The sequence below is a fragment of the Arachis ipaensis genome, chromosome B4 (assembly GCF_059453495.1).
Source record: "Arachis ipaensis isolate K30076 ecotype BB chromosome B4, ASM5945349v1, whole genome shotgun sequence".
NCBI classification, from domain to species: Eukaryota; Viridiplantae; Streptophyta; class Magnoliopsida; order Fabales; family Fabaceae; genus Arachis; species Arachis ipaensis.
In genome coordinates, this window is record NC_142439.1 from 27,667,210 (window position 1) to 27,739,298 (window position 72,089).

Consider the following 72,089-nt stretch of genomic DNA (forward strand, 5'->3'; position numbering starts at 1 on the left):
TATGTGTATTGACTACAGAAAGCTCAATACATCCACCAGAAAGGATTATTTTCCTTTACCATTCATAGACCAGATGCTAGAAAGACTAGCAGGTCATGACTATTACTGCTTTTTGGATGGCTATTCAGGTTATAACCAAATTGCAGTAGATCCTCAGGATCAAGAGAAAACAGCATTCACATGTCCATCTGGAGTATTTGCCTACAGAAGGATGCCTTTTGGTCTGTGCAATGCACCTGCAACCTTTCAGAGATGCATGCTCTCTATTTTCTCTGATATGATGGAAAAATTTCTGGAAGTCTTCATGGATGACTTCTCAGTATTTGGAGACTCATTCAGCTCCTGTCTTGATCATCTAGCACTTTTTCTGAAAAGGTGCCAAGAGACTAACCTGGTTTTAAACTGGGAAAAATGTCACTTTATCGTGACTGAAGGAATTGTCCTTGGGCATAAAATTTCGAACAAAGGAATAGAGGTGGATCAAGCTAAGGTAGAGGTAATTGAAAAATTACCACCACCCACCAATGTTAAGGCAATCAGAAGCTTTCTGGGATATGCAGGATTCTACATGAGGTTTATAAAGGATTTTTCAAGAATCGCAAAACCTCTGAGTAATCTGTTAGCTGCTGATACACCATTTGTCTTTGACACAGAGTATTTGTAGGCCTTTGAGACTCTGAAGGCTAAGTTGGTCACATCACCTGTCATTTCTGCACCAGACTGGACATTACCATTCGAATTAATGTGTGATGCCAGTGACCATGCTATTGGTGCAGTATTGGGACAAAGACATAACAAGCTTCTGCACGTCATTTACTATGCCAGCCGTGTTCTAAATGACGCACAGAAAAATTACACAACCACAGAAAAAGAGCTGCTTGCAGTGGTTTATACCATTGACAAGTTTATATCCTATTTAGTAGGATCAAAAGTGATTGTGTACACTGACCATGCTTCTCTCAAATATCTACTCACAAAGCAGGATTCAAAACCTAGGCTCATAAGATGAGTGTTGCTTCTGCAAGAGTTTGATATAGAAATAATAGACAGAAAAGGGACAGAGAACCAAGTAGCTGATCACCTATCCCGGATAGAAGCAGTAGCAGGGGCGTCTCTTCCCCTAACTGAGATCTCTGAAACTTTTTCGGATGAGCAACTCTTTGCCATTTAGGAAATACCATGGTTTGCAGACATTGCAAACTATAAGGCTGTGAGATTCATACCCAAAGAGTACAGTAGACAGCAAACGAAAAAATTAATTTCTGATGCAAAGTACTACTTGTGGGATGAACCATATCTCTTTAAGAGATGTGCAGACGGAATGATCCGCAGATGCGTGCCTAGAGAAGAGGCACAGAAGATCCTATGGTATTGCCATGGATCACAATATGGAGGACATTTCGGAGGTGAACGAATAGCCACAAAAGTTCTCCAATGTGGCTTCTACTGGCCTACCCTCTATAGAGACTCCCGAGAGTTTGTACGTAACTGTGACAGTTGCCAGAGAGCTGGTAATCTACCTCATGGTTATGCCATGCCTCAGCAAGGGATCTTAGAGATTGAGTTGTTTGATGTATGGGGTATTGACTTCATGGGGCCTTTCCCACCATCATACCCAAACACTTACATTCTGGTGGCAGTAGACTACGTATATAAATGGGTAGAGGCAATTGCCACACCCACTAATGATACTAAGACAGTGCTGAAGTTCCTCCAGAAGCATATCTTCAGTAGATTTGGTGTCCCTAGAATACTAATCAGTGATGGAGGGACTCATTTCTGCAATAAATAGCTTGACTCTGCTCTGATCCGATATGGAATTAACCACAAAGTGGCAACTCCATATCATCCATAGACAAATGGGCAGGCTGAAGTCTCAAATAGAGAACTAAAACGAATCCTGGAACGGACTGTAAGTACCCGTAGAAAGGATTGGGCCAGGAATCTGGATGATGCTCTATGGGCATACAGAACTGCATTCAAAACTCCTATAGGGACCTCTCCAAACCAGCTTGTGTATGGAAAAGCTTGTGACCTGCCGGTGGAACTGGAACACAAGGCCTACTGGGAAACCAGATTCCTAAACCTTGATGCCAAGTTAGCTGGAGAGAAAAGATTGCTCCAGTTGAATGAGCTAGAGGAATTCAGACTCAATGCTTTCAAAAATACAAAAATTTACAAGGAGAAAGCAAAAAGGTGGCATGACAAGAAACTGTCATCCAGAGTTTTTAAGCCAGGACAAAAGGTTTTGCTATTTAACTCTAAGCTCGGATTATTTCCTGGGAAATTAAAATCCCGGTGGAGGGGACCATATGTGATTACAAGTGTGTCACCATATGGATATGTAGAGCTTCAGGATATTGTCTCTGACAAAAAGTTCATTGTTAATGGACAGAGAGTGAAGCATTATCTTGAAAGCAATGTTGAGCAAGAATACTCAAACTGAGACTAGATTAAAGCTCAGTAAAGTCTAGCTAAAGACAATAAAAAAGCGCTTGCTGGGAGGGAACCCAGCCATTAGCAAAGTTTATTTGTTATTTAAATAATAATTATAGGAGTTTGTTATAAATTCTCTTCAAGGTTAATTATCAATTGCAGGAGTTCACAGAGTTATAGAAGGATTCATAGCATAAAGCAGAGAAAAGGAGCTCACAGGCACGAAAACGCCAGTAAGGGGTATTTTGGGCGTTAAACGCCAGAATGGGTACCACCCTGGGCGTTTAACGCCAGTAAAGATATCTTCCTGGGCGTTAAACGCCAGAGTTGCAGCATCCTGGGCGTTTAGAAAAACGCCCAGTGATAAAAGATTTCTGGCGTTTAACACCAGCCAGGGTACCTGGCTGGGCGTTAAACGCCAGAATAGATACCATTCTGGGCGTTTAATGCCAGAAAAGGCAGGGGGAGGAGATTTTGCTTCCACTTCAAATTTTTTCAAACTTTCATGTTTTGATTCATAATTTTCTGCATAAACATGTTACAAATTTTCATCACTTACACTCAATTTTCAAAAATTTAATAATCTTCTAAATCCCTTTTTCAATTTTCTTTCAAATCCCTTCCAAATCTTTTTCAAAAACTCATTTATCTTTTCAATTCCTTTCCAAATCTTTTCCAACTCATCATATCTTCTTTTAATTCTTAGATGCATCAACAAATTTTCAGACTTAACTTCTTTATATCTTTTTCATATCTTTTAAATTTTAAAATCTCATCTTTTTCATATCATGATTCATTTTTTACCAATCATATCTTTCTATCATATCTTTTTTTTCAAAATTTTTGAAACCCCAGCCCTCCCTTTTAAATTCACTTTCTCCTCCACAACTCGAATTTGACTCTCCTCCTATTCCTCTTCTTTCCTTTCTTTTGCTTGAGGACAAGCAAACCTCTAAGTTTGGTGTATTTTTCCGTTATCACCGAGCTAAGACTCATTAAGATCATGGCTCCTAAGGAAAAACAAACCATTTCAAGAGGAAAGAAAGAGAATACTCCAAAGCCACTTTGGAATCAAGAGAGGTTCTTAACCAAAGAACATGCCGACCATTACCACAAAATAATGGGTTTGAGGTCAGTGATTTCGGAAGTTAAATTCGATCTGAAATAAGACGAATATCCAGAGATCCCAGAGTAGATTCGAAACAGAGGCTGAGAAATTCTAGCTAATCCTAAAACAAAGGTGGGAAGAAACATGGTTTAGGAATTCTACTCAAATCTGTGGCTGACAGATAAATAGAGAATGACGGGAACTACCTTCTATACCTTTCGAACTATGGTCAGAGGGAAGATTATTTACTTCCACCTTGACAAAATAAGAGAGGTATTCAAGCTGCCTCAACTGCAAGATGATTCAGAATCCTTTAATAGGAGAATGGTGAGAGTAGATAAACGTTTGGACCAAGTTCTAGAGGACATATGCCTCCCTGGAACTAAGTAGATAACCAACAAAAAAGGTGTCCCAAACCAACTCAAGAGAGGAGATCTCAAACCAGTCGCTAGGGGCTGGTTGGACTTCATTCGGCATTCTATACTGCCCACTAGCAACCGCTCTGAGGTCACTGTCAAAAGAACAGTAATGATTCATTACATTATGCTGGGAAATGAAGTGGAGATTCATCATCTGATTTCTTGTGAGATCTACACAATTGCAAATAAGAACTCCACTGAAGCCAAATTGGCTTACCCAAGCTTAATCTCTCTGCTATGTAAAGATGTTGGGGTGAAGATGGGAGTAGATGAGTTCATCCCAATCGAGCACCCAATCACCAAGAAGTCAATGAAAGGACAACAAGTGCAAGATAACTCCATCAAAAGGAGGGCGCATGAGTTCCTCTGAGAAATCCCTCAGATTGACTACTAGACCCGCCTAGAAGCATCTGTCACCAAGCTGCAAGAAGCTATGGATCAACTTAAGGAAGAATAGCAAAATCAAAATAGCATGCTCTACAAACTGCTTAAGGAGCAAGAAAAGCAAGGGCGTGAGCTACAGGAGCTAACACGCCAGAGGCTCTCCCTTGAGGGACCAGACACTCCTACAAATTGAAGGAGCACTTGACTCTCCCAATGCAGGTTGTTGAGTCCCAACTCTGTAATAACTTTTGTTATTAGAGATCCATTTTAAGAGTCACATGAGCATTAGTATTAGAATCATTTATTTTTATGTCTTTAATTTCCTTTCTTTTATTATTATTTGTCTGCTTTTATGCTTATTTCATATCTTATTTATATTCCATAATCAATAAAATTTAGAATATATGTCTTAAAGCTATGAATAATCCCATAAATCCCTCACCTTTCTTAAAAAATTATTTTTACTTGCAAAAGAATAAGAAGTACATGAATTTCGAATTATATCTTGAAAATAATCTAATTATTTTGATGTGGTGGCAATACTTTTTGTTTTCTGGATGAATGCTTGAACAGTGCATATTTTTGATATTGTTGTTTATGAATGTTAAAACTGTTGGCTCTTGAAAGAATAATGAAAAAGGAGAAATGTTATTGATAATCTGAAAAATTATAAAATTAATTCTTGAAGCAAGAAAAAGCAGTGAATATAAAGCTTGCGAAAAAAAATATACTTGAAAATAAAAGAAAAAAAGAAAGAAAAAGAAAAAGCAAGTAGAAAAAGCCAATAACCCTTTAAACCAAAAGGCATGGGTAAAAAGGATCCAAGGCTTTGAGCATTAATGGATAGGAGGGCCCACAGGAATAAAATCCTGGCCTAAGCGGCTAAACCAAGCTGTCCCTAACCATGTGCTTGTGGCATGAAGGTCCAAGTGAAGAGCTTGAGACTGAGTGGTTAAAGTCGTGGTCCAAAGCAAAAAGAGTGTGCTTAAGAGCTCTGGGCACCTCTAATTGGGGACTCTAGCAAAGCTGAGTCATAATCTGAAAAGGTTCACCCAGTTATGTGTCTGTGGCATTTATGTATCCGGTGGTAATACTGGAAAACAAAGTGCTTAGGGTCACGGCCGAGACTCATAAAGTAACTGTGTTCAAGAATCAACACACTGAACTAGGAGAATTAATAACACTATCTGAATTCTGAGTTCCTATAGATGCCAATCATTTTGAACTTCAAAGGATAAAGTGAGATGCCAAAACTGTTCAGAAGCAAAAAGGCTACAAGTCCCGCTCATCTAATTGGAACTGAGCTTCATTGATATTTGAAATTCATTGTATATTCTCTTCTTTTTATCCTATTTTATTTTTAGTTGCTTGGGGACAAACAACAATTTAAGTTTGGTGTTGTGATGAGCGAATAATTTATACCCTTTTTGACATTGTTTTTACATAGTTTTTAGTATGTTTTAGTCACTTTTTATTATATTTTTATTAGTTTTTATTCAAAAATAACATTTCTGGATTTTACTATGAGTTTGTGTGTTTTTCTATAATTTCAGGTAAATTCTGGCTGAAATTGAGGGACCTGAGCAAAAATCTGATTCAGAGGCTAAAAAAGGACTGCAGATGTTGTTGCATTCTGACCCTCCTGCACTCGAAATAGATTTTCTGGAGTTATAGAAGCCCAATCGGCGCGTTCTCAATTGTGTTAAAAATTAGACATCCTGGGCTTTCCAAAAATATATAATAGTCCATACTTGGCCCGAGATTTGATAGCTCAAAACTGGCGTTTAAACGCCAGCTCCTTACCCTTTTCTGGCGTTAAACGCCAGAACTGGCATAAAAGTTGGAGTTAAACGCCCAAACTGGCACAAAAGCTGGAGTTCAATGCCAGGAATAGCCTATGCACGTGAAAGCTTCAGTGCTCAGCCCAAACAAACACCAAGTGGGCCCCAGAAGTGGATTTCTGCACTATCTATCTTAGCTTACTCATTTTCTGTAAACCTAGGTTACTAGTTGAGTATAAAAACTACTTTTAGAGATTTATTTTGTACCTCATGACATTTTTTACATCTGAATTTTGTATCTTCTATGGCATGAGTCTCTAAACTCCATGGTTGGGGGTGAGGAGCTCTGCTTTGTCTCGATGGATTAATGCAATTACTACTGTTTTCCATTCAATCACGCTTGTTTCTATTCTAAGATATTCACTCGCACTTCAACATGATGAATGTGATGATCGGTGACACTCATCACCATTCTCAACCTATGAATGCATGCCTGACAACCACTTCCGTTCTATCTTAGATTGAGTGTGTATCTCTTTGGTTCCTAGTTTACGAGTTTGATTGCCTCTCCTGACAACAGAGCATTCAAATCTGTGAGATCAGAGTCTTCGTGGTATAAGCTAGAATCAATTGGCAGCATTCTTGAGATCCGAAAAGTCTAAACCTTATCTGTGGTATTCTGAGTAGGATTCGGGAAGGGATGACTGTGACGAGCTTCAAACTCACAATTGATGGACGCAGTGACAGTGTGCAAAAGGATCAATGAATCTTATTCCAACACTAGTGAGAATCGACAGATGATTAGCCCTACAAAACCCGTAGCTGGACCATTTTCACTGAGAGAACGGATGGTAGCTATTGACAACGGTGATCCACCAACATACAACTTGCCATGGAAGGAGCCTTGCGTGCATGAAGAAGAAGACAGTAGGAAAGCAGAGATTCAAAAGACAGAGCATCTCCAAAACCTCAACCTGTTCTCCATTACTGCATAATAAGTATTATTTAATCCATGTTCTTTTACTCATTCCAATTAAAACTGAGAATTATTATTGATATTCCGAATAAGAGTTACAAGATAACCATAGCTTGCTTCAAGCCGACAATCTCCGTGGGATCGACCCTTACTCACGTAAGGTATTACTTGGACGACCCAGTACACTTGCTGGTTAGTTGTGCGGAATTGCAAAAGTGTGATTGTGATTTCGTGCACCACCTATGCACGTGTAAAGCTCAATGCTCAGCCCAAGTACACACCAAGTAGGCCCCGGAAGTGGATTTCTGCACTATCTGTATTTAGTTACTCATTTTTCTGTAAACCTAGGTTACTAGTTTAGTATAAAAACTACCTTTAGAGATTTATTTTATATCTTTGAAAAATCTTTGATAGACAATCTTAGGCTATCATAGACCATTGTTCATGTTTTGGGGGCTAGCCTCACGGCTATGCCTAACCCTTTTTCACTTATGTATTTTCTACGGTGGAGTTTCTACACCCCATAGATTAAGGTGTGGAGCTCTGCTGTTCTTCATGAATTAATGCAAGTACTATTGTTTTTCTTTCAATTCATGCATACTTCTTCTCTAAGATATACTCTCGTTCTTAATTCAGTTAAGTCAGAATGAAGGGGTGACCCGTGACAATCACCCAATCTTCATTACTCACTTAGCCAAGATCCGCGTGCCTGACAACCACAAAGCGGTCTACATGATGTTCAACATAGTCATTGGATGACAGCTGGAGTATATTCTCTTGGATATCTAATTCATGGACCGAGTCCGTGAGATTAGTATCTTCGTGGTATAGGCTAGAACCAATTGGGAGCCATTCCTGGGATCTGCAAAGTCTAAACCTTGTCTGTGGTATTCCGAGTAGGATCCGGGAAGGAATGACTATGACAATCTTCAAACCTACGAATGTTGGGCGCAGTGACAGTGTGTGATGAGCAGATAATTTATACACTTTTTGGCATTGTTTTTACATAATTTTCAGTATGATTTAGTTAGTTTTTAGTATATTTTTATTAGTTTTTAAATAAAAATCAAATTTCTGGACTTTACTATGAGTTTGTATATTTTTCTGTGATTTCAGGTATTTTCTGGCTGAAATTGAGGGACTTGAGCAAAAATCAGATTCAGAGGTTGAAGAAAGACTGCAGATGCTGTTGGATTTTGACCTCCCTGCACTCAAAGTGGATTTTCTGGAGCTACAGAACTCCAAATGGCACGCTCTCAATTGCGTTGGAAAGTAGACATCCAGGGCTTTCCATCAATATATAATAGTCCATACTTTGCCCGAGTTTAGACGATGCAAACTGGCGTTCAACGCCAGTTCCATGCTGCATTCTGGAGTCAAACGCCAGAAACAGGTTGCAAAGTGGAGTTAAACGCCAGAAACAGGTTACAAACAGGCGTTCAACTCCAAGAAAGACCTCTACACGTGTAAAGCTCAATGCTCAGCCCAAGCACACACCAAGTGGGCCCCGGAAGTGGATTTCTGCATCATTTACTCATTTCTATAAACCCTAGTAACTAGTTTAGTATAAATAGGACTTTTTACTATCTTTGTAGGGGATCTTTGATCAGTTTTATGCTATCTTAGACTTTCATGGGGGCTGGCCATTCGGCCATGCTTGGACCATTATCACTTATGTATTTTCAAACGGTAGAGTTTCTACACACCATAGATTAAGGTGTAGAGCTCTGCTGTTCCTCATGAATTAATACAAAGTACTACTATTTTTCTATTCAATTCAAGCTTATTCCTTTTCTATGATATCCATTCGCACCCAAGAACATGATGAATGTGATGATTATGTGACGCTCATAATCATTCTCACTTATGAACGCGTGCCTGACAAATACTTCCATTCTACATGCAAACAAGCTAGAATGAGTATCTCTTAGATATCTAATACAGTGGACCGAGTCCGAGATATTAGAATCTTCGTGGTATAAGTTAGAACCCATAGATGGCCATTCCTAAGATCCGAAAAGTCTAAACCTTGTCTGTGGTATTCCGAGTCGGATCTGGGAAGGGATGGCTGTGACGAGCTTCAAACTCGCGAGTGCTGGACGTAGTGACAGACGCAAAAGGATAGTAAATTCTATTCCAGTATGATCGAGAACTAACAGATGATTAGCCATGCAGTGACAGCGCATTGGACCATTTTCACAGAGAGGATGGGATGTAGCCATTGACAACGGTGATGCCCTACATAAAGCTTGCCATGGAAAGGAGTAGGAATGGTTGGATGAAGACAGCAGGAAAGCAGAGGTTCAAAGGAACGAAAGCATCTCTACACGCTTATCTGAAACTCTCACCAATGAATTACATAAGTATCTCTATCCTATTTTAATTATCTTTTAGTATACTATAATCTCTTAATACATTTGAATCCGCCTGACTGAGATTTACAAGGTGACCATACCTTGCTTCAAGCCGACAATCTCTGTGGGATCGACCCTTACTCACGTAAGGTTTATTTCTTAGACGACCCAGTCCACTTGCTGGTCAGTTGTGCGAAGTTGTGACAAATAATTAAGATTATGAACGTGCGTACCAAGTTTTCAGCACCGTTACCAAGGAATGGAACCGTCACGATTTCTGCGCACCAAGTTTTTGGTGCCGTTGCCGGGGATTGTTCGAGTTTGAACAACTGACGGTTCATCTTGTTGCTCAGATTAGGTAATTTTATTTTAATTTTAAGCTTTTTATTTCTTATTTTCGAAAAATACAAAATTTTTTTCTTCTTTTTCGTTTTTCCCAATTAAATTTCGAAAAAAATAAAAAAAGTTTAATAAAATAATAAAACCAAAAATATTTTGTGTTTCTTGTTTGAGTCTAGAGTCAAGTTTTAAGTTTGGTGTCAATTGCATCTTTTTAATTTTCTAAAAATTATTTTCGAAAATTTCATGCATTGCATTCTTCATGATCTTCAAGTTGTTCTTGGCCAGTCTTCTTGTTTGATCTTCATATTTTCTTGTTTGTGTCTTTTCTTGTTTTTCATATGCATTTTCAATTTGTTAATATCTAAAGAATAAAAATTTTTAAGTTTGGTGTCTTGCATGTTTTTTTTTCTTTAAAATTTTTCAAAAATAAGTTCTTGGTGTTCATCTTGACATTCAAAGTGTTTTTGGTGTTCATCTTAACATTCATAGTGTTCTTGCATGCATCATTTGTTTTGATCCAAAAATTTTCATGCATTATGTCTTTTTTGTGTTTTTCTCTTTCATCTTTAAAATTTCAAAAATCAAAAAAGTATCTTTCCCTTTTTCTCTCATAAATTTTCGAAAATTTGGGTTGACTTTTTCAAAATTTTTAAAATCTAGTTGTTTCTTATAAGTCAAATCAAATTTTCAATTTAAAAATTCTATCTTTTTTAAATCTTTTTCAAAAATCAAATCTTATTCAATTCTTCTTTCATATTTTCGAAAATTTCAAATTAATTTTCAAAATTTTTTCTTATTTTTATTCCATATTTTCGAATTCAATGCTAACAATTAATGTGATTGATTCAAAAATATTAAGTTGTTACTTACCTATTAAGAAAGGTTCAATATTTAAATTTTAAAATCATATCTTTTAGTTTCTTGTTAGTCAAGTAATAAACTTTAATTTTCAAAATCAAATCTTTTTAATTTCCTTTTCAAATCCTTTTCAAAATGATTTTCAATCATATCTCTCAATCATATCTTTTTCAAAATCAATTTCAAAATCTTTTCTAACTTCTTATCTTTTTCAAAACAATTTTCAAATATTTTTCAATCAATCTTATCTTTTTGTTTCAATCATATCTTTTTCAAAACTACCTAACTAATTTTCTCTCTAATTTTCGAAAATCACCTTCATCTTTTTCAAAATTCCTTTTTAATTAACTAATTATTTTAATTTGTAATTTTAATTTTATTTCTTTTCTAATTTTCAAATTTTATTTTAATTTCAAATTAAAAACAAAAATATTTTTATTTTAATTTGTTTAATTTTCGAAAATTCCCTCTCTCTCATCTCCTTCTAATTATTTATTTATTTATTTATTTACTAACACTTCTCTTCATCTCAAAATTCGAACCCTCTCTTCCTCTTGGTGTTCGAATTTCTCTTCTTTTATTCTTATCTTCTTCTACTCACATAAAGGAATCTCTATACTGTGACATAAAGGATTCCATTTTTTGTGTTCTCTTCTTTTTCATATGAGCAAGAACAAGGATAAGAACATTCTTGTTGAAGCTAATCCTGAACCTGAAAGGACTCTGAAGAGGAAGCTAAGGGAAGCCAAAGCACAACTCTCTGGAGAAAATCTGACAGAAATTTTCGAAAAAGAAGGAGACATGGCCGAAAATAATAACAATGCAAGGAAGTTGCTTGGTGACTTTACTGCACCAAATTCCAATTTACATGGAAGAAGCATCTCAATCCCTGCCATTGGAGCAAACAATTTTGAGCTTAAACCTCAATTAGTTTCTCTGATGCAACAGAACCGCAAGTTTCATGGACTTCTATCTGAATATCCTTTTTCAGTTCTTAACTGAATTTTTGCAGATCTGTGATGCTGTTAAGACCAATGGGGTTGATCCTGAGGTCTACAGGCTTATGCTTTTCCCGTTTGCTGTAAGAGACAGAGCTAGAGTATGGTTGGACTCTCAACCTAAAGATAGCCTGAACTCTTGGGATAAGCTGGTCACGGCTTTTTTAGCCAAGTTCTTTCCTCCTCAAAAGCTTAGCAAGCTTAGAGTGGATGTTCAAACCTTCAGACGAAAGGAAGGTGAATCCATCTATGAAGCTTGGGAGAGATACAAGGAACTGACCAAAAAGTATCCTTCTGACATGCTTTCAGAATGGACCATCCTGGATATATTCTATGATGGTCTGTCTGAGTTATCAAAGATGTCACTAGACCATTCTGCAGGTGGATCCATTCACCTAAAGAAAACACCTGTAGAAGCTCAAGAATTCATTGACATGGTTGCAAATAACCAGTTCATGTACACTTCTGAAAGGAATCCTGTGAATAATGGGACGCCCATGAGGAAGGGAGTTCTTGAAATTGATACTCTGAATGCCATATTGGCTCAGAATAAAATATTGACTCAGAAAGTCAATATGATCTCTCAGAGTCTGAATGGATTGAAGGAATCATCCAACAGTACTAAAGAGGCATCTTCTGAAGAAGAAGCTTATGATCCTGAGAACCCTGCAATAGCAGAGGTGAATTACATGGGTGAACCCTATGGAAACACCTATAATCCCTCATGGAGAAATCATCCAAATTTCTCATGGAAGGATCAACAAAAGCCTCAACAAGGCTTTAACAATGGTGGAAGAAACAGGTTTAGCAATAGCAAGCCTTTTTCATCATCTACTCAGCAAAAGACAGAGAGCTCTGAGCAGAATCCATCTAGCTTAGCAAATATAGTCTCTGATCTATCTAAGGCCACTTTAAGTTTCATGAATGAAACAAGGTCCTCCATTAGAAATTTGGAGGCACAAGTGGGCCAGCTGAGTAAAAGAGTCACTGAAACTCCTCCTAGTACTCTCCCAAGCAATACAGAAGAGAATCCAAAAAGAGAGTGCAAGGCCATTGATTTAACCATCATGGCCGAACCTACAAGGGAGGGAGAAGACGTGAATCCCAGTGAGGAAGACCTCCTGGGACGTCCAGTCATCAACAAGGAGTTTCCTTCTGAGGAACCAAAGGAATCTGAGGCTCATCTAGAGACCATAGAGATTCCATTGAACCTTCTTATGCCATTCATGAGCTCTGATGAGTATTCTTCTTCTAAAGAGAATGAAGATGTCACAGAAGAGCAAGTTGCCAAGTACCTTGGTGCAATCATGAAACTGAATGCCAAATTATTTGGTAATGAGACTTGGGAAGCTGAACCTCCCTTGCTCATCAATGAACTAGGTGATCTGGATCAACTGACATTGCCTCAGAAGAAATAGGATCCTGGAAAGTTCTTAATACCTTGTACCATAGGCACCATGACCTTTGAGAAGGCTCTATGTGACCTTGGATCAGGGATAAACCTCATGCCACTCTCTGTAATGGAGAAACTGGAAATCTTTGAGGTGCAAGCTGCCAGAATCTCATTAGAGATGGCAGACAACTCTAGAAAACAGGCTTATGGACAAGTAGAGGACGTGCTAGTAAAGGTTGAAGGCCTTTACATCCCTGCTGATTTCATAATCCTGGATACTGGGAAGGATGAGGATGAATCCATCATCTTTGGAAGACCTTTCCTAGCCACAGCAAGGGCTGTGATTGATGTGGACAGAGGAGAATTGATCCTTCAACTGAATGAGGGTAACCTTGTGTTTAAAACTCAAGGATCTCCTTCTGCGACCATGGAGAGGAAGCACGAAAAGCTTCTCTCACTGCAGAGTCAACCAAAGCCCCCACAGTCAAACTCTAAGTTTGGTGTTGGGAGGGCACAACCAAACTCTAAGTTTGGTGTTGAACCCCCACATTCAAACTCTAAGTTTGGTGATGGGAGGTTCCAACCTTGCTCTGAACATATGTGAGGCTCCATGAGAGCTCACTGTCAAGCTATTGACATTAAAGAAGCGCTTGTTGGGAGGTAACCCAATGTTATCTAATTATATTTTTTTATTTTCCATTGTTATTTTATGTTTTCTTTAGGTTGATGATCATGTGAAGTCACAAAAACTACTGAAAAATAAAAAAATAGAGTGAAAAATAGAATGAAAAGCAGCACACCCTGGAGGAGAACAGTCTGGCGTTTAACGCCAGAAACAGGCACCAAGCTGGCGTTTAATGCCAGAAACAAGCATCTACCTGGCGTTAAACGCCAGAACAGAGCATGGAAGTGGCGTTTAACGCCAGAAACAGGCAGCAGTCTGGCGTTAAATGCTAGGATTGCATGTATAGGGCGTTTTACACGTCTAAAGGGTACAAGGATAAAAAATCCTTGACACTTCAGGATCTGTGGACCTCACAGGATCCCCACCTAACCCTATTCTCTCCCCTTCACACCTTTTCATAACTCTCTTCCCCAAATGCCCTTCACCAATCACTTCAATCACTCTTTTCCATCACCCCCTCACCACTCACATCCATCTTCTCTTCCCCAGAAACCCCACCTACCTTCAAATTCAAAATATTTTCCCTCCCAAACCCAACCCTAAATGGCCGAACCCTAAATCCCTCCACACCTCTATATAAACCCCTCATTCCTTCTTCTATTTCATACAACACGACCCTCTCTTCTTCCACTTGGCCGAAACCTACTCTCTCTCTCTCCTCCATTTCTCTTCTTCTTCTACTTCTTTCTTTCTTTTTTTGCTTGGGGACGAGCAAACATTTTAAGTTTGGTGTGGTAAAAGCATAGCTTTTTGTTTTTTCATAACCATTTATGGCACCTAAGGCCAGAGAAACCTCTAGAAAGAGGAAAGGGAAGGCAATTGCTTCCACCTCTAAGTCATGGGAGATGGAGAGATTCATCTCAAAGGTCCATCAAGACCACTTCTATGAAGTTGTGGCCAAGAAGAAAGTGATCCCTGAGGTTCCTTTCAAGCTCAAAAGGAATGAGTATCCGGAGATCCGACTTGAGATTCAAAGAAGAGGTTGGGAAGTTCTCACCAACCCCATTCAACAAGTTGGGATCCTAATGGTTCAAGAGTTCTATGTAAACGCATGGATCACAAGGAACCATGATCAAAATGTGAACCCAAATCCAAAGCATTGGCTTACTATGGTTCGGGGAAAATACTTAGATTTCAGTCCAGAAAATGTAAGGCTGGCGTTCAACTTGCCAATGATGGAAGAGAACGCACGCCCCTACACAAGAAGGGTCAACTTTGATCAAAGGTTGGACCAAGTCCTCATAGACATATGTGAGGAAGGAACTCAATGGAAAATTGACTTAAGAGGCAAGCCAGTTCAATTAAGAAGGCATGACCTCAAACCAGTGGCTAGGGGATGGCTAGAGTTTATTCTACGCTCAATCATTCCTACTAGTAACCGGTCTGAAGTTACTATAGACCGGGCCATCATGATCTATAGTATCATGATTGGAGGAGAGGTGGAAGTTCATGAGATTATACCTCAAGAACTCTAAAAGGTGGCTGACAAGTCCTCCACTTGGGCAAGGTTAGCCTTTCCTCACCACATATGCCACATCTGCAATTCGGCTGAAATTGACATAGAGGGAGATATCCTCATTGAAGAGGATAAGCCCATCACTAAGAAAAGGATGGAGCAAATAAGAGATCATGGACCTCAACATGAGCATGAGGAGATTCCTCACCATGAAATCCCTGAGATGCCTCAGGGGATGCACTTTCCTCCACAGAATTATTGGGAACAAATCAACACTTCCCTAGGAGAATTAAGTTCCAACATGGGACAACTAAGGGTGGAGCATCAAGAGCACTCCATCATCCTCCATGAAATTAGAGAAGATCAAAGAGCTATGAGGGAGGAGCAAGAAAGACAAGGAAGAGACATAGAGGAGCTCAAGAGCACCATTGGTTCTTCAAGAAGAGGAAGACGCCACCCTCACTAAGGTGGACTCATTCCTTAATCTCCTTGTTTATTTATTTTCCTATTTTTTGATTTTTGAGCTTTATGTTTTATTTATGTTTGTGTCTTTACTATATGATCACTAGTGTCTAAGTGTCTATGCCTTAAAATTATGAATATGAATCCATCACCTCTCTTAAATGAAAACTGTTTTAATTACAAAAGAACAAGAAGTACATGGTTTCGAATTCATCCTTGAAACTAGTTTAATTATTTTTATGTGGTGGCAACACTTTTTATTTTCTGAATGAATGCTTGAACAGTGCATATGTCTTTTGAAGTTGTTGTTTATGAATGTTAAATATGTTGGCTCTTGAAAGAATGATAAAAAGGAGAAATGTTATTTGATAATCTGAAAAATCATAAAAATGATTCTTGAAGCAAGAAAAAACAGTGAATACAAAAGCTTGTAGAAAAAAAAAATATGCGAAAAAAAAGAGAAAAAGAAAAAGAAAAAGTAAGTAGAAAAAGCCAAAAGCTCTTTAAACCAAGAGGCAAGAGCAAAAAGCCAATAGCCCTTAAAACCAAAAGGCAAGGGTAATAAAAAGGATCCAAGGCTTTGAGCATCAGCGGATAGGAGGGCCTAAAGGAATAAAATCCTGGCCTAAGCGGCTAAACCAAGCTGTCCCTAACCATGTGCTTGTGGCGTGAAGGTGTCAAGTGAAAACTTGAGACTGAGCGGTTAAAGTCAAGGTCCAAAGCAAAAATAAGAGTGTGCTTAAGAACCCTGGACACCTCTAATTGGGGACTTTAGCAAAGCTGAGTCACAATCTGAAAAGGTTCACCCAGTTATGTGTCTGTGGCATTTATGTATCCGGTGGTAATACTGGAAAACAAAGTGCTTAGAGCCACGGCCAAGACTCATAAAGTAGCTGTGTTCAAGAATCAACATACTGAACTAGGAGAATCAGTAACACTATTTGAATTCTAAGTTCCTATAGATGCCAATCATTCTGAACTTCAATGGATAAAGTGAGATGCCAAAACTATTCAAGAGGCAAAAAGCTACAAGTCCCGCTCATCTTATTGGAGCTAAGTTTCATTAATATTTTGGAATTTATAGTATATTCTCTTCTTTTTATCCTATTTGATTTTCAGTTGCTTGGGGACAAACAACAATTTAAGTTTGGTGTTGTGACGAGCGGATAATTTATACGCTTTTTGGCATTGTTTTTACATAGTTTTTAGTATGATTTAGTTAGTTTTTAGTATATTTTTATTAGTTTTTAAATAAAAATCACATTTCTGGACTTTACTATGAGTTTTTGTATTTTTCTGTGATTTCAGATATTTTCTGGCTGAAATTGAGGGACTTGAGCAAAAATCAGATTCAGAGGTTGAAGAAGGACTGCAGATGCTGTTGGATTCTTACCTCCCTGCACTCAAAATGGATTTTCTGGAGCTACAGAACTCCAAATGGCACACTCTCAATTGCGTTGGAAAGTAGACATCCAGGGCTTCCCAGCAATATATAATAGTCCATACTTTGCCCGAGTTTAGATGACGCAAACTGGCGTTTAACGCCAGTTCCATGCTGCATTCTGGAGTCAAACGCCAGAAACAGGTTGCAAAGTGGAGTTAAACGCCAGAAACAGGTTACAAACTGGCGTTCAACTCCAAGAAAGACCTCTACATGTGTAAATCTCAATGCTCTGCCCAAGCACACACCAAGTGGGCCCCGGGAGTGGATTTCTGCATTATTTACTCATTTCTGTAAACCCTAGTAACTAGTTTAGTATAAATAGGACTTTTTACTATCTTTGTAGGGGATCTTTGATCAGTTTTATGCTATCTTAGACTTTCATGGAGGCTGGCCATTCGGCCATGCCTGGACCATTATCACTTATGTATTTTCAAACGGTAGAGTTTCTACACACCATAGATTAAGGTGTGGAGCTCTGCTGTTCTTCATGAATTAATACAAAGTACTACTATTTTTCTATTCAATTCAAGCTTATTCCTGTTCTAAGATATCCATTCGCACCCAAGAACATGATGAATGTGATGATTATGTGACGCTCATCATCATTCTCACTTATAAATGCGTGCCTGACAAATACTTCCGTTCTACATGCAAACAAGCTAGAATGAGTATCTCTTAGATATCTAATACAGAGGACCGAGTCCGAGATATTAGAATCTTTGTGGTATAAGCTAGAACCTATGGATGGCCATTCCTGAGATCCAAAAAGTTTAAACCTTGTCTGTGGTATTCCGAGTAGGATCTGGGAAGGGATGGCTGTGACGAGCTTCAAACTCGCGAGTGCTGGGCGTAGTGACAGACGCAAAAGAATAGTAAATCCTATTCTAGTATGATCGAGAACCGACAGATGATTAGCCATGCAGTGACAGCGCATTGGACCAATTTCACAGAGAGGATGGGATGTAGCCATTGACAACGGTGATGCCCTACATAAAGCTTGCCATGGAAAGGAGTAGGAATGGTTGGATGAAGACAACAGGAAAGCAGAGATTCAGAGGAACGAAAGCATCTCTACACGCTTATCTGAAACTCTCACCAATGAATTACATAAGTATCTCTATCTTATTTTAATTATCTTTTAGTATACTATAATCTCTTAATACATTTGAATCCGCCTGACTGAGATTTACAAGGTGACCATAGCTTGCTTCAAGCCGACAATCTCCGTGGGATCGACCCTTACTCATGTAAGGTTTATTACTTGGACGACCCAGTGCACTTGCTGGTCAGCTGTGCGAAGTTGTGACAAAGAATTAAGATTATGAACGTGCGTATAAAGTTTTCAGCGCCGTTACCAAGGAATGGAACCGTCACGATTTCTGGATTTATATTCATAACTTTAAGGCATAGACACTTATACACTAGTGATCATATAGTAAAGACACAAACATAAATAAAACATAAAGCTCAAAAATCGAAAAACAGAAAAATAAATAAACAAGGAGATTAACGAATGAGTACACCTTAGTGAGGGTGGCGTCTTCCTCTTCTTGAAGAACCAATGGTGCTCTTGAGCTCCTCTATGTCTCTTCCTTGTCTTTCTTGCTCCTCCCTCATAGCTCTTTGATCTTCTCTAATTTCATGGAGGATGATGGAGTACTCTTGATGCTCCACCCTTAGTTGTCCCATGTTGGAACTTAATTCTCCTAGGAAAGTGTTGATTTGTTCCCAATAATTTTGTGGAGGAAAGTGCATCCCCTGAGGCATCTCAAGGATTTCATGGTGAGGAATCTCCTCATGCTCATGTTGAGGTCCATGATCTCTTGTTTGCTCCATCCTTTTCTTAGTGATGGGCTTGTCCTCTTCAATGAGAATGTCTTTGGCCTTAGGTGCCCTAGATTGTTATGGAAAAATAAAAAGCAATGCTTTTACCACAACAAACTTAAAATGTTTGCTCGTCCCCGAACAAAAGAAGAAAGAAAAAAGGAGTAGAAAAAGAAAAATGGAGGAGAGAAAGATGTGTGAATGGTTCGGCCAAGGGGGTTTTAGATGGTTATGATGTGTGAAAAGGAAGGAGTGATGGTTTGAATGTGAGTGGGTGGGTGTAGGTGGGTTGTATGATGGTTTTGGAGGAGTAATGGAGGTGATTGATGGAGGTTATTTTGGGGAAGAGGGTTATGGAAAGGTGTGAATGAGGAGAGAAGAAGTGGTGGGGATCCTATGGGGTCCACAGATCCTGTGGGGTCCACAGATCCTGTGGGGTCCACAGATCCAGTTGGGCCAAGGACTTATTGACGATTGGATTTTTGACGGTTTAGGATTTCACAAATGAATTCTCGTTGTAAAGTATAGTTTCTAAACCAAGCAATAATCCTTTCATACAAAAAGTTGTTTGTCACTAGTACAAACCCCTAAAATTTATAAACCGAAGTATTGGACCTCGGGTCGTTCTCCCTAGGAATTACAATGAAGTGTCTCGTTATTGGTTATGAGTTATTTTGGGGTTTTGGATAAGAGACATGAAAGTAAATGGCAATGAAAATAAACTAACAACTATAAAACACTCTTGGCAAGGTATGAAAATTAGAAGTCCTATCCTAGTTATCCTTCTCAATTGTGATGAGAATTGTTCATTGCTACCACTTAGTTAACCCTTACTAAATAAAGGAAGGTCAAGTGGATGAATTGACTTGAGCCACAAGTCCTAGCCAACTCCCAAGGAAAGACTAGCTTTAGTGCACTCCAAACCAATTAGCAATCTCTCCAATTATCAATCAACAAAGGAATTAGATAACTCAAGTGTCACTAATTACTCTACCTAGGCCAAGAGGAACAAAATCTATACTAAAATCCAACCAAGCATTTCATCGAACACTTGGAAGGCATAAAAGAAAAGCAAAGTAAATTGATAACAAAAATAGAATCTAACAACAATTATGGTAATGAACTAATAACCACAATCAAAAGGAACACAATTATTATGAATTACATCTAATTGAATTGAAAGAAAATAGAAGGAGCAAAAGTAGATCTACAACAAAACCTAAGAACAACATAAAGGAAATTACAACAAAAGAATAGAAGAAGAATGAATGTAACAACAAGGAATTGAGAGGTAGAAGGAGATGAAAGCATGAATTAAAATCTAGATCTAAGATTATTGAACTAAACCTAATCCTAATTCTAGAGAGAAGTGAGAGCTTCTCTCTCTAGAAACTAACTCTCAAAACTAATCTAAACTAAAAGTGATTAGTGGTTGGGAATGATGATGATCATTCCTTGTGATCTCATGCCTTCCCCTTAATCCTTCATCCTTTTATTCCTTTCCCTTAGCAATTTGGCGCCAAAAATGGGTTCAGAAACCCTCTCAAATCGCCAGGCACGTGTTGCATTAATGAGGTCATGTGCCAGCATCGGCGCGTGCGCGCATGGTACGCGTGCGCGTCCCTGGTCGATTCTGCAATGTGCGCGCGAGCGCCTTGTGCGCGTGCGCGTGCATGGCTGACTTTGCTTCTTTGACTTTTTATGCTTCTCTCCACTTGTATGCTTCCTTCCTTGCTTCCTTTGATCCATGCCTAGCCTATTTCAATCCTGGAATTACTAGCAAACACCTCAAGGCATCTTATGGAATCAAAGAAGAACTAGAATTCATCAAAATAAGGTTTAGAAAGCATGTTTTTACACTTAAGCACAAATATGGGAGAGATAACAAAATCATGCTAATTCCTAGGCTAAATGTGACAAAAGGTTATCAAAATACTCTAAATTCAATGCAAAACAAACCGTCAAATTGGGGTTTGTCAACCTCCCCACACTTAAGCCTTAGCATGTCCTCATGCTAAAATAAGAAGGAACTAAGGGTTATGACATTTATTGAATGCAACTAAACTATATGAGTCCTATCTGAATGCAATTATCTAAAGCAATTGGAAATGCTCAGTTCAAACAAATCAATCCCCAAGAGAGCATGTGTAAGCACAAGAGCTAGGTAATAAGGACTAAGTCCAAACCACAATTGTATTGAATTGTCAAAAGAGTTCAAACTTGCAAGATTATAGATAATATGGGTGAACACATGTGATTGAACTTTTGAACCCTCACCGGATGTGTATCCGCTCTATTCACTCAAGTGTTTAAGGGTTAATTCACTCAATTCTCTTCTAATCGTGTTTTCCAAAATTTGGTTTTCTTCTAACAATCAACATTTATTCAATGCATGCATACATTCATCATGAGGTCTTTCATTTAGGTTGTAATGGGGTTAGGGTCAAGGTAGGATCATTTATGGTCAAGTGGACTAGGATTTGAATCTTTGATTAGCATAGACTTTCCCACCTAACCTATTTAATGACCTATACAAATGCGAGCTATTCTAACTACCCATTCTTCACTTTTTCTTACATACTCATGCATTTTCTTTTCATTTCTCAACACTTATGCATTGATTCTTAGTGAGCTTCACTTTGGGGCATTTTGTCCCCTTTATTGCTTCTCTCTCTTTTTTTTTCTTTTTCTATATACATCTTTTTCTTTTCTTTTCATCATATATAATTTTTTTTCTTTATATATATATATTTCTTTTCTTTTTTTCTCTTTCAAACTAAATACGAGAACATCAATGCATAAGGTCTCTACATTTAACCAATACATGAATATGTGCCCAATTCCTAAACATAAAAGTGTACTGCCTCTTTTTATCCCATCCACTGTTCCCAAGCCTCACCAACTTTGAATAATAAAACACTCTCACTAGCCTAGGTCAATCAAGGATCCAAACAAGGACTTTTCATTGGTTTTCTGCCTTAGGCTTGTAATGTGCTAAAATAAGAATAAGTTGGTTAAGCATAGGCTCAAAGTTGGCTAACAATGGAGAGTAAAAAGGTTGGCTATTTGGGTAAGTGGCTAATGAAAGAATGGCCTCAATCATATAAATGCACAAACACAAGAGATAAACGGATATATAGAATCAAGCAAATCAAGGATCACAATCATGGAAAGAGAGCAATTTCACACAAGAATGGAAAATAAGTGGTTATAAAATGTAACCACATTAATAGGCTCAAGTCTCACAAGCTTGTGTTCTCAATTCAATACATGCTTCACAAGGTATGAAATTCAAGCAAGTTTCAAAAATTCTCTTCCAATCAATTGGGTTAAAGCCCTGTATTTAAACTTCTTGAAAAATATCAATGTTTGACTAAGTATTGTTGTGATTGAAAAGTTCAAAAATATTCTCAGTTCACCCTTTCCTTTTTCACTTAGAACCTAATATTTTATGCAAAAGGGTGACTAAATATTTGCAATCCAAAGCATGATTTCTAATCACAACTACAAACTAAAAACAAAGATAAACAAAATGTATAAAGAAGAATCCAACTAAAAGTACGGAATCTATCATCCAAAACATCTAAAAATCCAAAAGCATCAAAATATCTAAAATCCAAGATAAGCAATAAAAGTATCCAAAGCAACTAGAAATGCATCAAAATATATACAAAGATGTGCAAAATGAGATAACTAGGCCGAAAAGTTCACCGGTTCCCAAATAATGCTACCGGTGCACTCCCCACACTTAAAACCAAGCATCGTCCTCGATGCTAAACCGGAGGGTCAGTGGGAGGTACAACGATAGGCTCTGGCTCTGACTGTGGCTGTGGGACCAGCTGAGTCTCCTGTGCCTGAGGTGGCTCTGTAGTGTCAGGGGCATCCTGTTGAACCGGCACCTCCGCGTCCTCCTCCTGATGATCCAGCTCATCGGAGGCCGGAGAATCGGGAAGCGGAGGTAGCACAGCGCCCAGAGAGATAAGTGCCTGGTCTATCCGATCCAAACGGCGTCTGACATGGTGTCGCTCTCGCTCTAAGAACCGGAAGAGACGCTGGACCAGGAGATAGGTAGGCTCAGGTGCTGCTGGAGGGCCTGTAGATGGTGAAGGAGCTGCGGGTGTAGAAGATGATGGGCCAGCTGCAGGGGAAGGTGGTGAAGGTGTCCCTACGACAGCTCTAGCCCGAGAGCGGCGTCTAGCAGGTGGCTTCTCGTGCACCCAAACACCCCAGGGGATAGTAACCTCCCTGTCATCTGCATCAGCTGGTGGTGGTCGCACATCATCATCTGACCACGGGACATCAGCTAAGGCTGCCATACTCGTGACCAATGTAGGAAATGGAAGTAGGCCACGAATATGCACCCGCCACATGCACTGTCGGATAAGTCTAGGGAAAGAGACATCCTTCCCCTCCATAACACACCCGATCAGCAGAAGCATCTCCATGGGGACCTCAGAAAAGTTGGTGGTAGGCAGGACGTAGTGGGCGAAGATCATCTGCCAAGTCCTGGCCTCCCTAGTCAAATGAGTGAATAACATCCCCTTTGGCTTGGTGTTGCCCGCATCCATAACCCATGAAGCATCCGGTATCCCAATCACGCGCCGAAGCGCCTCATAATCAAAAGTCATGGTATGGATGGCTATCTCAGCCTGATGATGGGCACACAGGTCATGCGGAATGTGTCGGCAATGTAATGCCTCCCCAATGGCGGTCTCGGTGACCATAATCTCTCTGCCCCGCACCTGAACTGAGTCCAAAGTCGGACGGAAGAAGTTGCAGTAGAATTCCTTCACCCAAGATATATTTATGTCACCCAAATCCTGGTCAACAAAGTCAATACCTAACTCAAGGATCCGACCGGTAATGCGTCGTCTCACATCATTAGGTAGGAGCAACTTCTTCTCAATATTTAGCTTCGTTGTTCGATATCTAGAGAACCGAAGCTCACAGTAGAGATTGGGGAATTTGTCTGGATTGTTAGAAGGCAACTGCTGATTCTCTTTATCCTCGTCATGCAATGGATTCTTAGCATAGTTCTTGTAGATGGAAGGAATGGAGGGGGTAGAGTGTTTTCTCTTCTTAGAGGCGGTGGCTATGGCTTTGCCTTTATTCGACATCCTGAAAAATGTGATAGAATATATAAAACATTTAGCATGTAGCAAAAAATGGTCAGGTCATAACTGACAAAGAACAATCATGATGTCCCAATGAATATGCAAAAGTGAACAAGTAAACCAAAAAAATGCAAGCTTCATTAAAGTCAACAACTCATATTCACAAGGCAATAATATCATCATATAGTTGGAGGAATTTGTTAAAGATGGTTAAAGGTGAGTGGAAGTGGAATGGTTAAAGAAGTTAGTAAGTTAGAAAAGTAGGTTAGTGATATGATGATATTTATGCATAATGAAACGAAAAGTTGTGGTTTATGTTCACGATGATTGATGCAAGTCCGGAAAGTCAAACGGAAACGGAAATTTGCCCAAAACTGAAATAAAGATCAGGATGAAACTAATTTTCTTGAAAATCGGGCAGCATTCCGGCTTAAAATTGGACGTTCCCGGATAGCAAAATAGCACAATTAGCACAAAAATAGCATCAATCACGCACAGCAGCAAACAGATATTATTTGCTACACATATTGCATGGAATATCAACCCAAAACCAACATACCGTACCCAAGGAAACAAACAGCAGATATGCACATACGGAGTAATTATCAGGCCTAGAATCCTCTATCCAGCCCTAGCTACCTAACAGCAATTATATCTATCTAACCTAACATACAAAATTTGAATTTAGCTAACTAACATGCAATTCTAGGAACTAACACAAATGAACAAATAAAAAGGAAAAATAGAAAAAAGAGATAGCAGAAATGGAGCAGGAACCTGGGAGCCGGGAAGAACTGAAAATGGAAAGTGGGGACTACGATAGGGCAGGGGCAGCAGAGACAGACTGGCACCGCCGTGAACGGTGGCGCGGTGGCTCGAGAAACTGAGGGAAGGAGGGACGGCGATGGTGAGAGGGCGAGGAGGTCAGAGGAGTAAGAGAGAAGGGGAGAGAGAAGAGGGGAAGGCAGTGATGGTGGCGCGGCGGCGGAGATGGTGGCGCGGTGGGAGTTTGGCCGGGAGGAGGAAGAGAGGAGAGAGAGAGAGAGAGAGAGAGGGTGGGTGGTGGTGAGAGGGGAAGAGAATTGATGGCCAAGGACGGTGACGGAGGGGTAGGTCGTGCGGCGGCGACCGGCGCCGCTGCTGCGACGGCAGTTGGGGGAGAGAGATTGGAGAAATGGGGTGCACGACTGCGCAGTGTGCTACGCATGCTAGGGTTATCCCTATTTTTGAATCGGCGCGCGCGCGCACCTTGCGCGTCCGCGTCCATTGAGAGAACGTGAGTCCTACGTGTGTGCGTACAACGCGCTTAAGCAGGGATGAGCAAAATAGGAACGGACGCGTGCGCGTACCTTGCGCGCACGCGTGCGTGGAGTTGGGCTAGGGGCTTAGAGTTAGCCCAACTCAGGCCTAACTCTCTGGAGAATGGCCTGGGAGTCGCGCCACTAGATTTGCGCGCACGCGGCAAGTACGCATCCGCGTGCATTGAGGGGAATGGAGATCCACGCGTGAGCGTACAGTGCACGCTAACGTGGGGTGGCATATTAGGCAGGGGTGCGTGCGCGTACCTTGTGCGCACGCGTACATGAGATTGGGCCTGAGGCTTAGAATGGGCTTGAGGCACGCCCAACTCTCTGGTCCATGGCCTAGTTTGGTGGCACCACGCAAGGACGCGCGCGCGGCAAGTGCGCGTCCACGTACATGGACGAGTTGTGAAATGGCGCGCTGGCGCGATGGATGTGCTCGCGCAGATCGGGTTGGGCCTGGGGCCTAGAGCTAGCCCAGAAATGGCTTAACTCTCTGGGGTTTGGCTCAATCAATTGCAGCAAAATAATCGGCGCGGACGCGGCAGGTGCGCGTCCGCGTGGGTCAATGTTGGGCTTCAAGGCACAATGTTTGCCCAAGGGAAGCCCAACTCTCTGGAGTGTGGCTCGTGGTGCATGCGCGTCGGGACGCGTACGCGTACGTTGTGCGCGCGCGTCCACGCCCCCCCTCCCCCTTTTTTTTTTTTCGGAAGAAAAAACTTGCTGGGTGCTCCCCTTAGTGTTCACAACTCTTATTCACTCAACCATCATACAATTCACAAAAATGCAATTTTTGATATTATTCATCTACTACTAAACACAACATGCATGTGACTAAGCTAACAATTAAGTTGTACAAACAAATTATGTGAAATATCTACCTACAATGGTAACTCGAATCACTTATTAGGCAAATTCAAAAGAGAATGGAAAGAGTTTACCATGGTGGGGTGTCTCCCACCTAGCACTTTTAGTTTAAGTCCTTAAGTTGGACATTTTGAGATGCTTATTGTCATGGTGGCTTATGTTTGTACTCATCCTTGAATCTCCAAGGATCTTTGCTCCTCAATTGGTTGACAGAATTTCCAACCCTTTTCATCAAGTTTGGGCAAAGTTCTACCCAAGATATGAGTCCCCATAGTTGGTCTTCACATAGCGAACCGGGATCCCATATCTTGTTTTCGCACCCATCTTCGATGTGGTCTTCATACTTTGTCTTTCCGGGTGGTTGACATATAGAATTCTCTTTAACATACCAAACCTTCTGTTGAGACCCATGCAATGTGATATTCTTCCAATCATCGTTCCTATGCCTTGAAACTTTGACCTTAATGAGCCTAATTCCTAACTTGCAACCACTACACAATTCTCTTTTTCCCTTAAGTCCACAAAGAGCTCTAAGTTGTCCATTATTTTCAATCAAACCATATTCAAGTGGGAAATTAAAGTCTAGAGATAGAGATTTTACCCACTTAAATATTGTATTGGATGGTAACTTGGGAAGGGAGACCTCCCCACACTTAGACAATGCAAGGTCTACTTCCTTGTGCTCTTCTTTGTGTATTTCCACCTCTTTGCGGGCTTCCTTGATTTCAACCTTTCTCCTTTTATCACATAGCTTGGTGTTGTCTTCAAGAACTTTGATTTCTTGCTTAATGGGAGGTGGTTCAATTTTGGATAGAAATTCATTGATGAATAAATCCATTTCTTGGTCAACCTCTTCATATTCTTCAATTTCGATATACACCATGTCAACATTTTTCTCTTGGTAGCTCTCTTTCTCATTGCTCACCAAGGGTATGGGAGGTTGTGCACACTCTTTAATACTTTCAACTCCATGTCCAATGGGAGAGGATTCCATTGTAGAGAGAAATTCATCCATGATTGAATCCATCTCTTGATAAACCTCTTCCAAGTCTCCAACGATGATATGTCTTGGAGATTGCGCACCCTCCTCAACATCAATATCAAGCTTCGTGGAAGAGTCCTTCATGATGCTACATTCCCATGGACTTTCAACATCTCCGAGATCTTCAACCACTTCTTCCTTTTCTTCAATGATTATAGGTTCCTCTAGTTGCTCCAATACAAAATTTGACTCCTCCTTCTCCACCGAATTTTCCAATTTCTCCTTCATGCTTTGCTCTTCTTTTGACTTTTCACATGTGGTCACGGAAGTACCTTGAGTATTCAAGCATTGGTGGGCTAAAGTGTGCACCACCTTGGTCAAATTGGTCACAAACTCAAGTGTATCCCGCTTCATGGCTTCTTGTCCTTGGAGTAACAAAGTGAGGGGATCGTCTATTGGGGCTTGGGGTGAATAGGAAGGTTTATTATTTTGGAGAGAGGGTTCATGGTAGGAAGGTGGTTCTTCTTGGTAAGGGTATGGAGATGGTGAGGGTTGAGGTGGTTCATGGTAGTAATCTTGATAAGGTTGTGGTGGTTCTAAAGGTTCTTGCTCATAATGATCACAAGGATGTGGTATGGGTGATTGGTTATATGATGGATAAGGGTCACCTAAAGGTACTTGGTAGAAAGGGGCTTGTGAGTATGGTTGAGCATCATGTTGAGGATAAGATTCATAGGCATATGGTGGTGGTTGATTGTCATAAAAGGAGTCACCATAACCATTGAATTGACATGAATTAAGATGAGAATTATACCTATAAGTGTCCGAAGGTTGATGCCAATAGGAGTGATCAATTCCTTGAGGCTCCTCCCATCTTGGAGTGTTCCATCCTTGGTACATGTTAGCTTTGAAGTTCACATTCCCTACAATACAATTAGAGCCAAACTCATAGCCAAAGTGAGAATTCATTATGGAAAAACAAAATAAAACTAACAAAATCTAGTAAGCAAGCAAAAGACAAACTATTTACACTATTCACATATGTACAATAACCAATAACATAACACCATTGCTCATCCCCGGCAACGGCACCATTTTGACGATTGGATTTTTGACGGTTTAGAATTTCACAAATGAATTCTCGTTGTAAAGTATAGTTTCTAAACCAAGCAATAATCCTTTCATACAAAAAGTTGTTTGTCACTAGTACAAACCCCTAAAATTTATAAACCGAAGTATTGGACCTCGGGTCGTTCTCCCTAGGAATTACAATGAAGTGTCTCGTTATTGGTTATGAGTTATTTTGGGGTTTTGGATAAGAGACATGAAAGTAAATGGCAATGAAAATAAACTAACAACTATAAAACACTCTTGGCAAGGTATGAAAATTAGAAGTCCTATCCTAGTTATCCTTCTCAATTGTGATGAGAATTGTTCATTGCTACCACTTAGTTAACCCTTACTAAATAAAGGAAGGCCAAGTGGATGAATTGACTTGAGCCACAAGTCCTAGCCAACTCCCAAGGAAAGACTAGCTTTAGTGCACTCCAAACCAATTAGCAATCTCTCCAATTATCAATCAACAAAGGAATTAGATAACTCAAGTGTCACTAATTACTCTACCTAGGCCAAGAGGAACAAAATCTATACTAAAATCCAACCAAGCATTTCATCGAACACTTGGAAGGCATAAAAGAAAAGCAAAGTAAATTGATAACAAAAATAGAATCTAACAACAATTATGGTAATGAACTAATAACCACAATCAAAAGGAACACAATTATTATGAATTACATCTAATTGAATTGAAAGAAAATAGAAGGAGCAAAAGTAGATCTACAACAAAACCTAAGAACAACATAAAGGAAATTACAACAAAAGAATAGAAGAAGAATGAATGTAACAACAAGGAATTGAGAGGTAGAAGGAGATGAAAGCATGAATTAAAATCTAGATCTAAGATTATTGAACTAAACCTAATCCTAATTCTAGAGAGAAGTGAGAGCTTCTCTCTCTAGAAACTAACTCTCAAAACTAATCTAAACTAAAAGTGATTAGTGGTTGGGAATGATGATGATCATTCCTTGTGATCTCATGCCTTCCCCTTAATCCTTCATCCTTTTATTCCTTTCCCTTAGCAATTTGGCGCCAAAAATGGGTTCAGAAACCCTCTCAAATCGCCAGGCACGTGTTGCATTAATGAGGTCATGTGCCAGCATCGGCGCGTGCGCGCATGGTACACGTGCGCGTCCCTGGTCGATTCTGCAATGTGCGCGCGAGCGCCTTGTGCGCGTGCGCGTGCATGGCTGACTTTGCTTCTTTGACTTTTTATGCTTCTCTCCACTTGTATGCTTCCTTCCTTGCTTCCTTTGATCCATGCCTAGCCTATTTCAATCCTGGAATTACTAGCAAACACCTCAAGGCATCTTATGGAATCAAAGAAGAACTAGAATTCATCAAAATAAGGTTTAGAAAGCATGTTTTTACACTTAAGCACAAATATGGGAGAGATAACAAAATCATGCTAATTCCTAGGCTAAATGTGACAAAAGGTTATCAAAATACTCTAAATTCAATGCAAAACAAACCGTCAAATTGGGGTTTGTCACTTAACATCCCTGCTCCAATTAGGTGTGTAAAATGCCCTTGCTGTGCAATCCTGGCGTTTAACGCCAGGCTGCTGCCTGTTTCTGGCGTTAAACGCCCAAATGTTGCTTGTTTCTTGCGTTTAACGCCAGGTTGATGCTTGTTTCTGGCGTTAAACGCCAGCTTGGTGCCTGTTTCTGGCGTTAAACGCCAGACAGATACTTGTTTCTGGCGTTTAAACGCCAGACTGCTCTCCTCCAGGGTGTGCTATTTTTCATTCTATTTTTCACTCTGTTTTTTATTTTTCAGTAGTTTTTGTGACTTCACATGATCATCAACCTAAAGAAAACATAAAATAACAATGGAGAATAAATAAATATAATTAGATAACATTAGGTTGCCTCCCAACAAGCGCTTCTTTAATGTTAATAGCTTGACAGTGAGCTCTCATGGAGCCTCACAGATATTCAGAGCAAGGTTGGAACCTCCCAACACCAAACTTAGAGTTTGAATGTGGGGGTTCAACGCCAATCTTAGAGTTTGGTTGTGGCCTCCCAACACCAAACTTAGAGTTTGACTGTGGGGGCCTTGGTTGACTCTGCAGTGAGAGAAGCTTTTCATGCTTCCTCTCCATGGTTACAGAAGGAGATCCTTGAGTTTGAAACACAAGGTTGTCCTCATTCATGCTTCCTCTCCATAGTTACAGAAGGAGATCCTTGAGTTTGAAACACAAGGTTGTCCTCATTCAGTTGAAGAACTAACTCTCCTCTATCCACATCAATCACAGCCCTTGATGTGACTAGGAAATTTCTTCCAAGGATGATGATCCATCATCCTTTCCAGTATCTAGGATTATGAAATCAGCAGGGATGTAAAGGCCTTCAACCTTTACTAGCACGTCCTCTACTTGTCCATAAGCCTATTTTCTGGAGTTGTCTGTCATCTCTAATGAGATTCTGGCAGCTTGCACCTTAAAGATTCCCAGTTTCTCCATTACAGAGAGTGGCATGAGGTTTATCCCTGATCAAAGGTCACATAGAGCCTTCTCAAAGGTCATGGTGCCTATGGTACAAGGTATTAAGAACTTTTCAGGATCCTGTTTCTTCTGAGGCAATCTCAGTTGATCCAGATCACTTAGTTCATTGATGAGCAAGGGTTCATCTTCCCAGGTCTCATTACCAAATAATTTGGCATTTAGTTTCATAATTGCACCAAGGTACTTGGCAACTTGCTCTTCAATAACATCTTCATTCTCTTCAGAAGAAGAATACTCATCAGAGCTCATGAATGGCATAAAGAGGTCCAATGGAATCTCTATGGTCTCTAGATGAGACTCAGATTTCTTTGACTCCTCAGAGGGAAACTCCTTGTTGATCACTGGACATCCCAGGAGGTCTTCCTCACTGGTATTCACGTCCTCTCCCTCCCTTGTAGGTTCGGCCATGATGGTTAAATCAATGGCCTTGCACTCTCTTTTTGGATTCTCTTCTGTATTGCTTGGGAGAGTACTGGGAGGGTTTCAGTGACCCTTTTACTCAGCTAGCCCACTTGTGCTTCCAAATTTCTAATGGAGGACCTCGTTTCATTCATGAAACTTAAAGTGGCCTTAGATAGATCAGAGACTATATTTGCTAAGCTAGATGGATCCTGCTCAGAGCTCTCTGTCTTTTGCTGAGTGGATGATGGAAAAGGCTTGTTATTACTAAACCTGTTTCTTCCACCATTGTTAAAGCCTTGTTGAGGCTTTTGTTGATCCTTCCATGAGAAATTTGGATGATTTTTCCATGAGGGATTATAGGTGTTTCCATAGGGTTCACCCATGTAATTCACCTCTGCTATTGCAGGTTTCTCAGGATCATAAGCTTCTTCTTCAGAAGATGCCTCTTTAGTACTATTAGATGATTCCTTCAATCCATTCAGACTCTGAGAGATCATATTGACTTGCTGAGTCAATATTTTATTCTGAGCCAATATGGCATTCAGAGTATCAATTTCAAGAACTCCCTTCCTCATAGGCGTCCCATTACTCACAGGATTCCTTTCAGAAGTGTACATAAACTGGTTATTTATAACCATGTCAATGAGTTCTTGAGCTTCTGCAGGCATTTTCTTTAGGTGGATGGATCCACCTGCAGAATGGTCCAGTGACATCTTTGATAGCTCAGACAGACCATCATAGAATATATCCAGGATGGTCCATTATGAAAGCATGTCAGAATGACACTTTTTGGTCAGTTCCTTGTATCTCTCCCAAGTTTCATAGAGGGATTTACCTTCTTTCTGTTTGAAGGTTTGAACATCCACTCTAAGCTTACTAAGCTTTTGAGGAGGAAAGTACTTGGCTAAGAAAGTCGTGACCAGCTTATCCCAAGAGTTCAGGCTATCCTTAGGTTGAGAGTCCAACCATATTCTAGCTCTGTCTCTTACAGCAAATGGGAAAAGCATAAGCCTATAGACCTCGGGATCAACCCCATTGGTCTTTACAGTATCACAGATCTGCAAGAATTCAGTTAAGAACTGAAAATGATCTTCGGATGGAAGTCCATAAAACTGGCAATTCTGTTGCATCAGAGAAACTAGTTGAGGTTTCAGCTTAAAATTGTTTGCTCCAATGGCAGGGATTGAGATGCTTCTTCCATGTAAATTGGAATTTGGTGCAGTAAAGTCACCAAGCATCTTCATTGCATTGTTATTGTTTTCGGCCATGTTGTCTTCTTTTTCGAAAATTTCTGTTAGATTTTCTCCAGAGAGTTGTGCTTTAGCTTCCTTTAGCTTCCTCTTCAGAGTCCTTTCAGGTTCAGGATCAGCTTCAACAAGAATGCTCTTATCCTTGTTCCTGCTCATATGAAAAAAAAGAGAACACAAAAGAAAATATGGAATCATCTATGTCACAGTATAGGGATTCCTTATGCAAGTATAAGAATAGAAGAATATAAGAAGGAGAAGAGGAAAAATTTGAACACAGAGAGGGGGATGGGGTTCGAATTTTTGGGTGGAGGAGAAGTGTTAGTAGATGAATAAATATTAGTAGGAGGTGAGAGAGAAGAATTTTCGAAAATTAAACAAATTGAAATAAAAATATTTTTGTTTTTAATTTGAAATTAAAATAAAATTCAAAAATTAGAAAAGAAATAAAATTAAAATTAAAAATTAAAATAATTAGTTAATTAAAAAGAAATTTTGAAAAAGATGAAGGTGATTTTCGAAAATTAGAGAGAAAATTAGTTAGGTAGTTTTGAAAAAGATATGATTGAAACAAAAAGATAAGATTGATTGAAAAAGATTTGAAAATTATTTTTGAAAAAGATAAGAAGTTAGAAAAGATTTTGAAATTGATTTTGAAAAAGATATGATTGAGAGATATGATTGAAAATCATTTTGAAAAGGATTTGAAAAGGAAATTAAAAAGATTTGATTTTGAAAATTAAAGTTGATTACTTGACTAACAAGAAACTAAAAGATATGATTTTAAAATTTAAAGATTGAACCTTTCTTAATAGGCAAGTAACAACTTAATATTTTTGAATCAATCACATTAATTGTTAGCATTGAATTCGAAAATATGGAATAAAAATAAGAAAAAGATTTTGAAAATTAATTTGAAATTTTCGAAAATATGAAAGAAAAATTGAAAAAGATTTGATTTTTGAAAACGATTTGAAAAAGATAGGATTTTTAAATTGAAAATTTGATTTGACTTATAAGAAACAACTAGATTTTAAAAATTTTGAAAAAGTCAACCCAAATTTTCGAAAATTTATGAGAGAAAAAGGGAAAGATATTTTTTTATTTTTGAATTTTTAAAGATGAAAGAGAAAAACACAAAAAAGACATAATGCATGAAAATTTTTGGATCAAAACATGTGATGCATGCAAGAACACTATGAATGTCAAGATGAACACCAAGAACACTTTGAATGTCAAGATGAACACCAAGAACTTATTTTTGAAAAATTTTAAAGAAAAGAAAACATGCAAGACACCAAACTTAAAAATTTTTATTCTTTAGACATTAACAAATTGAAAATGCATATGAAAAACAAGAAAAGACACAAAACAAGAAAATATGAAGATCAAACAAGAAGACTGGCCAAGAACAACTTGAAGATCATGAAGAATGCAATGCACGAAATTTTCGAAAATAATTTTTAGAAAATTAAAAAGATGCAATTGACACCAAACTTAAAACTTGACTCTAGACTCAAACAAGAAACACAAAATATTTTTGGTTTTATTATTTTATTAAACTTTTTTATTTTTTTCGAAATTTAATTGGGAAAAACGAAAAAGAAGAAAAAAATTTTCTATTTTTCGAAAATAAGAAATAAAAAGCTTAAAATTAAAATAAAATTACCTAATCTGAGCAACAAGATGAACCGTCAGTTGTTCAAACTCGAACAATCCCCGGCAACGGCACCAAAAACTTGGTGCGCAGAAATCGTGACGGTTCCATTCCTTGGTAACGATACTGAAAACTTGGTACGCACGTTCATAATCTTAATTCTTTGTCACAACTTCGCACAACTGACCAGCAAGTGCACTGGGTCGTCCAAGTAATAAACCTTACGTGAGTAAGGGTCGATCCCACGGAGATTGTCGGCTTGAAGCAAGTTATGGTCACCTTGTAAATCTTAGTCAGGCAGATTCAAATGTATTAAGAGGTTATAGTGTACTAAAAGATAATTAAAATAGGATAGAGATACTTATGTAATTCATTGGTGAGAGTTTCAGATAAGCGTGTAGAGATGCTTTCGTTCCTCTAAACCTCTGCTTTCCTGCTGTCTTCATCCAACCATTCCTACTCCTTTCCATGGCAAGATTTATGTAGGGCATCACCGTTGTCAATGGCTACATCCTATCCTCTCTGTGAAAATGGTCCAATACGCTGTCACTGCATAGCTAATCATCTGTCGATTTTCGATCATACTGGAATAGGATTTACTATCCTTTTGCGTCTGTCACTACGCCCAGCACTCGCGAGTTTGAAGCTCGTCACAGCCATCCCTTCCCAGATCCTACTCGGAATACCACAGACAAGGTTTAGACTTTCCGGATCTCAAGAATGGCCATCCATGGGTTCTAACTTATACCACGAAGATTCTAATATCTCGGACTCGGTCCTCCGTATTAGATATCTAAGAGATACTCATTCTAACTTGTTTGCATGTAGAACAGAAGTGTTTGTCAGGCACGCGTTCATAAGTGAGAATGATGATGAGCGTCACATAATCATCACATTCATCATGTTCTTGGGTGCGAATGGATATCTTAGAATAGGAATAAGCTTGAATTGAATAGAAAAATAGTAGTACTTTGTATTAATTCTTGTTTTGATTGCTTGCTTGTTTTGATAGTTTTAGGAGTTCATTTTATGTGTTCCTTTTACCTTTGAATTTCACATCCTTTTTATCCTATGAATTCTCACCAATTGTATTGTGAGTTTTGTTGCTATTTTGTTATAGGAATTGGGAATTTCAATTGCTTGTTACGTAGAAGGAATGGAAGGAATTCACAACAAGATTGGGTGCACAAGCTTGAGGATCTCAATTGCCTTGGACGATACAAGCTTGGGTGGGTTTTCAAGGAGGTTTGATGAGAGCTCTACATAAGTCCAACTTAAGGACATTAAACCAAAGTGCTAGGTGGGAGACACCCCCACCATGGTAACATCTTTCTTACCCTTTCTCTTTGTTTATAGTCTTAGTTTATTGCATAATTGCTTGTCTTAGTTAGCTTAGGATTAGTTTAATTTTGAGTTTAGATAGGTTGAATTGCAAATGGATCATGATTTTGTGATGTTTTGAATGTTTTGGGTTGAAATGTTGATTGAGCTAAGGCATAACGCCATACGAATGAAAGAAAAATTTTTGCAAAACAGGGCATCTGTGCGTACGCATGCTTCTATGCATGCGCACACAACTATGAGTTTCGCGACCTGTGCGAGCGCACAAGCCTGTGCGCCCGCACACTCTTTGTATTGCCCTCTGCTCGCAGCGCCAGCACAGCGTGTGCGTGGGCGCTCCCCTATTTTCCTTGGACTGTGCGTGTACGTCCTTTTGTGCGTACGCACGCGTGTTCCTTATCGCGCTCTCTGTGCGGCCGCACGCAAGCTTGCAGCTCCTCTGGTGGGAGTGTTAGCACAGCTTGTGCACCTGCACCCCAACCCTTCTTGTTTCTGTGTGTGCGCACAAACCTGTGTGCGCGCGGACACATGATCCAACCCATGTAAAAAAAAAGAGAAATGATCACAAGAATGTAAATAAGAGATGCATATGTAGTTGAATTGGAAAGAAGGATGCATGAGTGAATGTGAGAAAAGAAATGAATGGGAAGTTAGGTTGTTTTGTCATGTGTATGGGATGATATAGGATTAGGTGGGATACTTGAGCTAATCAAAGATCCAATCTAATAGCCCACTTAACCATATCAATCCTACCCTTACCTAAGCCCCATTACAATCCTCAAAGGTCCTCATGATATTTGCATTCATGCATCAAATATTAGTTGATTGTTAGATGACTTGCAAATCTTTGAGAAATGTGATTAAAGAAGAATTGAGTGATCAAGCCCTAGACACTGAGCGGTAAGAGTGTATACACATCTGGTGAGGGGTTCAATCGCTCCATTCTATGATTCCATCTCTTATATTGTGTCTCCTTGCAAGTTGTTGAAATTAATTTGAAAAATTCAAATCAAATCCTTGGACATTGATTATATTGCTATATTTTCTTGTCTTGGCCCTAAATTTCTTTTTTGGATTGATTGAGATTCTTTTGTTTGCTTTTACCAAACTCAATAGGTACCATAGTGTAGATATAGATAGATATTATTTAGTATAGTTGCATGCATGTAGTTAGTTGCATTAAATAAATTGATTTCCCTCCTTATCCTTCTCCTTTGATTGTGATTAACATGAGGACATGCTGTTGTTTAAGTGTAGGAGAGTTGCAATGGTGTTATGTTAGTGGCTATTGTGCATATTGTGAATATTGTAAATAGTTTATTTTGGTTGTTTGTACATATGTTGCTTGCTTTTGGTTAATGTGAACATGTGGATATGTGAATAGCTTGTTTTGATTGCTTGCTTGTTTTGATAGTTTTAGGAGTTCGTTTTATTTGTTCCTGTTACCTTTGAATTTCACTTCCTTTTTATCCTATGACACTTCTCACCCATTGTATTGTGAGTTTTGTTGCTATTGTATTATAGGAATTGGGAATTTCAATTGCTTGTTACCTAGAAGGAATGGAAGGAATTCACAACAAGATTGGGTGCACAAGCTTGGGGATCTCAATTGCCTTGGAGGATACAAGATTGGGTGGGTTTTCAAGGAGGTTTGATGAGAGCTCTCCATAAGTCCAACTTAAGGACATTAAACCAAAGTGCTAGGTGGGAGACATCCCACCATGGTAACATCTTTCTTACCATTTCTCTTTGTTTATAGTCTTAGTTTATTGCATAATTGCTTGCCTTAGTTAGCTTAGGATTAGTTTAATTTTGAGTTTAGATAAGTTGAATTGCAAATGGATCATGATTTTGTGATGTTTTGAATGTTTTGGGTTGAAATGTTGATTGAGCTAAGGCATAACGCCTTAGGAATGAAAGAAAAATTTTTGCAAAACAGGGCATCTGTGCGTACACACGCTTCTGTGCGTGCGCACACAACTATGAGTTTCGCGACCTGTGCGAGCGCACAAGCCTGTGCACCCATACACTGTTTTTATTGCTCTCTGCTCGCAGCGCCAGCACAGAGTGTGTGTGGGTGCTCCCTTGTTTTCCTTGGACTGTGCGTGCGCACCCTTTTGTGCGTACGCACGCGTGTTCCTTATCGCGCTCTCTGTGCAGCCGTACAGGCTTGTGCGTCCACACACAAGCTTGCAGCTCCTCTGGTGGAAGCGTTAGCACAGCTTATGCGCCTGCACCCCAACCCTTCTTTCTTCTGTGCGTGCGCACGGACCTGTGTGCGCGCACACATGATCCAACCCATGTAAAATAAAAAAAAAAAGAGAAATGATCACAAGAATGAAAATAAGAGATGCATATGTAATTGAATTGGAAAGAAGGATGCATGAGTGAATGTGAGAAAAGAAATGGATGGGAAGTTAGGTTGTTTTGTCATGTATATGGGATGATATAGGATTAGGTGGAATACTTGAGCTAATCAAAGATCCAATCTAATAGTCCACTTAACCATATCAATCCTACCCTTACCTAATCTCCATTAAAATCCTCAAAATTCCTCATGATATTTGCATTCATGCATCAAATATTAGTTGATTGTTAGATGACTTGCAAATCTTTGAGAAACATGATTAAAGGAGAATTGAGTGATTAAGCCCTAAACACTGAGCGATAAGAGTGTATACACATCCGGTGACGGGTTCAATCGCTCCATTCTATAATTCCATCTCTTATATTGTGTCTCCTTGCAAGTTGTTGAAATTAATTTGAAAAATTCAAATCAAATCCTTGGACATTGATTATATTGCTATATTTTCTTGTCTTGGCCCTAAGTTCCTATTTTGGATTGATTGAGATTTTTTTGTTTGTTTTTACCAAACTCAATAGGAACCATAGTGTAGATATAGATAGATAGTATTTAGTATAGTTGCATGCATGTAGTTAGTTGCACTAAATAAATTGCTTTCCCTCCTTATCATTTTCCTTTGATTGTGATTAACATGAGGACATGCTATTGTGTAAGTGTTGGGGAATTGATGAGTCCATATTTTCCAGTATATTTTGGTTTGATTTGGATAGATTTCATCATATAAACCCACATTTATTCATCCAAATAGCATGCGTTTGTGTTCTCTCCCTTAATTGTGCCTAAATGTGAAAACATGCTATTTTGTGCTTATTTTAATCACTTTTATCCCACTTTTATGCCATTCGATGCCATGACATATTTGTTGAGTGATTTTAGGTCCTAGCGGCAAGTTTGGCAAGGCAAAAGTGGAAGGAAGCATGTACAAAGGGAGAAAACATGAAGAAAATAGAGGAGAAGCACACATTAGAGTGTGCGTGTGCACAACCACTTTTGCGTACGCACAAAAGACACAAAACCATGTGTGCGTATGGATGACAACATGTGCGTACGCACAAGAAGAAAATCAGCATGTGTGTGGACGCACACACCTGTGCATCCGCACACATCCTAGTGCGTGACTCATTTATTGCAAATCGCTGGGGGCGATTTTTGGGCCTCAAGGGCCCAATTTTTGGACTTTCTGAAGCTGATTGAGTGCTATATGAAGGAAGGCCTTACTCCATGTGAAGGGGGTGGGGGGAAAAATTAGGGTTAGATTAGCATTATGTAGGTTGTTTTCTAGAGAGAGAAGCTCCCTCCTCTCTCTAGAATTAGGGTTTGTTAGTTTAATTTCCTTGTAATTTCTACTTTTAATTCTTGTTTTATTCTAGTTTCTTCTACCTTTATTTGTTTTGTTGTCTTAATTTCCTTGTTTATCTTGTTAATTTCTCATTTTAGTTGTCTTTTATGTTCATGCACACTCTTGTTATCTTAACTTACATTTAATGCAATTTAAGTTTTATGTCGTTTATTGCTTTATTGAGTTGCTATCTTTACTTTTCTTGCTTGGTAGTTGTAGTATTTATTATTTCTTGTCATTTTATCATGCTTTCTTTACATGCCCACCAAGTGTTTGACAAAATGCTTGGTTGGGATTTTGCTTAGTTTTTCACGTTCTTGGTTGGGAAATTGGATAATTGGGTGAACATGAGTAGTGGATGTCCATTCCACATTGTGTGAGAGTTGTTAATTAATTTGGTTTCCCTTGACTCTAAGTGACCCACTAGTGTTGACTTAGGACTTAAGGATTGAGATTAATTATGCCTAGTTGACTTATCCTCGATGTAGGATTGACTAATTGGGATTAATTCACACACAATTACCATGTTTGTGGTCCACAACTAGGATAGGAATCCTTAATTACCCACTTCTTGCCAAGAGTCCTTTTTAGCTTTCAATTTCCATTTTCATTGCCTTTACTTGCCTTCATTTAATTTCTTGCATGTTAAGTGACCTTTTTGTATTTTAATTTCTTGCCAGTTTCTATCATCCAACCCCCATTTCTCCCATAGCTAATAATTGTACACTTAATTGCAACTCCTAGGGAAGATGACCTAAGGTTGAATTACTCTCGATTTAAATTAGAAATATTAAACTTTGATGTTTGGGATTTAATTTGCCAGTTTGGTCTATATTTGCAACGTAAGTTATCTTGAGTGGAAAAATCCAAACCGGTGCAAAAATCCCACTCATCAAAAAGTATTTGGTTTTAGAATAATTAACTCCTAATGAGTTTTTTTTGTTTAATTCGTATATGTGCAGGACGTGACATTAGACATCGGAATGGAATATGTTGAGACAACTGCTGTAGCATTGAAGCTGACACAGGAAAATGGCAACATGTCTATTGAAGTAATTTCTTTAACTGTCGATGATATTCTATAGATGGAGTTTAGTGATCCTAAGCAGGCAGCACGTTTGTACAAGGAGTACAGCCATGTGAGAGGTTTTGGTATCCAACAAGGGAAGAAAATAAGAAACAAAAAAGGTGAATCTGTGCGATTCACTTATCTGTGCAACCGCGATGGCTTTTGAGATAAGAAATGGCTTTAGATGCATCATCGTAAAAAGGAGCATAAGGTTGTTACTAGGTATGGGTGTCCAGCTGAGATGTGGATAAAACCAAGAGATAGCACCAGAAAATGGTACGTGTCACATTTTGTGGACAATCACAACCATGATCTTCTACTTGCCAAGTTTGTTGAGTGCTTGCCTTCACACTATAAAATTTCAGATGTTGACATAGCCCATATGGATAGCATGAGATAAGTTGGGAGATCAATTCCAAAAATATATGAGTCGATAGCTGCATAGGCTGGTGGTTTTAATCGAGTTTCATTCACTAAGCGAGACATGTACAACAAAGTTAGGCGGTAGCGAGCCCTTCAAAACGGCGATGTGAATGCTGCCTTGAGGGCGTTAGCCAATGCAGCAAGGATTAATGACAGAATGTTTTGGCGGTATGAGGTTGGGGTTGGGAATCACATGTGTGATTTGTTTTGGAGCGATGGACATAGTCAAGAAGACTACAAATTATTCGGAGATGTTCTTGCTTTTGATGCAACATATGGACGGAACAAATACAATCTTCTGGTGATTGTTTTTCTGGGGTGAATCATTACATGCAAACCTATATTTTTGGCACTGCAATGGTTTCCTGTGAATCACAAGCTTCATACGTGTGGGTATGGACGAAGTTCCTAGAGTGCATGGGTGGGAAACCACCTATGGCGGTCATCACTGATGGGGATAGATCTATGAGCATAGCAATCCAACAAGTGTTTTCTGAAGCTCACCACCAACTCTGTGCCTGGCATTTGATAAGGAACGCGATAGCCAATGTGTGTAATCCAAGATTCACATCTTTGTTCAGACATTGCATGATTGCAGACTTTGAGGTTGAAGAGTTTGAAATGCACTGGCAAGCAATGGTCGAAGAATGTGGGACAAGTGACCATGAGTGGGTTAAGGATTTATACACGAAGAAGTCTAGCTGGGCAACGGCTTACATTCGTGGTTCTTTCTTTGCAGGGATAAGGACAACCTCCCGTTGTGAGTCATTGCATGCAAAGCTTGGTCGTTTTGTCGAGAAGAGATACGGAGTCCTAGAGTTTGTCACAAACTTCCAGCGATGTGTTGATTTTCTCAAAGACAATGAGGACGAGCTCGAGTTTCATTCATCATATGGCACCCCAGTCATTCAGACTCATTTTTCAGAGTTAGAAAAGTCAGGTGCGTTGTGTTATACAAGGGAAATTTTTGTTAGATATCGTGAGTCTCTAAGATGGTCTGTTCGTGTTACGATTGTGGAGTGCATCGAAGCAGATGATATTTGTGTTTACGTCACACAGAAATATCGTCGGCCGGATAGGACATGGAATGTCACGTAGAATTTGTCACAGGACACATTTCATTGTACTTGTCTCAGAATGGAGTCCTTTGGTCTGCTTTATGTGCATATCATTGCTGTTCTTGTTCGGTTAGACATTACTTCACTTTCCAATAGTTTGGTGTTACCGCGGTGGTCCAAGATAGCGAGAATGGATTTGTGCTTATGTAACCCACACATTGATCCAGAAGCAACTTATCGAGCAAGGGTTGGAGCCCTACTTCAACATCGTAGCATTTTCCAAAGGTTGCTTGTATGAGGGGGGAAGACTATAAAACATATTTTCAAAAGGTTGTGCATGAGACAAATATGTTGGAAATAAAGAATAGGTTGCAATGTCAAGCTACAGGCACGCATTCTGTACCCTGGGAAGGGGGAGTAAAGGATCCGGTAGGCGTAAGGACGAAGGGAACCGGCAGAGGCAATGAACCTGTAGAGTTTAGAGGCATTAAGCGAAGGAGATGTAGCACCTGCGGCGTTCTCAGGCATCGTAGGACGCGATGTCCGAACGGGCCCACATCATCGCGGCAATGTGGTCAGGAGTTGGATATGCATCCTTCAACAGAGACATTTGAAACGGTAAGTCTAAACCCATTCAGAAATGATACTACATTCCAAGTTTCCTGAGGGTTACGTATTGGAATTGGATACATATTTGTAAACTTCGCACAGAGTGGTAGATTTTCAGGACAAGGTAATGTGAACCGCCTATCCTGTGGCCATGTTATGGCCATCACACTTTTTCAAAACCTTCTCAATTTTAAAATGCAACTATTATTCTATTAAGCCTGCAGGTAGTGTGTACTACTATAAGAACTCATTTAGGACATTCTCATTGAATCAGGTGCCACTTCCGAGCAGCAAAATCAACGTATGAGGAAGAGGTCTCACCTAGGGAGGACTTCAACTGCACCATGGTCCCTGTTATGAATCATTGGATGTCTTGAGGTTAGCTTTGATGGGGCTTGGTCCTCATTGGACATTACTGTTGAGTACACGACGTGTCTAAGATACCCTTTTGCTTGAAAATATATTTATTTTTAAGCAACTATGCTTCCTGCTGCTACACATGGAACTATGTTTTCGTGTTATCTACGTGTGAAGGGAACAACCTATGTTTGACTAGCTATATTGATTGTGCACCTCAATCAGCCCACATCTTTGATTACCCTGATGTTTATTTTTTTATTCAAAATTTAGATAGATTTTATATCATGCGCATTGTTCATACCTTAGATAAGTCTAACTTAAATTTTTAGATTACATTTAGAGTATGATTCTAGCTGGAATTTTTCGTCTATACATGTATGTAAATGATAACTACCTACTTGAGTAAATAAATGAACCTAATTTAATTTGAAATTCATCATAACAACTTTGTGCTAACCACCTAACGCAGTTGAAGGTTTCACATTGATGATGTTTTTCGAAATTTTTATACTTAGTGGATTCCGTTTTAATATGAAGGGTATATTACCTATGCATGGGTCTTGCAATATTCAATCTACTATCTTCTTGTTTTTTGTTTTGAAAATGATTTTGAATTTATAATTCTCTTGCTACTAATCGATTGATTTTTTCTTTTTTTCCGTTCAACTGAATTCAGTTAAAATTTTGAATACTTTTAGCTAAATCTTCCTCTATTATATTTGGTTCTGATTTTCCTTAAATGGATTATTTAATATTTCTTGTTCCAGTTTGTTTTGTATTTTGTATTGTTCAACTTATTTGACTTGTTACATATTTTATAGATATCATGTATATGTTTTTCGATTTGATTAAGGTATTCATACTATAAATTTGTTTGACGGTGAATACAGTCTTCTCCCACTCGTAATTCATTGGTGGCAATTGATGATGAGATTTTGCGTTGGACCTCAACTTCTTATGGGCAACTCATTCATTAGCTCTTGATGATGTCTTTGTTAATATTTGATACTATTTTCTTAAATCATTAAATTTTTTTTATAACGTTAAAGGCTTAAAGTAAATCATAAAAGATCTAACTTAAAGAAATTTAGTAGACAAAAACAAGCATTCAATTTTCATTGAACATATTTAAATACATTTATATATTTTTTTAGAAACATTCAATATAACTAATTGCCTTTTCATGAATTAAGGTAAAAAGATAACCCAAAAATATATATTATAGAGCCACAAATTATAATCATATTTTACAGTAATACTAGATAACAAAATGAGCAAGGCTGTGAGTAAGAGGCGGTTGTGTTTATAGAAAACACCTTGATTTTTTTCTAATTAATAACAACCAGAAAATCACGTTACTTTTCTTTTATATATATATGACATCACTTATATAAAAGCAGTGGTTACATCATACTGATATTTTAAAATCAATATAAAGTGATTTTCCAACAAAGTCACCTTCACAATAAGTCTTATTCAACAAAGTAAAAAAGTATACGAATTCATATAACAAGTTTTGGATTGGCCTTTTTTCAAAATAAAGAATATTTTTCTTTAAGAAAAAATACCTCCTGAGAATGTTAAATATGTTTCGATAAACTTGTTAGAGTAACTTTTTTTAATAGGATACAACAATATACGTTTTAAAGATTTGCATCAACGATACTCACACATTCCATATTAAGTCACTCATATTCATATTAATAAACAATATGTACACCATCAAAATACACACATGCTACATAACCATGCACACTACCAAGACGTGATAAGACTTGTAGGTTCCACACATTAAATCCACACATCAAAAGGAAATAACTACTTGCGAGAAAGATTGAGAAAGCTGCCTCCAAGCAACATAACCCCGTCAACTCTAAATCACATAGCCACTACCATGGCCATAACTATTCCAAGTTACATTAAACACATAAAACCGCTCAGTGACAGCCAAAAGAAAGAGACACAATTATTTCATTGAGCATAACAGCAAACTTTGAAAGAACTAGTCTTCCACACTGTCTCCGTAGTTGGAAAAACTTATTTGTTTGGACTAGCAAGGTCATGCCAAGCCAGCTTTGCCTTCACCATAACATAACCTCTATGCTGGTTACCGTCTGACTGGATTATCTTGATTGCTGTCTTCATCCTAACGGTGTTAGTGTTCACCTAGTTTTGTTCGACGAATGTCCCGAATGGTACATTAATAATACGAAGCATTCAAATACAAAGATGGTTTCAGCAGTATGACAAAACCACCACAATATATTAGCATACCTTTTGAGTTAGTATGTTGGTGTTGAAGCCTCCTTCATGCTGTAGCCAAGACAAACACCAGATGCCAGTATCCTTGCTACAGTTCGAAACATTTGTTTTATCATAAATCAATTTAACAATTTAATTTGATTAACAATTAAAGTATGACATACCTGCTTAGGTTATTTGGGAGACCATCTGGGTAATGGAAGTTGCCCCAGGTTGTTGGGTCTGGGTTGACATGCCTGAAGTTGACGATGTTGCAGCTAATCATGAAGATCCTTCCCAAAGCTTGACACTGTGACCACAAAATTTATCATAAACATTTTGTTTGTAAGTTCAACAAATGTGAAAATAAATTTTAGCATGGTATAATTAAGTATGAATTAATTGTTTAGTCACTCACAATGCGCCTCATATTAGCCTCTCTCCTAACCATAGTCTCAGTAGTTCTGCAGACGTCCAGTACATGAACTTTTTTATCCTTTACATCTATAATCATCAGATACCAGTCATCAGCAGCCTCGCAAATCAGCACCAAGACCTGTAAATGAAACGTACTTAGAAAGATGCAAACATAATATTGGAACTCATTATATAGATGTCTTCCACTTACATGGTGTAGATCATTTGTCTCGTGCATCCACATCTTCTGGTAACTATTTTGAAGCTGCTCAGTCGATTTCTCGCACAAGGAATCTCAAGCAAATACAGAGGGAAGGAACCATGTCTGAGGCACCATGGATTTGAGTGCTGCAATTGACCCCATCATGCATGTGGTGTTTAGAATCTGTGAAAATGAGCGATGTTACTACCAACCAGAATAGAGTGCGTTTGAGCATATTCGAGCTACGGTAGAAAGTATAAGTTTCAATTCGGGGATCAGATATAACGGCTTGCTGACATCAGGGTGTACCGCGTGCTCCGGGCATAGTGACATGAAGTCTCCTCTGGCCATATCAAACTCGTTATACTTGAAAAGAACCTCCCTAAATTTACATAGGCAAAGGTATCATACGTGGCTACTTTAATTTTGCTATGTGACAAGAATGTTAGAAACAGATAGGGACGTGAGATACAAAAAGGCAATACTTCGTACCCTAACTGATTTTCTGCCCCAAAATATATGCAGCCACCTTATTTTGAAGCATGGTGAGACACATTTCATGTGTAGGCCTAAAACGCATCTCATAAGTTTGTGGAAAAAAGTCGACCGTTTAAGAACATGGACAAATATAACTAGGCAGTTAAATTCATGTAATGCACAAAATGATAGATCCAGTCAAGGAAGGCTACAACCGGGATGGTTGGAAGTGCATTGCCAGGATTAGGGGTACTCTTGCGTTGACGAAAACCTGTTGTTTGCCTAACTACAGGAAGCATCTCCATTGGTTTCGCTTTAGACGCTGCCATGATCTCCCGTAGTGCAGAAGATGGAGTCCATTCATTACGTGTGACAACCACGCTTTCCAATTTGGGTGACTTTCGTCGCCTAACTGCACTTGGTATAAACGAGTAAAGTCCAGCAACCTCTGACGTCGGCTCGAATTCACGCCATAGAGGCAAATTACAGAATTCCTATACGGATGACACCAAGTTGTGTATTACAAGTTAGTTTTTAGATAATTAGCAGATACTAAGACAAATACAATTAATTTCAATAGACACTTAGAAATTGCACAAACCTTGTCTTCTAAAGATCTCTGCTTTAGTGAATTTCCAACAGTAGGTGCATTGAACATCTTCCGGATACCCCCGGCCCAGTATGGGTTCACGTAAGTTAGTTGAGCTACATCGGTTGAGCCGGTGATAATCCTTGGCGTGGACCTCAGCTCGTCGATGAGAAGATCATCATCTCCGTCGAGTGAATCGGGGGACAACCATATAAAAAATTTGACCTTCTGGTGTAGCGAGCATCTGTTGGCCTTTACCTTTATCCTGTGAGGAAAGATTATGTGTGTAAGCCCTCCATTTCTGTGATGCTCCTTTCGTCTAGCTTGCATCAATAGCAGCTACTTTTGTGGCCGCGTTTGTAAGGGGTACCCCTTTCAAAGCCATGTTTGACTAGGTAGTAGGCATTTTAGATTGCGAATTCGGAATCATGACAATACTATCATGGCGCTCGATATGAGTCCGGATAAGTGCCATTACTTGCAACAATAGGCCCTCCGCGGTAGTGCTACACTTGTCTAGGGATGCGATGATATTGTTCATGTCTTCAGTCTTCGTGTCCAGTGTCTGTGGGTAAAAGACAATCAAAGTTAAACCATGTGGTGTTCCTGCTACACCGTTCAATTATACTTAAACAAATGAAATGGTTGACGTTGACTAACTTTGTAACCATCTTTTGAAAATGTTGTCATGGCCATAAATAGTTTAGCACACTACATGGTTAGGAAGGGAAAAAAGCATTCTAAGAGAATTATTTTAAGATCCAAGATAAAATGAAAACAACAAAAGCCTTTTCTTGTAGGCAACAAATAGTTGTACCATCACAGTCATAAAAAAACTCCTCATACAAGGGAAGAAAAATGTGCGTACTCGAATTTTAATCTCTATGGTATAGCCTTTGTGACACACTACATCATTTCATATACTGAAATGGTTTAAGTGTTCCAGGAAGACCTTATCAGTTGCTTGTTTTCTTTACGAAAGGACATAGTTTAACCTACCTCGATGGCCATCATAAGTCGGTTTAGTAACTCCGTCGTAATTGGATCTTGCTCTATATGCATTGGGTTCCGCGTAAGTTGTTCTGGTAGTGGCTGAAAAAAGTAAGATCAATAACTCGGTGAATATGCTGAAGGTGGCGTACGACGCACAGTATACAAACAGGAAGAAACTTTGGTAACAATATTAAAACCCCTAAAAATGATAAATTTCATGACCTGCTTGGTTATGGAAATGACAAAACTTACGACATCAATAGTGAGTTCAAGGTTCATTGAAGAGGCCACATCCTGAGTTGGCTGAGGCTGAGAACGAGTAACATTCTCACCGGGGGCGAAACTGCATCAACCGAAAAATGTATCAATAATTTTTTTTACATCCTATAAAGAATAAAAAAAAGCAACTAAAAACGAAAAAGGATAGCAGTTACCTATCAGTAGCCCTAACATCCTGCGACTCATCCAGGAAGGGTTTGCAAGCATCCATTTTTACTTCGTCCCTTGTAAATCAACGATGCTTGAGACTGGGGCTTTCATGTATGATGAGAGGAGTTGGAGTTGGAGTTGGGTTTTATAAGCATTAGAAGATGGGTGCAGAATAAGATATGATCGATGCCCCATCCCCTAACCACAAAGGAAAACCACTTCATTTTTTTAAGTTCAACCTAGGTATAGGTTATTTCCCGCCAATTGTAGTGTACAAGCCTCCTCAGTTGCCAAATTGAGGCTTCTCCAATGGTAGAGAATGGTAATCATTTCATCAAGTATCCCTCGACTGATAAGTTGCATTAAATGCAAGCTATCATACGGTTTCAATTTCAAGGCACGTGGAGTTAGTGAAGAGTCATGCGTTAATATAAGAAGAGAAGATGTTAGGTTCGCACTGGAATATTTTCAAATTCAATTATGATTATATAATAATTAAATTCAATTTTAATTAATAGTGAAAAAATTTGGATATAACATCACCTTAGTTCTATTTTGGCCGAATCCTGAGACGGAATATGATCAACGTCAAACTTAGATGCATAAATTCAATCGTGCATAACCATAACCTAAAGGCAGTGTCATTAGAATCCACGCATGGCACTTGTTATGAAATTTGCATGGAAGTTCATCATGGATGCATATTTTAGAAGAGTTGGTCGCTTCACCATATAGAAATGTCCTTCAGAAATCAAAGGTAGCTGAAACATATTAGGTAGATTGAAGTAATCAACCACAAAAAAAAAACACTATGGAACCAAGCACAACATAAGTCGACCTAGGTAACTCGTTTTTTTTTTATCTTGAAAATGTGAAAAAATAAGGTACTGGAGAGGAAATAGTTCTTGCTCCTAAAAATCTAATTTCATTTAAGAAGTCATTTTTTTAATATAAAAACTGATTTTCCTTTTCTGAAAAATGATTTCTTATGTAAATTATACAAAAATCATTACGACCGAAAATTTATTTTGTAACATTTTAAAGGATTAATTTTATTTTCGAAAATATTTATCTCTCCAAATTATCCAGACGAATTATCTTTGGTATTATTTTCATTACAATTAAATAATATAATACAAAAAAAATAAAATCTTACATTTTGAATAAAATAAAAATATCAAAATTTATTAATGTAAATGGTGTTGATCATACAGTTATTAGAATATCATAATTAGGGAAAAAATCAGAAAAATATGAAAGAGAATAAAAAAAATTCAATGTAATTTATTAGAATGTTATTTTATAATGAGCGTACTCATTAGCGTACTCTTGGTCTATACATTGGTAAGAACCTTGTAATCAAAGGAAAAAACGAGACATTTTTAAATTATTCTTCTTTTCTTTCCTAAACCCTTTGTACCAACATAACATCAGTAACATTTATCTTGTAATGTTGATTTAAAATAAATGTTAACTTTTTATTAATAACTGATATCACTGCTAGTTATACTATAATTTTCATTATTCTAAAAATAAAATAACGCATAAAAATATGAGAGACGAAATATAATTCAGTGTAATATTGATTTATATATATTAATGCAAGAAAAAAAAGTTTTATAGAATGATAAAGATAGGTGATGAACCTAAGTATATAAGTTGGAAGTATATCATTTTAACCAATTGAGCTAACTTATTTTTGTCTAAAATGGAACTACTTATAAAAGTTTTGGGGGGCAGTGGCCCCATTGTCCCAACAAAGCTTCACCAATTGTTCAACGTCAAACAAAAAAAAATATGGACCTATGTTGCATATAAAATTTTCAAATGAATTGATTATTTTACTAATTTAAAATATATTTTTTATTTTTAAAATAAAAATAAAAAATATTTAAATTATATTACATAGTCAAACAAATGCATAAAATCTTTCATCTAATGTTATATCTGCATTAAATTAGAAAATATACTACAAATTTAATTATTTTAAAAAGAAAGAAAGAAAAAAATTGTAAATTATGCTTATATTTTCTTATAAAGACATACTTTTTATATACAAATTTTTTTAGCATTTCTATATAATATTAATTTCAAATTATAAATACTAGTAAATTATTAGTTGCTACTGTGTTAATTGATTCAGTCTTTTATTATTAAAAGTGTATAAAAAATTGGTTAAGATAACAAGTTTTGTATAATTTAGTTAAAATATGTTAATGATAAACCACTATTTTATGGTTTATCTTGTGCTCAAATGAGTAGTTTTTTATCAAGTCTTTGCACACTTATTCATACACGTACCTGATGCGTATGCATGACACGCGAAGAAGACCATCGACGCGTACGCGTGACTGATGCGTACGCATGACATGCGCCACGTGCAGAAAATGCGGAAACCGCTGGGGGCGATTTTGGGCTGAGTTTGGACCCAATTTTCGTCCCAGAAACATAGACTAGAGCCAGGGACAAGCAGAGACTTAACACACATTGACACATTCACATTCGCATAGTTTTAGTTTTTAGTTTTGAATCTTAGAGAGAAGAACACTACTTCCTCTAGGTTTCCTTTATATTCATAGTTTTAGAGTTTTATACTTTTGGTTTGGATATTGAGAAGAGTTACTACCTCCGTTGAAGTTTCCATTATTCTAATTTATTTTCTTATTCCTTTACTCTTTTAGTTGTCCAGTAACCCTGTTCAGATATGTATGTTTATGATTTTGGGATTTATTAATGCAAAGAACTATTTTTACCTTTAATTAATTTTTAGTTATTATTTTAATTAATTCATTATGTCTTCTCTTTATTCCCTTTATATGCATGTGAACTTTGTATTCATGTCAATGGAGTAGACTCCCAACTTGACTTGGGAGTTGATTAAAAGAAAACCCTTGAGTTGGAATGCTCAAGTGTTAATTTTGATTGGAAGTTGTTGGCTGGCTCTCTAGTCTCTGACTTTAATCCTTCCTTAGGAGATGATTAGGACTTGTGATTTAGAGTTGGTTAGTCAGTTACTTGACTTTCCTTTATTCAGTAAAGGATAACTAGGTAGAACAACAACCTCTTATTATTACACTTGGGAAAATCCAATAAGGATAGAACTTCCAATTAATCTTCTCCCGGTCAAGGATTTTTAATTTAATTATATAAATTCTCTCGTCAATTTTCATTGCTTTAATTAATTATTATTTTAATTTCCCGTTCTTTAACTCTTAAAAATTCTCGGAAAACTTCTGATCAATAAAATAGCATTCTTTTGTCAACTCGTTGGGAGACGACCTGAGATTTCTACTCCCAGTAATTTATTCTGAAATTGTGACAATATTTCTAAATTGATAAGCGGATTTTTAGTCGGTTAAGAACTGTACTTGCAACGTTGTTCTTATTATAAAATTCTTAGTCGGCAAATTTTTGCCACGTCAATTCTTGGCGCCGTTGCCGGGGAGTTGCAATAGTGTGCTAAATTATTGGTTGGTGTAAATATTTTTAATTTTACATATTCACATTTTTTATTTTATTTTATTACCATGAGTTGTATGTTTCTTTCATTGAATGACGCATTCACTGCCTGATCCGAGCTTAGCTGCATTTGATCCTGAAATTGAAAGAACTATTTCACGTATTAGGCGAGCTCGGCGTTGGTTAGCCTCTGAGGGTGGTGAAGTGGTTACTACCAATTCACCAGTCTTATCTGAGGGCGAATCTGAAACGCCATTCGAGGAAGAAACAAGCTCCTCTTCTACTGATTCTGTTGATTTACGTTCAGATAATATGGCAGAGCCTAGAAGGATTACTCTCCAGGAAGCAAGAGCTCCAGACTTTACACTGCAACCGTATCAAGCGCGTCACCGAAATCTGGCTGCAGATTTTGAACTGAAGACTGCGCTAATCAACTTACTACCCAAGTTTCATGGCTTACCTTCTCAAGAGCCTATCAAGCATCTCAGGAATTTTCAGACAGCTTGCTCAACTACTAGGCGTCTTGGTGCAGAAGAGACTACTATTTAGCTATATGCCTTCCCATTTTCTCTTGAGGAAAAGGCAAGAAAGTGGTTCTACACTCATCCTGAAGCAGTCGTCACCAACTGGGATCTGCTCAGAAGGGAGTTCCTGGAGAAATACTTTCCAGCTGAAGTTACAGATAGATTAAGGAAGGAGATTTCCTGCATTATCCAAGGTGAGTCAGAGACTCTCTAGGAATATTGGGAATGCTTCAGGAATCTCCTTGACTCATGTCCATACCACAAGATTGACCAGATGGTGTTGATCAGCTACTTCACACAAGGCATGAAGCCTCAGGATAAAACTACATTAGATGCTGCAAGTAATGGCTCTCTGAAGAAGTACAAGACGGCGACAGAAGCGTGGCAGCTGATCACTGATCTAGCTGAGTCTACCCAGAATGCTAGGCATAGGAACAACCATCCCAAGGCTGTTGCAGAGGTTTCCTCTAGCATTGAGACTGCTGCTCTCACACAGACTCTGGAAGATATGACCAACACACTAAAGCAGCTACAGCTGAATTAACAATAACCTCAGACTCCCCCACCACAACAGAGTCAACAGTTGGTTCCTTAAAGAGTGTGCAGGATATGTGCCTGTTATACTCATTACACTGATGAGTGTCCGCAGCTCCAACAAGAAGACAACACCTTGGCAGCTACTCACAATTTCTATGACTGCCCAAATCAAGGATACTATCAACAAGGCGGCAATTATAACCAAGGTGGGAACTATAACCAAGGTTGGCAAGATAGCTCCAACTAATGGTGGAGGGACAACTAAAACAGAGGAGGCAGAGACAACCAGGGAAATCAGAGGTGGAATAATAATAACAATCAATAAAACTGGTATCAGCAGAACCCTCCCTATCAACAGCAGAACCAAAACCAGCCTTACAGAGCACTTCACCTAAGGCAGTTCCAAACACCTCAGAATAACCAACAGTAGTCCCCTCAAATCACTTACCCCCTTCCTCTTCTAATGACGAGATACTTCGCTCTCTTGCACAAGGACAACAAGACATTCAGACTACACTTAACTCTACCATAAACGGTCTGAATGCCACTTTACAAGCTCTCATCTCTTGGATGGATTCATTATCTACCCCCAACAATCAACCTTCAAGCTCCAATGCAATTCCTTCTCAACCCTTACCCAACCCCAAAGGTGGCATCAATTCCATTACTTTAAAGTCCGGAACCACACTGCAAGAAATGAGTCATGAGGAGCCAAGCTCAAAGGAGAACATTCAAGTTGAAGATATTGTTGAGGTGGAGGATGCTGAAGAGGAGGATGAAGTACAAGACATGGTTGAAGAAGAAGCAGTTCAACCAAAGAATAGCGCACCAATGGAAGCTGAAGCTACAAAAGACGCCATCCCTATCCCCTTTCCACACCTTGCTAGGAAGTCCAGAAAGTAGATGGAGCTCGACCCAAAGATGGTGGAGATCTTCAAAAAGGTTGAGGTAACCATTCCCCTTTTTGATGCTATTATCCAGGTACCTAAATATGTGAAGTTTTTAAAGGATTTATGCATGCATAAGGATAGAATACATGATTTAGAAACCATTCTCTTAGGTAGCTTAATATCTGCTTTAATGGTTGCCATACCAGAAAAATGTGGGGATTAGGGGCCATATATGGTTACGTGTACCATTGAGGGTGTAACATTTTCTGACTGCATGTGTGATTTAGGTGCATGTGTTAGCATTATGCCATTATCTGTATATGATGCTTTGAGGCTCTCTCCTCTCTCTAGGTTTTAGGATTCTTTTTAGTTCTTTTCAATTTCAGATTTCTATCTTAGTTTAATTTAGTTTTCTCTTCTACTTTTATTTGTTCTAGCATTCTAGTTTATTTATTTCCCTTGTTGATTACTTTATGTTGCCAATTTAGTTTATGAACTCTATGTTAGATTTGATTTTCTATTTAATGCAATTTGAGGTATTTCATATTTATGATTGCTTTCTTCAATTTATATTATTGATGCTTTCAATTGGTTGTTTGGATTTTATTATCTCTTATTGTTTTTCTATGCTTTTATGTTGTGCCCTCCAAGTGTTTGATAAAATGCTTGGGAGGATTTTAAGTTAGATTTTTATATTCTTGACTTTGGTTGAGTAATTGGAGACTCTTGAGTTATCAAACTCCTTTGTTGATTGATAATTAAAAGTTTTTAATTGACTTGAATTCCACTAACTCTAGTCTTTTCTTGGGAGTTGACTAGGACTTGAGGATTCATATTGCTTTATCGATTTGACTTACCTTTATAGTTAGAAGTTAACTAAGTGGGAGCAATGGACAATTGATATTACAATTGATAAGGATAATTAGGATAGGACTTCTAATTTTCATACCTTGCCAAGAGCTTTATTAGCTATTAGTTTAAATTCTTGCAATTTACTTTTCTTGTTCCTTATTCAAAACCCCAAAAAGATACAATCTCATAACCAATTATAAGTACACTTCCCTACAATTTCTTGAGAGACGACCCGAGGTTTAAATACTTTGGTTATTATTTTTAAGGGGTTTGTTACTTGTGACAACCAAATTTTTGTATGAAAGGATTCTTTGTTGGTTTAGAAACTATACTTGCAACGAGGTTTCATTTGTGAAATTCTTTACTAGCAAAAATCCGTTCATCAGTTAAGTTCAAGTTTTAGAAATAAAAAAGTTATTTTTTATAAATTATATACAATGAATAGTATTTTCAAAAACTAGGAAGAGAGTTTATAAATTTTGAAAGAAAAAAGTAGCTCTCAATGTTAACAACAGAATGTCATGAAAAATATTTTAATTGTTAAATAAGTTAGTAATATATAAATATATAACATATAATATATCTATATTTTAATTTTACTTTTTAACGAACGCTAAGTAAAAATGTCACATTGGATATTCTAATTGTCAATTTTGTAATTAGTCATTAATAATGATGTATAAGACATATAGATTGCGTGAGTGAATGAGAGAAATAGGAAAAAAATAACGTGAGAGGGAAAGATTCTTTAATTTTGGACGAAAATATTTAATTCAATATACAATGACATATCAAGTAACATGTGACACATTTTAATTGTAAAATTATTAATATATAATACATTTTTAAGATGTTTGTATCCATCGCAATAACAAAAACGAATATTTAAATCTAAGGGTACGCGAAAAAATTGTTCGAATGAAATTTACATGTACCAGACGCATGGTTCTTATTTATACATTCGAATTCAAATTAAAGGCTCCAACTCTAACTCCACAACATCTAGGGTGGGCATATTGAAAATTTGTATTTTGACATTTGAGATGATCATGGCAGTTGGAAACTCTCTGAACAAGGAAAAAGATTTCACAAACCCTTTGCAATCTGTAAAATAGTGCCCTATGATTGGAATAGGTTCTACTTAATCATTCTGTTAACGTGAAGATCATTTTCACACGCAAAATCAGCGCATACACCGAGAAAGCTCCAAAAATATAAAAGGGCGTGCAGTTGAATACTCGTGACTTGCTAAATCATACATTGATTAACCCCATATTAACGGTCCAAGGTTGAGGAACGACTATGGTTAATATCCTTTTTTTAATGGAGTTCTATACTTGTCATGTAAATTACTTTATTTGAGAAAAATTGTATCAATTGTGACAAAATCGATGCAAGTTGGACTTTTGGAAGGATTAATTTAATTTTTGAAGTCATGTGAGTTACACTTAAAAAAATAATATCACCTATATAAAAATTTTTATTTGTCTAGTAATTATCTATTGTTCACTAATGTATTTAGTTTTTATCCCAAATTTGTAACTTAAAATTATAAAAATTAATTTCTAAAATTTTACAAAAAATAAAAAAACAAACAAATTAATAGTTGCTATTATGTTTTAAAAACGAAACTTTAACAAAATCTCAAATAATGTATCATTTGGAGAAATATAGGTTGATATATTCCATTTAGAAAAAGATTAAAAATTATTATAAATATCAGTAATAGTAGGAGAGTTACCTAGTAATATCATCTATTTTATGAGTCAATTGTAGATATTAATAGTAACTCTAATTTTATTGATTTTTAAATTTTAAATTAAAAATATATATATAAAATTTTTGAAACGCAATAAAAAGGCAACTCAACAGGTATAATAGAGATTGACATTAAATGTTATATGCATTAGAAAAAAAAAATTAACTAAATTTATAAAACTATAATAATTTATAATATCTGTAAATACATTATAGCCCAAAAATATTTATATTTTTTTAAAGAGAAATTTTCATTTTTCTCTCTTGAGAGATATTAAAATGACACCCCCCTATATTTGTAAAATGTACATTCTCCTCTCTTATAACTTTTAAAAAAAAATTTCTTTAATCCATTTTAAATTGTTTGTGTTAACTAATGTTAGCTTTCTCCATTTTTTGAGAAAAAATAAATTATTCATTACAAAAATAACCTTTAACAAGAATTATAATTTTTTGTCATTAAATTTTGATGACCAAAATATCGTTTAATAAATTATCTAATTATTGATTAAATTATTTTTTTACTAAAATATTTTTTAAAAAATTTAATAATTAAATTATTTTTTTCTAAGATACTCTTAAATAATTTTTTAATTATTAAATTGTAATTTAACTAAATTTTTTGTTAACAAATACTTTTATATTTTACTATTAATTATCTGATATCATTAACATTAAATAAAAAAAATCTTACCACTGTTAATATGTATGACAATTAATCAATAAAAAATAATTTATTATAGGGTATTTTAATAAGAAAAATTTAATGACAAAAATATAAATCTTTTGTTAAAAGGTATTTTTGAAATGAATAATATATTTTTTCTTAAAAAATGGATAAAGTTAACATTAGTTAACACTAAATTTAAAATGGATTAAAGAGAAAATTTTTTAAAAATTATAAGAGAGGAGTATGTACATTTTACAAATAGAGAAAAAAATGTGTCATTTTAACATCTCTTAAAAGAGAAAAATAAAATTTTATATTTTGTTAATTAGGCTATTTTGAATATTTGTCATATAATGCACACTATGAGTTTTCTTTATTACAATTTATATATTAATACAATTTTATTTCATTATAATTTCATTTCTTCTCAATTTTTTCTATCCAAAAAAAAAAACTTATCTCTTTAATTTTTTTTCATTCACTTTTCGTTTATTCAAACGACACAAAAAACAACCATTTCTTTTTTAATTGTCTTTCCCATTAGTTTCTTTCTTTTTATTTTTGGTCATAAAAAAACTCCACAGTGTAAAAAATATAATAATTATACAACACAATCGGTATGAACTAAATTGTCTAAAAATAAATTAATATTAATTAAAATCTTGCATGTTCAGAAGATACTAGTATACATGATTTCATTTACTCCAATTTTTTACCTAACAAATAATAGTACCATTCGAAAACAAAATTATTTAAAATAATTACTCATATTTCTTATATAAAGACAAAAATAAATGTAATACTTCTAATACAGCATAAAAATTAATTTTGAGTTATTCACCTAACGTAAATAACTTCTAATAAAAAGTTAGAGTATAAATTTTTTAAGCTATCTTCCATGCCCCAATTTTAAAAAGAATAGAAATTCGCGTTATAGTATTATGTGCATTTGTTGTGTATTCAACTCCACTTAATTAAAATTTAAAAGACACAATGACTACTACAACTATATCATAATAATTTCAGATATACATGAATCATGTAATCTTTGGTTAATATTCATTTATCGATTTGACCATCCCAATGCATGCATACAATATGTATAATAATGTTCTATTTTATCACGTATAATACTTTGTGGAGTTTTGAAAAATCACACAATGCATATTTCAATATGGATCCGTCAAATACGATTTTTCACATACATATTCTTGGGGTTCCATTTTCTCAGCAAAAAGTTCATGACATTCACATTGTCGGCCCACCATATTCAAGGGAATCCGATTCCCCTGCCTCCATATCGTCAACAGAGACTCCTAAACCCCGAAATTACCAATAAAGGTTTGCACGCCTACAATAAAAAACAACTCCGATATGAACTGTCTATATAAACATTTTACTAACACTGGCTATACACACATTCACATCAGTAAAAACACATCATGGTCACAACTAATGATAACCAACAATTTTTTTGTGTTTTTGTTGGATGGATACCTGGGATTTATACTTCATCTGAGGAGGTGGCAGAGCAACTACATGACTACAGAGACGGTGGGTGGATGGAGTTCTCCACTTTGGACAACGCGGAGGAAGCATGGGCTCTCTTCCAAGAGAATGGCGATGCCAAGAAGGGAAGAAACATGATAGCCAATGGCAAAGCCCCGGCAGGACTCCAACAACCGGAACGCCGCCAAATGGAGAGGATAGCGTTGAAAGCTTTGCACTCACGTTTTGAAGAAGACCATCATCACACTATACCGCATCCCCGCCGTAAGTTTTTCTCCTTACCCATCTTCTTCCCTACTCAGACCAACACTTTGATGATAAATCCTTTTCTGTCATCTTGCACCAACTTGCAGCAGACCAAATTGTGCCACACAAACCTACTCGGAATCCGCTTATCATCGTCAGCATGACCAGATTGCTGTCCAAAAACATGCAACAAGTTGGACATCCCCCAACCCATTTACCGCATCATACTAGAAAACACATCAAACGGTGGACAAAATTTTTGTCATCTTGTGTCTGTTGTCCTTCCTGGTGAATCAGAAGCTTTTGTTGTTACTAGCCGCGTTGCATCAGAGCTGCACATGAGCTTAGAGGATTCCGCTCGCTTTTGCCTCCGCAAGATATACCAAAATTTGAATGGTTACGTGGATGACTACAACCTTGACTTGGTTCTTAGATGGAAAGAGAGATACGTTGACCTGGCACGGGATATGGGAAAGCTAGAAACCAGGCTGCAGAAGGTCACGAGATACAATGACGCACTGCAAAAAGTGGTTAACAGGGCAAACAAGACTCGCTAGGATGTCGAGGAACCTGCTCATCCCCCAACTCCAACCACAGTGTAGCTTGAATGGTTTGTCCCTTTGTGGAGCATTAGACTTATGTTAACGATCCAATTGCCTTTTGCTAAACCATTCTGAATTTATCATATCATTGTTGTACTCATCATCTAGTGCATTTTAGCAACCAAAATGTGGCTTTAACTCTCTGCCTTTAGACTTAGGACCACTTCATGTGATGGTTCTTTGACGAACGGGATTCTCTGCTAGTAAAGAATTTTACATATAAAGTCTTGTTGCAAGTATAGTTTCTAAACCGACAAAGAATCCTTTCGTACAAAAGTTTTGGTTGTCACGAGTAACAAACCCCTAATAAAATTGATAACCGAAGTATTTAAATCTCGGGTTGTCTCTCAAGGAATTGCAGGGAGGTGTATTTATTATTGGTTATGGAAGATTATCTTTTTGGGGTTTTTGAATAATGAACAGGAAAAGTAAATTGCAAGAATTAAAATAATAACTAATAAAGCTCTTAGCAAGATATGAAAACTGGAAATCCCATCCTAGTTATCCTTATCAATTGTGATGAGAATTGTTTATTACTCCCACTTAGTTAACCCTTACTAAATAAAGGAAAGTCAAGTGGACTAATCAATTTGATTTCTCAAGTCCTAGTAAACTCCTATGGAAAGACTAGCTTTAGAGGGATCCAAATCAACCACCAAATTCCAATTATCAATCAACAATGGAGTTTGATAACTCAAGTGTCACCAATTAATCAATTCAAGATAAGAATGTAAAATGCTAAATTAAAATCATAAATCTGAAATACCTCAATTTGCATTAAATAGAAATTCAAATCTAACATAAAGAGTTCATAAGTCAATTTGGCAACATAAGTAATTACCAAGAGAAATAGAGAAACCAAAGTATTAGAATAAATAAAAGTAGAAGAGAAACATAAATTAAAGGAACATTGAACCTGGAATTAAGGAGAAACAATCCTAAAACTAAGAAAATCCTAAATCCTAAAACCTAAGAGAGAGGAGAGAGCCCCTCTCTCTCTAAGAACTACATCTAAAACCTAAAATTGTGAATAATAAATGTTGTATCAATGAATGGATCGATTTCCCCACTTTATAGCCTCTAATCTGTGTTTTTTGGGCTGAAAACTGGGTCAGAAATAGTCTAGAAATTGCGCTCAGCAATTTTTGATACGTATAGCACGTAGCAAAGTCACGCGTACGCGTGGATTGAATTTTCTCCAGGTCATGCGTGTGCGTGATCCACGAGTGCACATCATCTATCTTCGGAGAAGATGTGGCAAATTATATATTGTTACGAAGCCCCGGATGTTAGATTTCCAACGCAACTGGAACCGCTTCATTTGGATCTCTGTAGCTCAAGTTATGGTCGATTTAGTACCAACAGGTCAGGCTGGACAGCCTTAGAAATTCCTTCAGTTTCTTGTATTCCTTCCACTTTTGCGTGCTTCCTTTCCATCCTCTAAGCCATTCCTGCCCTATAATCTCTAAAATCACTTAACACACATATCAAGGCATCGAATGGTAATAAGAGAGGATTAAACATAGCAAATTTAAGGCCAAAGAAACATGTTTTCAATCATAGCACAAAATTAGGAAGGAAAATATAAACTCATGCAAATTATATGAATAAGTGAGCAGAGAGTTGATAAAAACCACTTAATTGAGCACAAGATAAACCATAAAATAGTGGTTTGTTAATCTCCCCACACTTAAACATTATAATGTCCTCATGCTAAGCTCAAGAGAACTAAAAGAGTGAAGAGGAATGGTAGAGAGTATGAAATGCAACCTATATATGTGAATGCAACTACATGCAAAATTTTTGTACCTACTTGGTGAAAGTAAATAAATCTTCCAAGAACAGACATGAACTGGATTTCACTAATTCAAATCATAAAATAAAGTACAAATAAACTTGTAAGAAGAAAGCTCATGAAAGCCGAGAACAAGGAATCGAGCATCGAACCCTCACTGGAAGTGTATACACTCTAATCGCTCAGGTGTTTAAGGTTCGATTCTCTCAATTCTCTACTAATCTTGCTTTCTAAGACTTGCTCTTCTTCTACCAATCAACAAAGAATTTAATGCACAGATACACATATCAAAAGGTCTTTTAAGGGTTGTAACGGGGTTAGGGTCATGGTAGGATTGTATTTGGTCAAGTGGACTAAAATCTGAATCCTTAATTAACCTAAACTTCCCACCTAACTTAAGACAATCCATGTAATTACAATGCAAAATCTAACTGTCCATTAACTATGTTTACCACATATTCATGCATCCCAACTTTAGTACAACTCATATGCATTGCTACCAACATTTACTTTGGGACATTTTGTCCCCTTTTTGTTATTTGCTCTTTTTCTTTTCTTTTCTTTTCTTTTCTTTTCATAATTTTTCTTTCTTTTTCTTTTCTCAAGGCATATGATTAAGGTATTGAATGCATGAACATATTCTCAACATTCTTTCACATTTTCAGAAAATTCTAACATACTCAATTCTCAAGCCAAATGTTTCCAAACCCAATTTTCCCACACTTAAATCATAAGTACTCTCACTAGTCTAAGCTAACCAAGGATTCAAATTAAGGACATTATTATTTTCCGCTTAGAGTTAATGATATGCTAAAGTAAAGAATAAAAGGGGTAAAATAGGCTCAAATTGGTTTGCAAAGGATAATGAAAGGTTAAGGTCATATGGGTATGTAAGCTCAGTGAAACAAGGCCTCAATCATATAAGTGCATGCATACATCAAACAATGAAAATATAGAATTAAGCAAGACAAAGATCACAATTTTAGAGAGAACAACACACACCAAAAATAAAATATTGGTTGATAAAATGCAACCAATCAAATAGTCTCAAAATCTCACTGGTTTTGTGTGTTCGAGCTCTAAACCATGTTCCAAAATAAAATTTCTTCAAACAAGTTTAACAAAAAATTTTATTCAAATTAGTGAAATACTCTAAAAAGTTTCTTGAAAAAGTAAATATTACTTCAACCAAGTAGTTGGTAAAATATGCACAAAATGTAACAAACATGCAATCAAACATGCAAATGCAACAACGAACTACAAAGAAAATTAAACAATGGTGTTGAAAAGAAGGTAACTAACCCACGGAAGTCGGTATCGACCTCCCCACACTTAAAGATTGCACCGTCCTCGGTGCATGCTAAGATGTGCAAGTGGACGGGCTGCTACAACTGATGCTTTTTTTTCTAAAAATTGTGCAGATAGACTTGTCTGTTGCCTCATATAAACATTTTCTGTTTCCCTTCCTCGGTGGGCATCCTGAAAGAAGAGGAAAAAGAAGAAAAGTAACCCAAAAACAAAGATAGGAAACAATTTAAAATATGGTTGGGTTAATGCCAAATGATGAGAGTCTCAATTACGTGGTAGCTACAACATGCAAGTGAGAAAACAGTAGAAGCACATGGCAAATCAAGAGTGTAAAAATTTTCAACAATGGGGAAGAGAGTGTGGGTAATGCAAGAAAATATAAATTCATGTAAATGCAAAAGGGATACAGGTAACATAAAAGATTAGCAGTGACAGATAAATAATATCATCCTGCAGTGTAAAATAAGTCACTAAGCACCAAAATAATACCAGAAAAGATACAACAGTTGAAAAAGAAAATTTAACACCAATAGAAAAATAATAAATTTAGAAAAGAAAATAAAAATATGGACAAAATTAAAATGTAATGAATGAAAGTATGCAAATAAATAAAGTAAAATAGAATGAAAGTGAAGAAGGATGAGAAGTTAAAGAGATGAAGAAGAAGAAAGTAAGAAAGGAAGAAGAAAGAAGGAGAAAGGAGAGAAGGAAAGGAGAAGAATGGAATCTGTGAAGTGACGCGTAAGCGTCGCCCACGCGTACGCGTGGGTGTGCAAAAGAAGAGGCGACGCGTAAGCATCATCCACGCTTACATGTGGTTGAGCAAGAATCCTAGTGACGCGTAAGCGTCGGTCACGTGTACGCGTGACCACTGGTTGTGCTAAACGCCCAATACCAGCACCAAGGTAGCACAACTCTCGGCCAAATCACCCATTGACACCGATCTGGCGATTCATGCATACGCGTCACTGACGCTTACGCGTGGGGTGACTAAAATATGGGGGACGCGCACGCGTCGCCCACGCGTACGCGTTGGTTGGCTCGTGTGCAAGGCACCCTTCCTGCACAGCTCCCGCGTAACTTTTTGTAAGGTTTAGCGTCGCATGTGGCGCCTGCGCGTGATTAACTTGCATGCTTGGGACGCGCTTTTCTTTAACTTTATATATATATGCAGAATGCAGAGTGCAGAATGCAGATAATGATGCAGAATTTACGAATTAACACTGATAAAATTAAAATAAAATAAAACTGAGAATAAAAAGAGACGATCATACCATGGTAGGTTGTCTCCCACATAGCACTTTTAGTTAAAGTCTTTAAGTTGGACATTTGGTGAGTTCCTTGTCATGGTGGCTTGTGCTTGTACTGATCCTTGAATCCCCACCAATGTTTGTAATTCCAATGGCTTCCGGGATCCCAAACTAGGCACATACAGCTGTCAAGCAATCTAAAGTAAGTGACAAGGCTCCAAAAGTGTTGATTGTTGGAATGAATTCCGGGGTCCCAAACCTTGCTTCTGCACCCGTCTTTGTGTTGATCATCATTATTCCAACCGGGTGGTAAGGAATCCAAATTCTCACTGAGGCATCCAAACAGCTTCCTAGACCAATACAATTTAGTATTCTTCCAACCATGATAATTCAGCCATGAGCTTCCTACCACAATGAACCTAGGATTGTGTTGCCAACCAATAACCCTCTCCCTCTTACTCTCATAGCCAAAGAGCTCTAAGCTGACCATCTGTCTCAAGTAAACTATATTCAAGTGGGAAAGCAAAGGTCAAGGATAAGAATTTTACCCACTTGAATGTTGTATTGGATGGTAATGGCTTTGGAGAAGAGGTCTCCAACAGCTTTGGCAAGGTGATTTTAAGCTCCATTCCCTTGTGCTCTCCCTTGGTAACTTCCACCTCTTTGCGAGCTTCTGTAACATTAACCTCTTCCTATAGTTCAATGGGAGAGAGTTCAATTATAGGTAGAAACTCATTAATTGTTGAACCTGTCTCATGATCAACCACTTCCAAGTCTTCAACCATGATATGTCTTGGAGGTTGTACACCCTCCTCAACATCAAATTCAACCATCTTGGAAGGAGGCTCTATGACTTGAGGTTCAAATGGAGGTTCCGCATCTCCTAAATCTTCAACCACTTCCTCTTCTTTAGTAATTTTGGCTTTCTCCACTTGCTCTAGTACAAAATCAGACTCCTCCTTGATGTCTTCCTTTCTATGACAACTCCCTTCAACTATTCTTTCATCTTCAAGGGTCTCTACTGCCGCTACCTTTAGGGCCTCCTCTAGCTTCTTATGAAGTATGGATTCGTGAAGATGATTCATTCTCTCTTGCTATATGTCAATAGCATAACTGGGATTATCTTGCTCTTGGATTGATGGATATGGGCATTCTTACACGGAGGGTGGTGGTATGCAGAAGCTTGAGGGTTGAATATTGGAGGTAGAGGGTTGGTTCATGCGGGATATAAGATTTTGGAGTGTAGAGGTGAGACCAATGATATTAGAGATGAGTGTTTTGTTATCCAATGGAGGTTGGGGTGGATAGAAGGGTTCATTTGTTGAGAGAAAGGGCTCATAATACGGAGGTGGTTCTTCTTGATAAGGATATGGAGATGGTGAATATTGAGGTGGTGGTTCTGGGTGTGGTTCATATGGAGGTGAATGGTGGAAAGGGACTTATGAGTGTGGTGGTTCATAAGTATATGGTGGGGCTTGTTGGTAACTACAAGGGGGTCCACCATATTCATTATCTTGGTACGCTCCCTAGAATGGCTCTTGACCATAGTAGTTTGGTGGAGGTTGGTTGTCATGAAAGGATCCACCATAACTATTGTCTTGGTATGCATCACAGAATGGTTGTTGGTTATAGCGCATTGGAGGGAGGTTGTTGCCAAGAGGGTTGATCAAATCCTTGTGGCTCCTCCCATCTTTGATTCTTCCAACCTTGATGCCTGTTCTCATTATAGATTCCATTCCTTACAACAACATTGGAACCAAACTTGAAATCAGAGGGGTGAGAATTCATAGTAGCTAAAGAAAATAAAAACAAAAACTAATAAAAATTAATGAAAATAAACTCCTAAAACTATAAACACTAACAAAGAAACGAAAAAGCAAATATTTACAATAACCAATAATAACGCACACGTTTGCAATTCCCCGGCAACGGCGCCATTTTTGACGAACGGGATTCTCTGCTAGTAAAGAATTTTACAGATAAAGTCTCGTTGCAAGTATAGTTTCTAAACCGACAAAGAATCCTTTCGTACAAAAGTTTTGGTTGTCACGAGTAACAAACCCCTAATAAAATTGATAACCGAAGTATTTAAACATCGGGTCATCTCTCAAGGAATTGCCGGGAGATGTATTTATTATTGGTTATGGAAGATTATCTTTTTGGGGTTTTTGAATAATGAACAGAAAAAGTAAATTGCAAGAATTAAAATAATAACTAATAAAGCTCTTAGCAAGATATGAAAACTGGAAATCCCATCCTAGTTATCTTTATCAATTGTGATGAGAATTTTTTATTGCTCCCACTTAGTTAACCCTTACTAAATAAAGGAAAGTCAAGTGGACTAATCAATTTGATTCCTCAAGTCCTAGTCAACTCCTATGAAAAGACTAGCTTTAGAAGGATCCAAATCAACCAGCAAATTCCAATTATCAATCAACAATGGAGTTTGATAACTCAAGTGTCACCAATTAATCAATTCAAGCTAAGAATGTAAAACGCTAAATTAAAATCATAAATCTGAAATACCTCAATTTGCATTAAATAGAAATTCAAATCTAACATAAAGAGTTCATAAGCCAATTTGGCAACATAAGTAATTACCAAGAGAAATAGAGAAACCAAAGTATTAGAATAAATAAAAATAGAAGAGAATCATAAATTAAAAGAACATTGAACCTGGAATTGAGGAGAAACAATCTTAAAACTAAGAGAAATCCTAAATCCTAAAACCTAAGAGAGAGGAGAGAGCTTCTCTCTCTAAGAACTACATCTAAAACCTAAAATTGTGAATAACGAATGTTGTATCAATGAATGGATTGATTCTCCCACTTTATAGCCTCTACTCTGTGTTTTCTGGGCCAAAAACTGGGTCAAAAATAGCTCAGAAATCGCCCCCAGCAATTTCTGATACGTCCAGCATGTGGCAAAGTCACGCGTACGCGTGGATTGAATTTTCTCCAGGTGACGCATGTGCGTCACCTATCTTCCAAGAAGCTATGACAAATTATATATCGTTGCGAAGTCCCGGATGTTAGCTTTCCAACGCAACTGGAACCGCCTCATTTAGATCTCTGTAGCTCAAGTTATGGTCGATTTAGTACCAAGAGGTCAGGCTAGACAGCTTTAGAAATTCCTTCAGTTTCTTGTATTCCTTCCACACTTTACGTGCTTCCTTTCCATCCTCTAAGCCATTCCTGCCCTATAATCTCTGAAATCAGTTAACACACATATCAAGGCATCGAATGGTAATAAGAGAGGATTAAACATAGCAAATTTAAGGCCAAAGAAACATGTTTTCAATCATAGCACAAAATTAGGAAGGAAAATGTAAACTCATGCAAATTATATGAATAAGTGAGCAGAGAGTTGATAAAAACCACTCAATTGAGCACAAGATAAACCATAAAGTAGTGGTTTATCATTCTTAACCAAATATTTTTAATTAACTTTAATCAACTTTCGTGATCCATCGCATATATAGGATTTTCTTTTTGTAATATAATCTACCATTTTACCAAATCTTCTTAGAAACATCGCAAAACAATGTCTTTACCGTCTTTGCCCTAATAGGGTTATGAATAAAAGAAACTAATTTTCATAAAATTTCCTGCTCAAAACTATGAACCACATCATAGTTCATATAACACTCATAATGCTCATTGAGTAGAGAGACATAACATTCATGTAATAGTATGCACAAAATTATGTTCAACTTTAAACATAAATTCATAGTATCACTACTAAGAATTCCAAAAAATAATAATGTACATGAAAAATCATAACACTACAAAAAATAATATAAAAAAAATTATCATGTAAAATAAAATAAATATAATAAAAAATATAAATATAAAATAGAATATTATAAATTTTATAATGTCAAACAAAAAAGAAATATTCTATAAGCTTTTTAGTATTATCAGTACTCTTCAACTTAGTATTATTTTGGACTATAATTTTTTATTATTAATAACTCTATTATTACTTATGATTAGTTTTTTATTTATTTTGTCCTTTTAGATCGGATCATCATTCTTATTATACAAAATTTTTTATAACAAACACAGTATATAATAATTACAATTACAACTTTTACAAGGTCGAATAAAAAATAAAAAAAATTCATATAAAAAGAAAATAAAGTACAGTAAGAAATAAAAAAAAACTCATACAAATAAGAAATAATAAAAATTTTATAAATCCAACAACATATATTATATAAACAAAAAAATTACAATAAAAGATAAAGAAAATTCATATGAATAGAATCAAATAAAAAAAATAAAAGATTTTACAAACAGCATAGATATAGTACAGTACATGATGAAAAAAAGAATTTATATGAACAAAAAATAATAAAAATACTATAAAAATTAATAAAAATAAGAATTTATATTAACAACATTTGTCGTATGAATAAGAAAATACAATAAAAATAAAAAAAATCTAGTGAAAAAAAACCATATAAAAAAAGACTTCATAAAAAATATACATATAAAAAATAGTTTAGTAAATAATGGAAAAAATGCGCATATAAACTAGAAAGTAGTATAAATTCTAAAAATATAACATCAGAACACTAAACAATAATATACAAATTATTTATCATATAAATACAAAAATAACATAAAAAACATAAGAATCAAAATATGAAAGAGAGTACTAACAAACTAAAATATTTATCTTGATAGTGATTTAAACAATTCTGAGAATCTTGATGAAAAAAAATTTGAAACGAAAAACTACAAAGAACTAATGTGAAAATATATGCTTACTTGTATCCTTTTTATAGAAGATAATGAAGGGTAGAGTTGATAGAAAATAAATAAATTTCTGATCTAATTTTTTAATGGTAATTAGTCATCATCAACGTGAATACAGAAGTTACAATTTTTACCTTCACGTGAACGTGAGTTCAGAGGTCAAACCACTTATGTGTTGAGAGATTCCAAAAGTTGCCAAACACAAAAATAAAGCATTCAAGACACTCAACCACACTTTTTCCTTATCCAACGTAAATTCCAAACACACCCTTTAATAAATTTACTTCAAAGTACACAAGAATTCCACTCATACCTCATAATTGTTTAACATAAGTAAACTAAGACATCAAACATTAAAATTAATTCAATTAACTAATTTGATCACAACATTCAATTTACAATATTAAACCCTAACAAAACTAACAGCTTTAGCTATGATGCAACTTCATCGTTCTTAAACATATAAATCTTTAAACAACTTATAGAATAAAACAACTCCTCATGTTGAATTCCGGCTCCAAAATAAATAATTAATTAATTACACATAAAAAAATTAACTGCACAATAAATCACCATACATTTCATTCCATTTTCTTATAACACGTTTCATTCCATTTTATTGACAGCTCTTTAATTCACATCACCATTACTACACCCATCGTAACAAAAAATAATTCTATACATTCGAATATAACAGCTCATGTTCCCATAATGGACTACTTTCTACTCATTAGCCCAAGATAAATAATGGCTCAGCTCATTTTGTAGAATGGCTAACAGAAATTCTAACAAGGAGCCAGCTTATTGAGGACTAGGACAATAATGATAAGCTATAAATTAAGCACTAGACAAATGGACACACTGGTCACTTGCACTGCGTACACTTGTTTCATTAATAGTACACCATAAAACTATTCCATCAAATCAACACCATTAACATAATTTAGATTAAATCTGTACGTTGCAGAAGATTGGAACAGAAAATTTCCATGTTCGTACAGTGGTACACGTGATAACCTTTCTATAGTTCAGTGGTTCTCAAGTATGATATATATGATTTGTGTAAGATTCATTATTTTTAAAAAATTTTATTATGAATTAATTTTAATTTATTTATTTATTAAATATTTTATTTTTAAAAATTATTTTATTAAAATAATTAAATCAAATTTAATAATTAAATTAAAAAATTTATTCAATCTTATAATTATTGAATAATTTTCTATATCTAAATTATAAAACTTAACAATTGTAAAAGAATAAAAATTTTATATGATTTATTTTAAATAATTGAGATTTTAGAATTTAATACTTTAATTTTATAAACAAAGAAAATAAATTATATTATTTTTAATTTTAAATTAAAATTCTTGATTTAAAATTCAATTAGCAAATTGATAATTAAACAATATTTTAAAGTAATTTTAAGGGATTAAATTAGATTTTAAATTAAGACAAAAATACCCTAATTTTATTAAAATTACTAAATCCCAATTTGTCCAAAATTCCTAATTTCACATTTGCATCTGATGCGAAATTTATAACCCACAAACTAACCGGCAAGTGCACCGCGTCGTACCAAGTAGTACCTCAAGTGAATGAGGGTCGACCCCACGAGGATTGATGGGCTAAGCAACAATGATTGTGTGATTTACTTAGTTAGACAAGCAGAAAAGAGCGTTTGGGTCTCAATTGCATTAAACAGTAAATTCAAAAAACTTATAAAGCAAGCAGTAAACTGGTGTGAAGAATATATGAGTAAAACAGTTAAGGTTTCAGAGATGTTTATTTTCCGGATTAACTTTTCTTACCAACTATTTTAATCATGCAGGATTTAATTCATGGAAAACTATATGTGACTGAACCCTAATTCCTTAGACTTTTTTAGTCTTCTCTAACCTTCATTAACCGCCAATTCCTTGGTCACTTGATTCCGATTAGAGGGTTAAGTTCAAAACTAGTTTATGTGCCACAGAAACCCTAATTATCCAAATATAAGAGGATTATATGTCACGTATCCCGTTAAGTCCAGATAATTAGTAATTTAGGAGAATTTATTTTCAAGCTGTTGTTCAAGTAAATTGCTTTTCCAATATTTACAAGAACTCAATTAGAATAAGGGTCATACTTCTGTTCCACCTATATTCATAATATGAACAATGAAAATAATTCTTGAAATTGAAATCAAAATATTAATTAAAATAGAAGAGTAATAGTATCAATCTATACAATAAATAGAGCTCCTAACCTTAACAGTGGAGGTTTAGTTGCTCATGGTTCAGAGAGAAAACAAGGATTCTGAAAAATTGTAAAGTACAGAATAAGGCGAGAGAAAAAGAGAGGAGCCCGAAGGGCTGATTCTTTTCCCTTTTTATATCTAATCCTAATTAATTTAAAATATATTTTCTAAAACTAAATAATATCTTTTTCTATTTGTAAATAAAATAAAGTTTAAATCAAAATAAAATAAACTCTTCGTGCAGCTTCAGTTGGATGAATGGGGACCACCAAGTTTATTAAAGGTGGCGCCAAACTTGAGCTGAGCCAAATTTGGCGCCATCACACCCATATAGAATCTAACAATTTCGGTGTTCTTGAAGTTAAACTTGGAAAATTCCAAGTTTCTCTTCTCTTCTCTTTAGCACTGGCACCAAACTCTAAACATCTCAAGTTTGGCTTCAAATCCACGCTATGCATTTCTGGAGGTAGGTGAGTGTGGCGCCAAACTTGGGATTCTCCCAAGTTTGGCGCCATTGAGGCCGAATGTAATGGGAGGTTGTAGCACTCCTGGCGCCAAACTTGGAGAATTCAAGTTTGGTGCCACCTCCTGGTTCTGTGGTGGCTTTGTTTCTTCACGTAAACTCTGTCAAATTCGTCCAAAATACTGCGTGAAATAAACCAAATTGCAAACAACTCAAAGTAGCATTCATAGTGGCTAAAAGATATTTAAATCTTGATTAAACTTAACAATTCAAATGCAAATTTACTAGAAAAAGATAGAAAAGATGCTCACGCATCACAACACCAAACATGAATTGTTGCTTGTCCTCAAGCAACTGAAACAAATATAGGCTTAGGATGTGAATTTGCATGAGAAATGAGTGTTCAATTAAGCTCCTGTCTCTTCTTAAAGTGGGGTTTATACACTACAATTGATGCACGAAATTGACTCCGCAATATTCGCACAGATAGACCGGCAAGTGCACCGAGTCGTCCAAGTAATAACTCAGGTGAGTGAGGATCGATCCCACGGAGATTGTTGGTTTGAACAAGCAATGGCTACCTTGTAGATCTTAGTCAGGCGGATAGAAAATATAATTATTGTGAAAAACGCATAAATAGAATAAATAAAGTTACTGGATAACTGTGAAATCAGTGATGATAGAATGGTTGAGGCTTCGGAGATGCTCCCTCCTTCTAGATCAACTTTTCTCACTGTCTACTCCAACTTCTGATTGATTCATTCCATGGCAGGCTGTAAATGATTAACGCCGGGTCAATGGTCATTAATCTCCTCTGCTTCAGATCAAGTGCCGGGTAAGCGGTCATCCAATCTGAATGGGGGTGAAGCTTCTGCAGTCCATTCCCTTGGTTATCCTACTCAAAATGCCACAGACAAGGTCGGATCTTCTGAATCAGAGAATGCTTGAACGATCTTATTTTTGCTAGTAAAGAATTTCACAAATAAATTCTCATTGCAAGTATAGTTTCTAAACCAGCGAAGAATATTTTCGTACAAAAGTTTGGTTGTCACAAGTAACAAAATTCAATAAAATTTATAACCAAAGTATTTAAACCTCGGGTCGTCTCTCAAGGAATTTCAGGGTAGTATGATTTATTATTGGTTATGGAAAAGTATTTTTTTGGGTTTTTGAAATAGGGAACAAGGAAATAAATTAGCA

General features: G+C 36.9%; 2 non-coding genes and 1 pseudogene across 2 annotated transcripts; 2 read left to right on the forward strand and 1 right to left on the reverse strand.

Annotated features, from left to right (window-relative positions):
- Positions 1 to 11,853: 11,853 nt before the first annotated feature.
- Positions 11,854 to 11,961, reverse strand: LOC148567010 (small nucleolar RNA R71). The gene has a single exon (XR_015882099.1). It is a non-coding gene; the product is annotated as a small nucleolar RNA R71 (small nucleolar RNA).
- Positions 11,962 to 31,979: 20,018 nt separating this feature from the next.
- LOC148567011 (small nucleolar RNA R71) lies at positions 31,980 to 32,083 on the forward strand. The gene has a single exon (XR_015882525.1). It is a non-coding gene; the product is annotated as a small nucleolar RNA R71 (small nucleolar RNA).
- Positions 32,084 to 40,242: 8,159 nt separating this feature from the next.
- On the forward strand, positions 40,243 to 42,373 carry LOC148567012 (protein FAR1-RELATED SEQUENCE 5-like; annotated as a pseudogene).
- The last annotated feature ends 29,716 nt before the right edge of the window (positions 42,374 to 72,089 follow it).